The following is a 72089-nucleotide window of genomic DNA, read 5'->3' as shown; positions in this document are numbered from 1 at the left end:
GTACTTGTTCACAGACTAGCTGCTTATATTAAGGGTAGGTAACAACTGTACAAATAGGTTTAAATTCAAATTGTAATGGGGATCAAAGTTGTCTCTCGTAGCCCCTGCTCTAGGGCAATTGTTTATTACCAGTGAAAGCATTTAGCCCCAACAGGCCCTTTACAATTCTGAACACAAACTGGGGTGCCAATAAAAATACCTCATTTTAAATACTACTGTTCACATATAAGATAATTAAATATAATTTAGAATGCAGGAAAAATATTAGTTTGGGCTGATTCATATGTAACAGAACCAACATAAATTAGTACACTTAAATTTACTTAACCTATTGAATTTGCCAACACTTTTGCTCCAGCTAAAACATCCAGTGGTCTTCATATAAATAATGTTACTCATTGGTGGCATTTACATGCACAAGTCATGACAGTTTTCCTTACTACCTGTTTGCCATACTTTTCATGAAATGCCTTGCTATGTAGCTCTGATTTAGGAAAAAAAATCGTCCGTACCAATGCAGATTACTCAATTCAGAGTAATTTAGGGAAGGGGAGATTAATTCATGTGTTGTCACACACATTATGAACTACGCCGTGCATTAGCTACTTGTTTGTCTGGTTACTTTTCCAACACACACACACACACACACACACAATTATATAAAATATAATTTCTACAAGTTTTACTACTTAGAATTTATATTTGTGTGCGTGTTTGTGTGCGTGTGTGTGTGTGTGTGTGTGTGTGTGTGTGTGTGTGTGTTTGTGTGTGTGTGTGTGTGTGTTGGGGGAGTGTCTATGTGATATCAAGTCAGAAAAACTGCTGAAACCTCGTGAGCCACAAGCACGATTCCTGCTTACATTGGTTTTTACAGCTATTTATATTGTGAGAAAGCGATTGACCCTGCCCTTAAAGTGACTCTGCCAAAAGGACATCCTTTTGCTGTTTCACGATGTATTTGCGTGACAACGTCACACAGTCATGACTGTAGAGTCGATTTTCAAGTGCATGTAAACCAAGCCATTGTTGTCTGGGTTCACAGGCCCTGGACTACCAGTTGGTAATGCTCTCATCAAGCTTCATGTTTTAAATGTTTAAATCATTTTACTTAACTGCTGTTGTTAAAGCCACCAAGGCAAAACAAAACAACAAAAAAAGAAACATTGGGAGGGGGCTGTGACAAGAATTAGGGTTAATACAAGAAAATGACACTAAGTGTGTATGAAAGGACTTTGTCGTGTTGTAATGTAATAATCGGAAATAACATGACAAGAACAGAAGAGTGCACCTGGTTTTATAAACAGTATAAAACGTGTCTGGAATTAAAAGCTCGACCTGACATCTGTGCTATACCACTACAGGGTTTTACTGATATTTTGAATCTAATAGGTTTTTACAGGAACACACTGTGTGTAGCATACCCAACATGGGGTTAAACAAAAAAGAAAGGTTCGTTTTCCCTGGGGTGACCGACTTGAGATTTATTATTTGACTTTCATTTTGATTTAGGTGTAATTGTTCATTATAATAACTTATAATTCCCCATTTAATTAAACTATGTAAACAAGTAATTTTAATAAACCGCCAATTCTTCTGGGACTCTGGTATTCACCAGTGTAAATACAGGACATGTGCAAATCTCAGTTGCTGTGCCTTTCAGTAAGCATCAAAAGCAATGTGTCAGGAGCATGAACTTGTCAACAGCAGACAGCATTGTGTGTTCGTTTTTTTTGTTTGTTTATTTTTATAAACCCTTCAGCAGGTTACTTTCATTAGACATTTGTTGACTTTCTTATTTTTTACTTATAAAAAAAAGTTTATTTTACATAGGGTTACAAGTGTTCAACCAAACCCATCCTTCATGGATAGCAGTTTCTGTAAGAATTCATTATTACATACACTTCATTATTAAGTGTATGTAAAATGCAATGTGAAAGTACAGCAAAATTGTAGGTTATGCCATAAACAATGGTAGTATTAAGTGTTTGTGAACAGGATGGCTTCAGTGATGACGTCAGACCAGAAACACAGACTCAGGAAGTAGCGGTGAGAGCTGAAACGCTACGGCGTTCAGCTTATTTTATTAAATAATAAACAAAAACAAAAGATTTAAATGAAACGAAATACTACAAAACAAAAGGGCACGTTGGCCAAACAAATAAACAAATAATTATTTACACCAGCACGCTTAGCAGTTATTTCTAAGTTTCGTTTTCTCTCTCCTCGCTCTCTCCTCTTAACACACTCTCCTCTGTACACTCTCCGCTTTAGCATGGACAGCTGGAGGCTTTTATATTCTGGCCGAGGGGTTAACTAGCTGTTAGTTATCTTATTACCCCTCGGCCACAGTCTGCACGAGTTTAGTAAGGATGCGTGACTGTCAGCTAGTTAATAATCAGTAGCTGATCAGTCACGCATCCTCACAAGGTTTTAAATACAAAACAATAAGAAATAACAATCGGCTTTCACAGTAATATAAAACATAAATCATAATATAAATAAATAACAAACAAAGCGGCGGGACACTCCGCCACAGTGTTGTTCTTTGCTGTTTGAATGGGAGTGTTTCTTCAGTACTGTGCTTGGGTATTGTTAACACACCAAAGCTGCTTCAATGACAGTAATTTCAAAAGTAGTATTAGTGAAAGAAATTGAGTCAAGCGATAAGTTAACATAAATATACAAAGGACACACAATGTCCTTCCACTTTGAACTACTCTTCAAATTATACCTCGCGGAAATCAAAATAATGTATATATTATAGGTCATTCAAATACAAATTTGGCTAATGTCCTATGTGTTGATATGGTCGGCCTGTTTAATATAACCTCTGTATTCAGAGACAACATTGTTGTTAACCAAGAGATTTTTTGACATAGAGCTAAATAATTTTCCATACAGTTGTGCAGTTTTTACTATGCTGACACTGCATAGTCCTCCCACAATATAGTTTTTGAACAGTTTCCACAAATGTATATTCTCTCTCTTTTTTATTGATAATTGAACTACAGTATTTTTTAAATATGACATGTACCCTGTGAATAAAGTGCATTACTGAGCAGCCTTGGCTTATTTACATCCCCTGTATAACCAGTGTTGTGTTACGTGTTACTCGTTTCTTCAGAAAACGTACAGTATATAATGTTCTTACATATTACTTAATAAAAAAGTAGTGTGTTATATTATTCGTTGCACATTACTCGTTATATATTTATTTCTCTTGTCTTGTCCTACGAAACAGTTGTTGTGACTATTGGTTACTATTTAACTGTATGTCTGGTAATTAATATATTAAATGTGTCCAACAGGTTTTCTAAATTATTGTAGTATAACAAACAAACAACACTTAATAATGTACTGGATATAGCAAATAGTAAATTGTAATAATTACAATACATGCGACTTTTCAGCAATCATGAGGAGTGAAAATTTAAAAAAATAGCAACTGAAGTTACGTAATGGCTTATAATAGAATAGCAAACGTTAGTTGGAGAAAAACGTTGTGTTAGATACGTTACTTAATGTAATAGATACACACATGTATGTTGTAGATATATATATGTGGTTTGTCACACTTGAACAAAAATTATTGTATTTCTTGCTCTTATTGTATTACTTGTATTGTAACACTTGAATGTATTTGTATTTGCTTGCGATTGTAAGTCGCCCTGGATAAGGGCGTCTGCTAAGAAATAAATAATAATAATAATAATATATATATTATATATCTATGCATCAATGACACTGTAGTATTTTTCATATACATGCAATTTGAGTTATTCAAAGCATACATTCAGTAAACTATTTAAAAGGTTTTGTTTATAAATCTAAATAGTCATTGTTGTATCGCATCAAAAGGAGCTTTGGTTACAGTAGAAGAGGCTGTTTATGTACCTGTTATGTACCTGTTATGACTTTATTAAGCTCTGTACTCAAGCCAGTTTAATCCTGATTGTCCGCACGAATGCAATGAAAACTGTTATTACTACTGGACTCATTTGGGGAGTTTAAAATCCCAAAGAATATAGGAGTGTGTTAGCATATCCTCTGTTTATAGTGAGAGCAGGGCATGGCGTATTCACATCACCTTTTATTTGTAGTTGTGTTTTTCACTGTATTTTATTTTGCATTTTTTTGTTTCCTTTCTCGTACACTGTTGTGTATGGATGGCTGTGGTGAATACCATTGGTGGTTCTAGCCCGAGTCACTTGCTGAGTGCTGCTGTAAAATAAAACCTGAGTGCATGAGCGGCATTTCGACTGTACTTCCGTGTCTTCCCTGTTTGTTAACGGATTACCCACACTCCCTTTCACAAGGTGAATCAGACATCTCAGGATTTTTTTGTGTAGTGTTGAAATAGGGGTTATAAATAACCAACGTGGAGGTTACTAATTAGTTGGGTTAATAGTACAATATGTAGTTGATTTACAGTATTTTCATAAAACGTTAACATCCATTGCCCTGTTATTTGTTTTTTGTCAATATGACAAGGATTTTATGTCCATAGTTCTTACATTTGAAAAAATGTAATAGTCCAAACCATATACAATAAACAGATGGTCATCTAATAAACATTTTGTCTCACCGCTGTCCGGGAAATATTATAATAACCTGCCAAGACGCATTAAGATTACTCATTTTGGTCTCTCCTGAGTTTAGACTACAGTCAAAGATGGTTTGTCATTACCTTGCTACTGCAGCACAGTCCTGAAGCATAGTTTTTATAGGGTTGTCAAGATCCATAATTCACAAATCATTAACTGCTTCATTAACAGTGCTGCTGCTCTTTGGACCCTTAAACGTATTGCGGTCACAAGACGATATAAGCAAACACTTATTATCTAAGGCATGCATGCATCACTTCTGGCTTGTGCAATGGGTGATTGAAAGTAATGGACTAACATAATAGTATATATTTTTAATAAACACCCCAGCGAGATCATTTTGGCTTTTTAGCAATTGAAACATTCCTAACATTCCAGCAGACTTCACATGTTTTAGGTATTTGTATCAAATATTCACTCTTTCTTATGTGCTGCTGGGGACAGGTTTACAGTTACACTGGGAGTGTAGACATGATTCTGAGAGCTAACATGAAGTAATACTGTCTTATACTTCCTGGATATGTGTAATCAAAATGGTTGACACTCCTAGGTGTGAAACCACTTGAAAAGACCTCGACAAATTATTTCCCAAGTCTCGCTTGTAACGTATAATGAATAAATAAACACAGAGCTTTACCTCCTGCCAACACCCTATCAAGAGAGCTGAAATCATTACCATCTTCTCAGCTTCTCATTTTAACAGAGTGCCTGAATTATTTTATCCAGTAATGAAGCAGTCTCATAAGGGATGTTGTTTGTTCTGTTTCTTGACCTTCTGGAACAGAAAACAGAGGGCATCTTAAAATGAATGACAAGTAGCATAAAAAAACATGATTTTTCCATCTTATGCAACTCACGTCTGTTTTTTTTAAGTATGCTATTTTTATTCATTAATCAAATCCTCCACTGCAAAACCATTGTTTTCAGGGAAAATAATGAGTATAATTAAAGCATGGCCAGTAAGCAGATCAGAGCTAGGTTGAAAATATAACTATTTTAGGGCCTTATCACCTCTTTCAATAGCTGTTTTGAGAAATCACCTCCCTTACTCTATTAGACCATGAACCAAGGCCTGAGAGATTTCATACTTCCAAACATTCACCCACAGGGACCAGTAAACAGCGTTGGAAGCTCTTAAACACATTCCTCAGTCAGGTGTCAAACAGAGCTATGGCACTAACACAGCAGTAAGTTTTGTTTCGAGTAGCTCAGAAAACCAGCCAAGTGGCAAATTTGGACATCTGTGCGAGACTACAGTCCTCTTGTTTTTTTTGGGGTTAATCTGTCAAGATAACCATTTCCCCTTTCTCTTATGCAAACACAGACTTCCTTGTTTAAACACTATAACAGCCTTAACAGAACACACAGCTTTTAATCATTCAGTGCTAAGTACACTGGCAGGAGACTGAGCAAGGTATAAAATAGCTTGGAAGTAAACGTTGAGCATTTCTGACAGTTTTCAAACTCGTTCTAGGACAGTGAGTATGATTCACTGCTTGCAAAAAAAAAAAAAAGTAGCACATTTTAAAGTGTATGCTGAGGGTTTCCTTTTTGTACAAATGTACAATATTATTCAGCCTTTGCTGTAACAAGAAAAAGTAAAAAGATTTCATTAAAACTAAAACTAAAATGTTGTATTGTATTTTTTGTTTAAATATTTATTTAAATCAGATTTCCTTTTAACAAGATGACCAGGTTTTAACTATGTGGACATTCTTCCCAGACCTTTGATGGCGAATACAAATCATAAGTTAATAACTGTTTTTTGTTGGAAAATACACCAAATAAATATTCACTAAATCAGTTCTTTATTTAAAATAAATAAATGTAAGAACATGTATGTCCTTGGCATATTCTCAGATTTCTTGCCAAGCCGAGGGCCAAGGCAAGGAATGAAGAGAATTAGTCAGAAGGCATTGTGCAGCCACTAAAGAGACAAGCATTCTGGAAATGCTAAACCCATTGACATCAATGGAAGAAAGTCTCTGAATGAGATCATTTTGACTTCTCTGCTCACATGCTCAATGCCATTCTTTCCACTTGTTAAAAACAGGTCAGCCATGCACAAGAGTTCAGCGCTGAACTGTGACATTTCTGAACGCCCAGTGACAAGGGACGTGATTCAGGCTTCGTTTTACAAGGCACACAAAAATGCAATTAGAACTGGTGTCATACAATAATCCTCAGTCTTCACATGCCCACACAGTGTTTTCAAGCCAAGCTTTGAAGCTTCAATAACATTTTATCTTCATTACTTTGGATGCTGCTGAGTAAACAATATACTCCTACAAGTTCTAAAATAGGCAAGTGGTTACAAGTCAAAAGGTCACCATGCTTTACAATAGTATGGTTCGTTTTTTGTTTTTTTTTTCCCTCAAAAGGCTTTTACAGTTCCACAGACTGTCACATTAGATGTGATAACCACTTTTACATTATTTAACCAAAACCATATGTTTTGTTTTGTATAAAGCTGTAAATTTTGTATATGCTTTCCGTATTTTTGTTTTTACAGATGACTTTAAAACTCAGATACCTGAATTAATATATGTTGTAGTATATTACTGTACCACAGTAGCCATAAAGGCATGCTTCTGGTTTGTTAAGTGTTTTTGTTTTTTTTAGTATTTTACTGTGCCCTCATGCATGAATCACATCCCAGGGGCATTAAGTTGGCAGAACAGCTGTCTTTAAGTGGAAAAAACAGTACTTAATAGCTTGTTTTAGTTTGACTGATATACTTTTCAACTTAGAAGACAACAAATACAACCAAAACATTTCTGTCAAGGGTTCTATTCTGCTTTTAAATACACTGTAAAGACATATTGTATTCTGTTATGGAATGCTCTTGGAAACTATGTGGGGATACGTGGAAGGCATTCATCCAACTGAAACTGAGTAAATGTAGTGAAGTGAGCTATAAAGAGCAATAATACTTTATTAGCCATAGCCTCTCTGAGGTAATGAACCAGTCAGTTTTAAAGAGAAATCAAAGACGACATCATGGGAAATAAGACTGTGTGTTATGGAACTGGAATATAAAACTAAAATGTAGCCTAATTAAATGTTTTCCAGAATATACTTTACTGGGAGCTGTTTTTTGGGATGGCACATATTTTAATTATCCAAACAGTGGTGAATCTAATCATTGTCACTGTTTAGAACTTTAAGATCATTTAATTCTACATCAATGGTCTTTGCTAATAAGATATTGATTATTTTCAAAAGGACATGTGACTGACTAGTGAATTTGTGTAGAATGGCAGGGTGGGCACTCTTTAAACAGTGGCTTAAATTCAAACAGTTTAAAATGATGTCCACATATTCATAAAGACTTCCTACTATGGATTATTTATTAATCCAGTGTTGGTAGTTGCAGTGGAATCCATAACAAGTGGGCAAACCGGGGAACAGTGTATCGTGCTGGGGCTGACCCAACAACATGAAGGCCCCGACCTTATGTACAGTAAAGGAGTATGGAATCGTATGGGATCGGGTAATTATTGTTACTGTTGCTTACTGTAAATAGTTGAATGTGTTTGCTCCCCCTTGTTTCTAAATGTGTTCCCAGTGTCTTCCTTTGTGAGTGTTTGGTAGCTGTTTGTGTTGCTTCTATGTAGTCATCATGGTGTTCTCTGGTCTGGGTAGTGGGCTGAGCCCACTGTGTTCAAGCCGTCTCTCTTTTTTGGTGCTGTTTCCTGTTAGTAACATTGCACTAAAAGGGCAGAGTCCTACCTCAGAGGCTGTAAGGCTGGGTCTATTGCCTAATAAAAGACCATATTTTTCCAAAGAGCAATTCCATTGTTCCTTGGTTTCATTATTGACGTGGCAGGAAGCAACTTTTTATAGGAGTCTACAATATGTATTCTTTACTTACTTATAGTGTTGTAGCCTGCAATGTTAACAACAAAAGCATTGTTTTACCTTGGCTGTATCCTGTGTTATCTGTAACCCAGCCTTATATTTTTCAACATAATCCTGTTGGAGCGTTCACCAAGACAAAGCGCATTACTATTACGAACATCATGGTTGCTACAGTAGTTCCTGCTGCCTTCTGCAACCATGCTGGTGCTCTGACTGGAATGAACAGCATATAGTGAGAACAGAAAACAAAGAACAGCAATGGTAGGATCTGCATACACTGCGATGCTTATAATTGAAATTCGCTTTCTCTTTGCGAATGCTCTAGACATGGGATACAATGAAGTAATGTGCTACTGCAGGGTGTTCTGTAACACTTAAAGTGAGTGCGCATCACGGTTGAAGTCTTCAAATTCATTCAACATTTTTCCTTCATACGTTCTAATTAATTCACTGTATATTATTGTGCTTCTCCTTTGTAAAGCTGTAGTCTGCAGCCAAATGCAATTTGTTTTCCAAGTGCTAGTGTAAAATGGGAGCCATGACCATTGTGCCTTATAACTTGTTCCGTGGTATTAAGGACCTGTGACAGGGAGACCCTGGGTGCTTGGGTGCATGTGTACCTTTATGGAAGCAGCTGGGACCCACAAGAGAAGACACGTTGCTAGGGAAGTAATTGAGCAGGTGGGCTCGCCCGGCGCTGAGCTGATCGGGAGGTTCGGATTGGCTGGGGCGCGTGCCCGTGGAAACTGCGCGGAGCTCTAAAAGCATCCGCGCTACAGCTCGAGGCTACTGCACAGCCATTGCTACACAGATGGGCCCTGAGCGAGAGCTGGCGCTGTGTTTACATCAAGGAGGAGAGCATCCGCTCTGAGGGATTAACTACACGAAACCCTTCTACTGTACGACAGTGCTCATGAAGACATTGCCCAGCCGAGGTCGTCTGGAAAGGCTGTTTGAAGAGGCAAGGCTGAGAAGGCTGAGACTCTGGGAGCCCAGAACTTTAGGGGATATTGATCCCAAACAGTATAGAAAAGGTTTGCATAGAGTAGTAGGTTCCTGGAGCAGGACGTTCCTTTTAGTGGGACTAGCGCTTGCCATTTGTGTGGCAAACTTTTATTTTTAGCTTTGTTTTGTTTTATTTTCTTTATTAAATGGGACACTAGGACTACCATTGCTGGTACCCTAGTGTCAGCACTTGTGTTTATTAAATCTGCGAGCCGGTGCAGCGTGTCAACACCCAACGCTCTGTGTCTGCCTTATTATTATTATCTAGTGACGATCCACACACGTGACAAACCTCCCCTGTTACAGGGCAGCTGTATGTTTATTCTATGGTTAAAAAAAATAATAATAATAATAAATAAAAATTCTTGTATCCAATTCTTAGTAGTTATTATTTTAACTGAGTATTGTACACATACATGATTATTTAAAAAACAATACTTGAAGCAATGAACAACAGCCTGCTTTCATTCCAAGAGCACGTGAAGTGTGTAATGTATGCTTTATTAATTCCTGCATGCATGCAAATGCCTGAGAATGGTTATAAAGGCAAATTGAATACATTGTTTTCTTTAAAAAATGAAATACAGATAGAGTGCATCCATATACCCCCAGATATTGATGCTCTTAATTGTTTTAAAGGCTTCCCTTAGCAATTGAATTGGCAGTTCTCTAGATAAGTGATACACATGGACAACAGGTTCCACAACTACCAAGGGGTTGTGTTTATTGGAATCATATTATCTCCTCAATCACAAACACCAAAAATTAATTAACTGTGTAACTGTCATTGTCATGACTCGTTCGTATTTACCTGATCACTGTTGTAAGCAAGACTCATCTATATAAGAGATATTGTTACTTAGAGACCAGTGTAGTATGGATGAATAGATTTATTGTATTTGTTTGTAAATACTTCTCTATTTTCCCATCTCCCTAGGTTTGGGTGGCTCTTAAAAGAATTGTCGAGCAAAGCAATACAGGTCTGCCACCCCATGCTGTTTTATAATCAATATATATACAACAAAGTTCATCATTTTTATTCCACCAAGCTGCTTCCTTCAGTGTATGTATTCCACTGGTTGGTCAGTGGTATAAAAATATGCTAAACCAAAATGTGTTGTTTCAAAATTGCCTGTAAGATCGGTATATTGGATTTTAAAATTCCAATTTATATTTTTGGCCTGCATTAAATCATGAGATACTGGTACCTTTGTGTACTTCTGGAGTAAGAAGTGCTGTAGCATGTAAAATGCATGATCCATGGACAAGCAGACACGATCTTGCAGACTGATTTCCTGTTTACCTAACTACTCAACTGCTCTTGATTTGGTTTGCTCATTACATTTTTCACTTTTCCAGCTAATCAATAACTGTAATAATTAAAATTGATAGCTGCAAATAACTTGGGACAAGGCTGTTGCCAGAATACTGATTGTGTATTTGGCTTCAAAAGATAGGCAGCAGTGTGGAACACTTATTTTCCAATTTGCTTTTAGCTGTGCACAAATTGCTTTAGCTGTATCCAGCTGATTTAGACCTTGCCTGGAGGTGAACTAGATTAATTGAGAGCAGCACATTCATTGCTTACGGAATGGACTCTGTAATTGGAGGAATTTGTTTGTGCCAGTTATAAAATAACAATAACGTTTTTTTTTCACTTAGTTTTTTTTTAATTTGTTCTTGGAAAAAAAAGCAAAACAATTAAAATCAAGCTGAAACCAAAATTACCTTGAGAGTCTTATTTAAAGCACCAGAAAAATTGAAGTCAATATTTTTTACACTGTGACATTAGCCCAATAATGTGATATTTTTCAAGCAATATAGAAAACAATACAAAATCTGTTCATTTTTCTGTGACTAAGATTTTTTTAAAAAGCAGACATGAAATGAGATCCTGGAGCAGTTTTTGAACATCAAAAATGAAATACAGTTACCTCATAGTGGTGATATATTGGCTAGAGGTGCAAGAGGTAAATTTGGATTTTCTTGCACAGTATAAATGTCAAAACAAAACTATTAGTATTCACCTAGATACTAAGGCTAATTGAGAAAGGCAACGTTTGTCTAAGAACCAGAACTAATTCAATATTAAAAATGAAATTACATACTCAATTGCAGATCTCTTGTTTTACAGTGTATGTTTTACTACTTTACAATACTATCACATTGTTTGTTTTTCAGCTAGTGTATGTGCTGTCCTTACAAGCTAAACACAGCAGGTAAATAGATCTATTATCGCGGGGGTTTTGTTCATTCACATACACGGGGGGGGGGGGGGGGGGGGGGGCTGTTCAAAAGGTCTTAAATCATAACTCCAGTGTTAATCAACAAATCGGTATGTTGGCATTTTCAAGCGGTCGTTATGCCTATTTTGTTATTAAATTATCGTGCTAATGTGATTTCCTAAATTTATTTGATTTATGAAATATGAAATAATGTTACTATCTTAATGACCAGTGCTTCTTGCGACTATTTCTTCTGCTTGTGTGTGAATTTAAAAGGAAATCCGTGTTAATTGTCATAATTTATCAGGCATTCGTTTGCACTTGGAAAAGCACGGTTTTAATTAACAAAAAAAGTATATAACTCACCTTGAAACAGTATTTAAGTTCTTTGGTGTTAAAAAATAGAATGAAGGAACTACAGTAAGGCTTTGCTGGGAGTTGCAGCAGCAGTAGCAGCAAATTTAATTTTAGAGCTTGAGCCTGAGATTGACAGACCCCGGCTGCGATGGCGACGATACCATGAGAGAGTGCACAGGACCAGGGTTAATTCCTTAGATCTACCAGATGATGATCTAAAAGCTCGATTGCGTCTGGATAGGGCAGCTATTATCGACCTCTGTCAGACTGCGGGAGGACTTTTAACTGCCTACGACAAGGGGCTGTGCCGTACCCCCGCATACGAAGGTATCGGCTTGGCAGCATTGTCCTTCTATGTCTGGTTCATTTCAAAGGGTCACAGGTGATTTGATAAAGAGGGTTAACAATTATATCAGTATCCCACTTAATCAGAAGCAGCTACAAAATATTAAAAGGGAGTTGTATGACATTGCACTCATATCACAGCAGCACCATGCATCCTACAACATCTGGAACGTATGTGCAGATTTCCCGGGCTCCTGTCATGACTTACGTTTTGACACAATCCGCTGTGTTTAATCATTTCAGAGACCCGATACACCAGATGGCATATTAGTAGGTCAGTATTGTAAGACTACCTAGATAATTCAATATTTGTAGATATGAAAATATTTTAGCTTCATAGACTCAATTTCAAAGCATTAACAGATTGATTTTATTAACAAATTAAGTTTGAAAATCTCTTGCTACTAAAGCTGTTGTTACTATACCGCGAGTTTGATACAATAACACTGTTTTTGGAAAATCCCCCCACAGTCACTTAGATGGCAGTAAAATTGAATTTTCTTTGACCTTGCTTATTATCCTAATCCGTGTGGAAAGGCTGGGTTATGACCTCTAGGAGCGACATTTCACTGAATATAATGAAGAGAAAGGACAATGTAAATAATGAAGCATACCTAAGGATGAAATGGTTTACACAGAGGTTCCCAGTGGCTCACCTAGCACTGCCTTTATGAATGCTGTATGTCTCATGCAAACATAATTCATATCCCACTCACACCAAGTTGCTTTCCAACCACAGGAAGCTCTGCTTTGGAATTTGTGTTCCTACATGGTTTGGGATATAATGTGAGGCAAGTTCACTTCATTGAGCTTCAGAGACCGCAACTGGCCAGGCGGTAGACAACTCCAGGCAGAAACTACCCAGGTTCGGTGGGTGAAAAGAAGTGACTGTCTTGACAGCAGGAGCCTAGGTTGACCATTGATCTTCAGTCCTCCCGATCGATATGTGGTGTGCAGCACTAATATTTCCATTTGGCTTGAAAAACGGGTGTAAAATTGAGAAAAACTATCCGGTTCAACCAACCTGTTTTTGTCCTGCTTTTGTTTTTTGCTTGGTTAAGCATCATCTGTAATGTCGTTAATGTACTTGTGGATGTTAACAAACCCATTCTAATATTTGACAATAGAAACGCATGACTGATAGTGTGGATTGCGCCTTTATAATTTGTATGTTTTATTTTAATATATTTAACTAATTATTTAATGCGTCATTTTCCTCCTTCCATTTGTGTCTTTCTAAATGAATACCTTACATGTAATAATGATTCAATTAATCCACTATAAATTATTTAGATTATTGACCAGTTTAAATTGTATTTAGAACTAATTGTATATGTTTTATATATTGAAATTAAAATTGATTGCTAAACCTAATTAGTCTTAAAATTAGAAACACAATCTTCAATGTTACATTGCTTTAGATGTTTAGACACACTGTGAACCTGGGCCATGACCCATGATGTCACTGCACACCCAAGGAAACAGGTTGACATGTTTATTGTTCTGGGAAACAGAACCATGGGGAAAAATGTCACGTGAAAACTGTGCTATTCATATAGGTTTATTTATTTGTATGAATTGAGGAATATGGATAAAAAAAATCTCCTTTCTTTTTTCCTTCTACAAATCAAGTACATGCTGTTTTTTTAGGGATACATCTGAATATGTCTGGAATGTGTTTGACTAAATAATACTATATGAATTTGAAATTAATATCATGCACGTATTATCCTGATTCAGATCACGAACAGGATGGTTTTCAAAAGGGGACAATTAAAAATGGCAACATTGCAAATGCTATGAGTTGGTTGCTAAAGTAAATTGTACTGAATTGGTTAATATTCACTTCAATAAAAAGCAAACAAGTCTAGATTGCTTTAGAGATAATGACTCCAGTGTAATTCCTTCAGCAGTTGTATTATGTTCTCAATGGAAGTGTTCTGCATGCTTACCCCTCTGATATGTCTTGTGTAGAACTCATTAGGCTAAAATGACAAAGGTTAGCTGCAAACTCAAGGTCTTCTGAAAGTAAAATAAGCATCCCCATAAGGAGCCACCTTGCTGGCATGGAAACTGATTTTGCTAACTCTAATTATTTATATTGTTATTCATACCCAGACTGACAAAAAAGAACAGATTTTGTACATTGTACTTTATTCACATATACCAATCTTGTCTTTCCAGCATACAGCTCATTTCTATTTCTGCTCTTACAATTCGTACTTGGTTTGTAGTTTTGCTTGAGGTGAAGGTCACAACATCAACTTGTATCGTAAAGTAGTGTAAAAACAAGTAACCCAGAATTACATGTTTTAAATACTGTAAATGTAAATATAGAAAAAAATGAATTCTTTAAACAGCTCGGCCTTTGTATCTCTGTGAAGAGTTCATTGTTATTATGTGGACATCTTCCCCCCTCCTTAACCTGAGCAGGACTCTAGGAGGAATTTGTATTTTTTAGGGTTTTATAAGATGTTAAAACATAATACTTTAAACACAGCCCTTATACAAGTTTTCCCATGCTTTTCCCATGGTAATACCATGTATTAACCATAATTTACCCTAGTTTACCATGTTTATTAATATGCTTTACCATACCTCACTGTTCTTTACATTGCTTTCCTATGCTTTACCATGCTTTCACTATGCTTTATTATGCTTTGCTATGCTTTTACTATGGTAAACTTTTATAAGGGAGACCATGCCAGTAGTGTTAAACATCAAGAAAACGAATTATTCGGATGACGGTTAAGATAAGAAGGAGACTCGCACTACAATAGTAGAATAGGATTAGCTCAAATAGGGCAGCCTGAGGCTGGTTGTAACATTTATGGATAAAAAAAAATAAAAAAAAATACAAATTAACCTTTGACCACAGTGGCAGTGCACCATTGGGAGTTTGTAGTATAATAGTAGGTTGTACCATAATGTAATAGATAAATACAGTTCCTAATCTTTAAATAAATAATTAATTATAAAAAAGAATACTGCAACATCTTAATAGGAATAAGACAGAACCCATTCTAGAAAGCCAAATCTCACTTAACATTTAGTGCTTTAGTTCTGTTGCCCTTTGCGTAATCCTCATACGTCCAGTTCTTTTATTGGAGGGCCTAAACCCATTGTTCTCCATATAAGATGATGCTGAAATTGTGATAGCTCGCAAGCCAAAACTATTCCTTCTCTACTGTGCTCTACAAAGAACTGTGATTTCCCTTTCTATGTTGACTTTTTCTCTTATCTTCTTTGTCTTCCATTTGTATGATTTGAGTATTACAACCAGCCCAAAAAGCCTTGATATATTTGTCAATGCTCCTGCAATTCAACCCTTCCACTATAAGCAGACACGTGTAATTTGAGGTCATAAGTAACAAATAATATAACCGTGAGATTTGATTTGAATATCTCAAAAACCTTGTCTTTCCTGTTCCATGCTCTGTGGCAAAATTCGTTCAATACTTTGCTGAAAAAAATAAGTTGTCTTGTTTATATTTTAAATAGTTATATAACCAACAAGAAGAAAGGAATGGGAACTCATACACTACAGTAACATGCTGACGGCAGAGAGAAGCTGTAAATTAGAGATTGGGTCGATGCTTATCCGCTGTCTTAGTTGTGAGGATTAAGACATAGTGTCATGGGCACCACAGCTCATTATTTTCACTTTCTCAAAAGCTTGCCAAAATGGTTGTAGTATTCTCCTACTTTTACCATATTCTTATAGCAATGAAAAAGAGTGCGTGACCTCAATCAAATGCTATCACAAGCTTAAAATGCCCTCTGAAATAATTTAAAAAGGTGTCATTGTGTCAAAGCCTTAGTCACATATTCCATTAGTGGTTTGGTCTGAATTTGAACAAGCACTCCTATGGTAGTAGTTAAAGCAATGATCCTTCTCTATGTCCCTTCAAGTAAAAAAAAAAACCTTTTGGTAAGATAAATGGCAGATTTGCCTTTAATGTTGCAAACAGATGTTAATGTTTACATTCCTGCTAACTGCATCATCAACAGGCAAAATAGAGGGAAAATGGTTTCTGTGACTTATTTGGTCTCCCTTGTTGTATAGATTGCTAGAATCTGCTTTAATAATACAATACAACCTGTTATGGGGTCACCTGAATTAAGGGGTTATCTGCTTTTCACAGTAAACTCCTGAAAGATACAAACAAATGACAAAGAGACCTTTGTTCAGTCCCTTTGGTTAATTTGGGATTCACTGTTAAAGGTTACAATAGCTGCATTGTTCCCTGTGTGTAATAAATGTTATGCTCAAGAACGATGAGGGGATTGGCAGATCTGTGGTAAGTGAATCTACCTGTTCATCCTCAAATCTGGTACAGGCAATCAGCTGCAGTGCTGGGCTAATCTTCCTTCATGTACGTCATCCCTGACCAGGAGAGATCTTTGTTTTTTGGGGTTATAGGGGTAATTAAGTATCCATAACATCTTGGTAGCAAAGGCTGCCAGTTGTCCTTAACTCCCCAAATCAGCTCCTTCTGAATAAAGACAAACAATATAGTAAGAAAACAGATTTGTTTTAAATGGAGCACGATTTGTAAAAAAATGCTGCACAGCTTCTAACAATATCACTTTGGCTCTTTGTAGTAATACACCACATCGTGGGATCAGGGTCTTTTAGGGAGCTTCTCAGAGATGATCACGCACCACCACAGCATTGGCAGACAAGCTTGTGTCACGTGGAATTCATTTGATAACGTACATAAAATTGTGTAAGGTAATATCTACAGTAATGAGACTGGAAGCAAGGTCAATGTGAAATCTTCAAATCATGAGTCAAATTGTTTTAATCTTGACCTAGCTCAAACATGCCTCTGAATGAGATCCTTCGCATGAGCAACACAAATTGTCATGTTGCTGTGATTACTGTCAATCGGCGACCATGTGGGTGAGACAGCAGTGCGTCAGCTGGTTTGAGTTACGACACCAGTGATACCAGAAAGTGGGAGAACAGGGTTTTCAGTTGATTAATTGCTTGTGCTGGAGGATGCGATGGAGGATCAATGAGGAGGAAGTCATCCATCAAGTGGCGGAGGAATGGAACGTGGCGGGAGTTGAGAAGGATCCAGCAAAGCGCTTCTGAGAGTGTGTCGAATATTTTTGGGCTGCTACAGCAGCCAAAGGTGAGCTGAGTGGAGAAATAATATTTATCGTTCCAGCAAATTCCAAACAGGTGGCATAGGGAGGGGTGAATAGGCATCACTTTGAAAGCATCTGTTATATTGACTTTGGCTAGCCATCCAGTAAAAGTTCTCGCGTAGAGTGCAGGATGTGTCCTATAGTCTGGACATCGCCGGTTCAAGTCCAGGCTATTCCTTTGCCGACCGCGGACGGGAGCTCCCAGGGGACGGCGCACAATTGGCCAAGCGCCGCCCGGGGGGAGGAAGGGTTAGGTCGGCCAGGGTGTCCTCGGCTCACCACGCACCAGCAACTCTGTGGTCTGGCCGGGCTTGCCTGTAAGCTGCCCAGGACTGCGTTGTCCTCCGACGCTGTAGCTCTGGGTGGCTGCATGGTGAGTCTGCAGTGTGTAAAAAAGCAGGCGACTAGCGGCACATGCTTCAGGGACAGCATGTGTTCATCTTCGCCCTTCTTGAGTCAGTGCAGGGGTGGTAGCTTTCTACCATTTTTCCTTTGGCAACGAAAGATGTTATAAATTGAAGCTCTGGTATACTGAGGTCACTGGCTTTTTGGTGGTTTTGTGATATCTTGTGCTTACCACAAATACCATTCTTTACTGCCACAGTTAAAATCAGTCCTGCATAGTTTGTTCAAGCAGCTTTGCAATTTGCATCAATATTTGTGTTTTTATTTTACCAGGAGGGCTTATCGCACTCGAAGCCATCATAGATGGTCAAAGTATGTGAGCTTGCCTTGTGCACTGAATGCATGCCTGCCACAGGGCTTCCCTGGGTCATAAACCCTGCTAGGTACAGACAGGGATTGCAGTAACCACAGGCCGTACATTACTGTTGCAGAAATTAAAGGTTTGCTGACCTAAAGGAGTTTATCAGTAGAGTTTTAAGCAAAATACCCGAGAAAATCTGTCCGGGAGTTGTCCGGCAGAAGCGTCCAACAAATGCCGGAGTCCCAGAAAATAAGCTAGAGTTGACAGGTCTGGTATCCTATTGAATAAAAAAAAAATGATATTCCGAAATATTCTGTGGGTCGGGTGACATCGCTCCAGGGGGAGGATCTGGCACGTGGGCCGTGTGTTTGACACCCTTGCGCTATAGGTACCCCCCCATATGCTTTGTCATAATATACCCTGCTCTAATGCACAGGAGCGGCACCGTATAGTGTTGCCAGGTATAACGGTTTGGTAGTGGATTTTAATACAAGTTTTGTTTTATTAGTATGCATTATAGAAATCAAAAGACTGGATTTTGCATGCGAGTGACATTTAATGTGTGATTTATAGTATTCACACATTGTCAAATGGTTTCTGTTAACAGAGAGAAAAAAACCCCAAAAAAACAACATAGTGCGTGAATGGTGCCTGACGAACCTTCGAAGGTTTAGAACTACCTTTGAAAGCCTGGCTAGCGCAGAAACCTTTGAACACAGCCCTATTTAAGTCTAATTTGAAAACACACTTTTTTGAATGTGCTTTTATATAATCAGATGTAACTGGAGTGTATTATATATTGAACGGTTTTGTTTTGTTTTTAAGTTTGTACTGCACTCTGGGATACCATGGCGTGAAGGGTGCTATTTAAAAATAAATGTTTATTGTATTGTATTGTAAACACTAATATAAAAGTGGTAGTTATGGTTAACTTCATCAAAAGTATAGAAAGTTAACAAATAGGGATCCTCCTATTGCAATGATAAACAGATGGGTCTTGGAAAATCTCTTTAATTGTTATATATTCAGACATAAATAAGTGTGACTGCTGGGTTTACCCAAGAAGACCTGTTAGAGTATAATTAATGAAGAATCCCAACATCCATTAATATTGCTACAGAGAAGGATGGATGTTGACATATCACAGCAATCCTTTGTGGTATATTCTGGTGCTGTAACAATGTAAGCATGTGGCTATATCATCCTCATACATGTCCATGACTACACTGCATTAGCAGTCATTGGTGCTGTGGTCAATCTGAAGAAAAAGCTGGATACTATGGACATCTAAAATGGTGGGACACAGAGGTTTGCATTTGTGTCCTGGTTTGCCCTTACTTATCCCTGTGGCTGTGCTGTTTGCAGACACCTGCATTATACATTTTCAGATCCTTGCTTTTAGTGAATCGCAATCTGGTAACAGATTACAAATTATTGATTATTATTATTTATTTAGACCTGATGTGAGAATACCACAGTCATGTAAATGTGACCACAGTCCTGGGTATTACCCCAGTATAATGCAGTGGCATTAAACAAAACAAGACAGGTACATCTTTACAACAGCTGCATCACAGAATTACGCACAAACATTAACACCCACAGAGACAAGCATACAAAAAACAAACTTTTTTTTATTTTGATTGCCAAATTATTATCATTATTATAATTATTATTATTATTTTAAGGCAGGTATAAAAAAGAAAGCATTCAATATACACTTTACATAAAATAAACTAGATTACAGCATGGAACAAGTAACCAGGCAACGGCATTTAAGTCTCACCCCTAAATGTGGATAATTGTAAACATTTAAAAGACTGCAGGACTATTCAAGTAATAGAACAATCACAAATGTCTTCAGCTATGCAGGCTATCGGGTAAACTGCCATTCAAGGTCATATAAAAACAAGCTTTCTTTAATATTATTCACAGACTCTTATATTCTGCCATTTAAAATCTATACAGTATATACACCACAGTTTTATGGTACTGGCACCCAAAGCCCTCAAAATGAAGATTCTTCACAATACACAGTAAACAACAAACAGAATACAGTCAAATTTACACAGATGCAATTTTCTTTTCTTTTTAAATAGAAACCCAAGGAGCCACTAAATAGTATACATATACATAGTACCAAAGTGTCAGGGCATGTCGGAAATATTACAATATACATACGTTCAGGCACACCGATACATAACGATATATTTCTATACAAAATAATAAAGTGGCCATTTTGTGGCTAACACTTTCCCAAATGTGACAAACACATTTATTTTCCAATGCTTGCCATTAGCAGCTGACCCTGCATGTGTGAGCCTGGTTACTGTTACAAATAAAAGGTAAGAATATATATTTCAACAAAAGTCTAAATTACAGCAACATTGGTAACTCTTATAAAATATTCAATTCAAAAAAACAAAAATGACAGTTTTTTTTTGCCTGCCATCAAGGCAATCAAATGTCAACACCATGGAACTGATGTCTGTAATAAAGCATTTGCTCATGTGATCCAGTCACATGCCTATGTACAGTTCTCCAAATCATTCTCTGAAAAAGAAAAAAAAAACACATTTAAAAAACTGGCTTTCGTATGCACACATAATAAAAGGTCACTGAAATATGACTCCTTTTTATTGCATGTTTGAGTATAAGCAATTTGATAAGCATAAATCCATTTGCTTGATTTTTAAATGTTTAAACGTCTTTTGAGACTCCATACTTTCACTGTCAGTAATTCACAACAAGCCGGTCATGTTGCTTAACAGAAATATGTCTTCTATCGCATGTAAGAACAATTACAGATTAGCAGGATATTTACCTCCTTTGTGTGGGAAAAATACCAGATGCAGAAGCCTGAGCAGCCACCTGCTGACTGGCAACAAGGGCAGCAGAGGTCAACCCTGGGGGAGGAAAGAGGAAACTTAGTTAAGGCTCTCACTATTCCTGCAAAGACAGATTACATCTAATTGACGGTATGCTATAGGAAATGAACAGTGCAGCAGCTTATAGCATTACAGCTGCAACCTTCAGTAGAAAAACAGTGTAACATTCAGTACACTTACACAATGAACCGTGGTGCTGCCCATTACATTACAAAGAAAGAAACTGTGATCCGCTGATAGATTTATTTTTTATTTTTATTTTTTTTTAAATGGTGTGCCGACATTACAAAATGCTGGGACTATGCACAAGGCTGTGGTAAATCTCCTTACTGGAAGGATTTCATTATATATAATGTCATTAACCTTTTAGCCCTTGTATGCCAGTAGGCAGCAAACTCTGATGGTTTTTGACAACCAACAAATTCACTGCCAATTAGGACAGGCTGCAAATATGGCTTGCAACAGTTCTCAGCTACACAATTGAATACAATTATTTTTAATGAGGGCCTTTTGTGGGGGGATTCTAGGGGTCTGTTAGGGCTCTAGTGCTTAGTTTAAAAAATGACCGGCAACAAACTTCAGTCATTAGTGAAAAAATAGGCTGACCAGCTCTGTGAAGACTAAGTTGGACATTGCTACAAAATATTCAAAGACATCTTCCATTAAAAATACAGAAGAGAAAAAAAAAACAACACTTCACATGTGATAAATTTGCAATTCAATGCATAGCTGTGTATTTTCTTAAACTTGGTTTATATAGAAGTAATAAAACAATACACTGAATACTTTTTGTTCTTACCAGGGTAAGGGTCATACTGGCCGGGTATGAGGGGATAGCCCATTCCGAGATGCGTGTGATGATGCGTGTGAAGGTGTCGTGCAAATGGGGAATGGCGATCTCTCTCCCGCTCTGCTTCTCTCTCTCGTTCAGAAGGGCCCCTCTCTGCAGGCTACAAAGATGAAACAAAGAAACTGGATCTTTAATTATTGCAGTACATACACCGTAAATTCCCAAATGGAGATTAAGGAAAAGATTGATGTTGTTTTAGTTTATTTTTTTTATCTAGACAACCAATAGTACCTTCTTGGTAAGGAAGCAAAGCTGCTAGTTTTGTATTGCCTCTGTAGTTTCTTTGAGGTGGTGGTGTGGGGGGGGGGGGGGGGGGTCTATACACCTCCCACTGTGCAAGTTCCTATTGTTTGTTTGTTTTGGGAAGTGCATGTCTGTGGTTGTCAGTGCTTTAGATCAACATGTTACATGATAAGATAAACACCCAATTGTAGGAACAAAGGCTGCATTCTTTTTTCTAAAGCACTCTGCCCTTCCAGGCAAGTTTGCATCACCTCTCGTCAAAACGTATCCATTTACACCTCCCATCCTCCTAAACTGAAAAGACGGGAGTCATATTGACATTTCAAGGTGTTCCTCTACCTTTAGAGCCACAGCACCTCCTCCTTCTATTTTGTTTCACTCATGCCCATGAAGCTCACAGCTCTGAGCTTCAACATTACACACAAATGATTGACACCTACTCTTATGCTGCAAGAATAACAACCCACTACGATGCTAGCTCATTCCATGTTTACACAAGACCACCCAGGAATACAATAACTAACTTAAAAAGAAAAGGGCTTGTAACCGGTTCAAATCCCACCTCAGCCACTGACTCATTGTGTGACCCTGAGCAAGTCACTTAACCTCCTTGTGCTCCGTCTTTCGGGTGAGACGTAGTTGTAAGTGACTCTTTAGCTGATGCATAGTTCACACACCCTAGTCTCTGCAAGTCGCCTTGGATAAAGGCGTCTGCTAAATAAATAATAATAATAATAATAATAATAATAATAATAATAATAATAATAATAATAATAATAATAAAAAAAGGAGATTTGAGTGGACTCACCCCAGGAGATTTGCTGCGATACTGATTGGCATGCTGCTGGAGCAAGTCTAGTGCTTTTGACTCTGAAGCCGGTTTAGTGCTTATGCTGGGGCTGGTGTTTGCTTTCTCCACTTCTTCTCTGCCTGCCATCTTCCCATAGATGGGGTAATGGAAACCTAGAAAACAAATGATGCCTTGCTCATTAGCGTCCATTATTGTGATAAAAACAGACAACATTACACGAAAATTAAATAAACAAAATCAGCCTAGGCGCTTCCCATTTTAATTGCATTTCAATCCAATACGTAATGTAGCAGAACATAATGTAGTATACAAACATAATGGGATGCAGTATCCCAGAAAACTTTAACTACAACCATTGTTGGACAACAGCAGAAAATTTTACATTTTAGTGGTCATTTTGCCATTCTGATTTAAAGTTTTATATATATATATATATATATAACACTTTTGTTTATATATATATATATATATATATATATATATATATATATATATATATATATATATATATATAAGTGTCAAGCTGGTCGGAGAGGAATCAGAGGCTTACCAGGGTAGCTGTGCATTAAAACAGGGGAGACAGCGCGGTAGGCTGGGTGGTTGGGATCATACATCTGCAAATAAGGATAGGCATGCTGGTACTGAATATAGGACTGGTGCTGGCTCATGGGTGATGAGACTGCAACCCGTGCACCTCGAGAGTCCTTCCCACTGACCGGCATCCTGCGATCGTCTGGTTTTTTACAGTCCTCCAAAGAGCCGGAATGAGAGTCCTGCTTTTTAAAGTCCTTGGACTCCTCCTTTATAGTGGCTTGTGAGACTGGAAGGTTGAGGCCAGCAATTTCCTTTTTGGTAGTCTTACTGAGACCGTCCTCTTTAGGCTTCTTATCGAGGTCTTCTGGTTTTTGTTGCTCTGTGTATTTGGGCTGGTAGACGTAATGGTGCCAAGATCGGGAATCCTGTTCCTGTAATAAATCAAATAAAACAAAACAAAACAAAACAAAACAAAAGGAAAAGTTGTCATGAGTCAAGTTTAGCTACAACCAGCCACAGAGTACTATACAACTTGTCTTTTGGAAGCAAAACCTTTGGAAACAAATTTAAGTTGAGAGATATCATAGGAATAACTGAGGAGGCAGATTTATTTTCTTCTGTGCCACCATATTATTATAATTTATTATGAAAAGTATGACTCCTCACACTTCAGAGTTGTATCCTTGTTTCATGTGTGATACTATATTAAAATTATAGAAAATGACCCCAAAGCATAATTAGACTTAAATCACATTACATTTAATAATAGAAAATGTACAGTACAACTCAGTTGTGTTACAAATCTGTTTTTAACTGCTTCTGTTGGTCTTTTTTTTTTTTTGCATGGAAATTTAATTTTCCACAGTCACACATTTAAATTCTACATTACAATACCAGGGACATTTCTGCTACTATTGCTTAGGGCATTGATAAGATTATTTCCAACCCATTTCACAAGGCTGTATGTGGTTATAAAGCAGAGGAAAATAATGCTGCTTAAAAATTGCTTACAGCAGTAATAAGATTACCTGTTAAATCAAAAACTCGCATTTAATTCTAGATTAATTTGGAAGTCTTTACAGTGTAACCTGTGTAACCTGAAGGATATTTAAAAATGGAGGATAAATCCCACAGATGACAAATGTATATGCAATGTAGCCATTAAAGAAGATTCAACCTTAAAAGTAATTCAGTGTTGTAATTGATTCTCATCTAGCACTAGATTTAGTTTTTGACAAGCTTTTCCAGTCTAATAAATCTCAATGCAAGGGGATTCGTTATGCCTCAAAATCTTGGCAGATTGGATTGTTTAAAAGGAGCAACACAGCTAAGCACATGGTGCAATAAAAGCTTATCTGTACTGGGAGATATCCTACCTGTTTGAACCTCAGTGTAGGATCCACCCCAGTTTGCTTCATAGAATCCATTACAGATTTCATTTCAACTGCTTCTTTGATCAGTTGGTGGTTCTCCATTTGCTTGGTTTTAAAATTTTCCGATTGCAACTGCTGCTGCTGCTGACGGCTCGACAGAATCTGGCATTTCCCAGTGTCCTCTGTTTTTATGGGAGCCCCAGGTCCAGCTTTACTGCTACATTTCTTGTTGGATTCCAGGGTGGCTGGAGCTTTTGAGATTGTGGCTGATGGGATTGTCTTCTGTTTCATGTCTTCCTTTCCTTGTTCTTTATGCTGGAGTTCAGCTTTCCTTTCTCCCTCCCAGGTGATCTGAGCCATTTTCTGCTCTGCCAACCGTTGGTCCTCATAATACTTCTCGTACTGCTGCCTATATGCAGCATTGGAGGACATTAAGGATTTCTGGTCCATATAAAGTCCATAGGCATATTGTCCATAATAAAGTGACTGGGCAAGTGCAGGGTGTCTCTGGGTAATCACAGATTGGTGCTGGGCCTGTAAATTTGAATTGATCATTTCACTCTTTTTAGAGTCTGAATTCAAGACCGCCACCTTCTCCTTTTTGTCATTTTCCTCCTCAAAACCCTCTTTCTTGGTTTTACTACCTGGTGGTGTGCCACCGTTTTCAGAGGCAGGGGCATTGCCCTGTCCAGAGTGCATATAGTTTGGGGAATAGTAAGGGTCATATCCATGGTAATAAGGAGACTGTGACTCCTTCACCTGGGCTGCTTGAACAGGGGTAGTTGGAAGGCTCTTGACTACACTCTCCTTATTGGAACTCATCTCCAATGGAGAGCTGGTCTTGGACCTCAAGCCTTCCGAACGGCTGTCCGAGCCACCATCATCTGCAGCATCTGATATATCTGAATAGGCAGTACCATCACCCCCATTTTGAGTCAAGACAAGTATTGGGGTCATGGGGGATTGTCCATTGCACTCCAGTCTGGATGAGTTCCCTATTGAGGGGCTGGGGGCATTATCCGTAAATGTGTAGACCTTATCGGCCTCTGCTTTTATGCTGGCCATCCTGCTCTCTTGAGATTCAGATAGGCCGTTTGCTAGCACCTCACTTTTGTTCAAGTGTTCCTTTAAAAAATGCCCTGGTAACTCTTTCCCAGCGTTCTTGGGGTCCTCAATCTTTGCGAGTTTTGTTTCTATTTTGGAGTTCCCTGCTTCTTTGCCTTCCTTTTCTTTCAACTTCCGCTTCTCCTTTTTTTTCTTGTCTTTGAGTGAGACCAGGGCAGGGTTTACAGTACTGGGTTCTCCCATTATTGTAGGCTTTGGTTGAATGGGCTTCAAGGGAGGGCTCTTTGGTGTTGCCTGGACAACTGTGGTCGTCAGTGAAGGCAAGCCTGGAATTGTACCTGTGGTGGTGGCAGTGAAGGTGGCAGTAGGGATGGCTATCAACTGGGGAGGGGGAGGGGCTGGAGCAATAGGCCTGGTGGTCTTGGGCTTGGATAAGGATTTATCCAATTTCCCATTGCTTGCTTTTTTTCCCTTGTCCTTGTCACCCACACACTTCTTGTCAATCATACCCTCAGCTTCAAGTTTTGGCATCTCCGCAGCCGGATTACCATCAGCAGCAGCGGCACAGTTTTCCAAAGCTGCGGCCATGTTTGAGATGACAGGAAAGTTATTTAGATCATTGGTAAGTCCCTTCTTTTTACCAGTGTTCTTGCCAGCCTTAGAATTCATCACAGGACTCTGGGCACTGTTAAGCACTTCCCTTTTGCCCTTTGGTGTTCCTGGTGCACTTAAGCTGCCAGGAGAATTTGGACCTTTTGGAGAACCAAAGCCTGTTTCTGTGCATTCCAGAGCCACATTGCTCAGGGCCTCATCACAGTCAGAAATTTTATCCTCACTCTCTGGCTCAAACTCCATCTTATTTTCTGGGTCTAAGTGTGCGTGTGCCTGGTGGTACCGCAGCCCATTGATGTGCTTGTATTTCTTGTTACAGTTGGGATGAGGGCAGTCTATGAGCACTGGAGAGGAGCAACCTTGCTCCAAAAAAGAAGCCTCAGACCTCCCTTGAGGGGTGGTGGGTGTGCTCCTAGAGTTTGTGCGAACCCGCTTTCCAAGTTTTATGTCTTCTGAGCTGCAGTTGAGATCCAGCTCCATGGACAGCTTGTTCTTCCGCTTGTTGGTGGATGTTGGGCTGGCCTTTATCTCCTCCAAGGTGCAGTTTGGGGGTGTCCGCCGGCCACTACTGGAGTTTAGGCTCCCCCGCCTCCCTTTACCATTGGCCCCGCCACGGTTCTTGTTTTGCAGTCCCCTCATCTCAGTAAAGCTGGGGTCCGCACCAGGAGGGTTGGCAGCCACAGGGCGTGCCCGTTTGCCTCTGCCCCGGCCGACTCGCATCTCAAGGTCACTTGTTGGCGATTCACAAAACCTAATGGCAAAGGGATACAAATTATTTTCCACCAGAAAGTACTGAATGAGATAAAACTTTCTTATTTAAAAAATGTGTTAGAAAATAAAAAATAAATAAAAAAATGAATTAACCATATTAAAAATTAAAATGCACCTTTATTAGCAGTTCATTAATATCTTATGGCTATGACATTGGAAGAAAGCCTTTTCTTCTAACAATAAATGTAATTACAACAGGATTTAACATTCTAATACTTTAAACAGAGGGGGCTTATAGTTAGCTTAGATCCATATAAAATCAGAGTGGAATGTATGCTAAAGTCTTTGGAAGTCAAATTAAGCCTTTGTTTACCACAAACAGCTGAAAAAAAAAGGACATCTCCTATGGCTCTCAGGTCCTCAGGTTAATTTGTCAAGTAGAATGACCAAATGCACCATTTGTTTTATGCCAGAAACATACATGGTCTATTCAATTGACCTAAACAGATGCAGATACTTAGATAAACAACTTAAGAAACCAAATCTATTGTAGAACACTGAAGCTATTGGCCTGAAAAAATAGTGTGCATCTGGAGGGAATGCTTGGGTAGTTTAGCACTCTTGCCATCAAAATTACCCTACAACTATACAGGGTCATGAAGCATATTTTAAATTCCAGCAATGAAAACAATCCATTACCTGGGAGGGGCCCAGTCATGTTTTGTGCAATCCAGTAGTGTCCCCACATAGGTCTTGTTCCTCCATGTCACATTCACCACAAGGACACCTGCAACCCAAAAATAAAAAAGGGCATGGTTATGTTATGACTAGAACAGGTAGAAGCAAGCCTGGCATTAAAATGTACACTTTCTTTTCATTCTGTTTTCAAAAGCTGCGGTCTGCCTCCTTCCTCTTTTTGGGTTTCACTGACCTCAAGCAAGGCCCCACAGGAAATTGTTTTTTTAGTGTGTAATCGAGATACAGCCGACAGAAGGAAATGGGTTTTCGCCACGTCCTGCTGTAAAACAGCAACACTCACCTCTTAATTTTGCTATTATTACACGTAATTGCTTTTTCTTGGCAGGCAGCCAGCATATGCCGAGCGCCAGTCAGCAGTGCTTAAAGCCGATATTGACCAGGAAACATCTTCTATTTTGTTTCCACTAATGGAGAAACAACCTACCAAAAACCTTTGGTCTCTTATCAAAACCTACAACCGAGAGCCATCTCAGCTTATCTGTACATTCTGACGGGACAAAATAGCCTTCTCAAAACAGGTTCATTATAGCTTGCCCCACATTTCCCATTTAAATCACAGTTCAAAACAGCTCACAAGAAACATATTACACAAACATGTATTCAGCTACAATTGGTACTAAAATGTTGTTTTTCTTATGTACAGAAAACACTGAGACCAGCCCTAGAATGACCAATCCTTGCCAAATATATAACAAAGAAAATCTGTATGCGAGTTGGGAGTATATTTGTTATTGGTACATTGGTTGTACCCTAAACATTTTATTCATTCAACTATGGATGATATCTGCCTGCCTAAAAGGGTGTTACTACAGTAGCTACACAAGCTAATCTTTGTACCAGTAATGCCTCATGTGCAATGGAAAAATACATAATTAAAACTGCTTAAAAAAGGGAACATAAAAGAAACACTAACTCTCCATTCAAAGCACAGCAATAAAATTAAAAACAGGAAAAGTCAGCACAGACACTTAACGTTTGTCTGCAGTGAAAGGCTTTTGTTAGAGCGAATTCCCAGAAGGGTTTCATGTTTCCAACAAAAGCTGCCAGTCCGATTGGCTGGCTCCTGCTGGGAGCACTGAACTGTGATTGGCTCTCCAGAGCCCTGCACCAGAAAGTACAAAGAGCAAGTAGCTTGGATAAATGAACATGAAAGACAACGATGCAGCACTAGCAGAGTGTGTGCAAAGGGGTTTATCAGGCAAGAATAAACTAAATAATGAAGGGGTCTGGGGTGAAACCGAGAGCGAGTAAACCAAAGACTTGCTTGTTTACCAATGGCGGCTTGTCAGCAGAATGAAAAGATTTCTGTTTAACTGCTTTACACACAATTATAAAAAAAAAAAAAAAAAATATGAAATACAATACAATAGGCTATACAGCGTGGTAGCTTTTTCTAGTGGTCTGAATATATTTTAACATTGTAACATTAACTACCTCTACTTACTTTACTATAAAATACCTGTCTCTTCCTTTCATGCCATTAGTTGAAAGGGAGCTACATCTGTGCTTTCGCAGAGATGATGTACCCGTTTTGTGGCTGTCGTTCACAAAAACATAAAGACAGGTTTTACAAGCAACGAATCCAGTCACTTGTTTATTATTTTCATTTGCTATGATTCCAAAAGAATTCCACGCTTCTGATTTACCTTTCAAACTATTACCCACTACTTGATATAAACCCTGAGCTATCTTTTGTTTCACTTCGTCCACAGACATTTTTAATATCACCAAGTAGACATGATAAGATCTTGCGACGTATCTAACAAGCGAGAACATTGCTTAGTCAGCTGACTAGTCCCTAATCGCCTCCTGCTTTAGTAATGGAAATACTGGTACATTTACCTTCCAATACGTTATTTGTGAAAGGGTTACATACGAGTATGATGAAAGGACAGAAAATGTTTTAGGCGATTCAAATTCAGACCCAAAAAATATTTTTTTTGACCCGCTCCCGAAGCGCAAACCGTGAAAGTTCACATTCCGACCCGAACCCGACCCGCTTTTGCGGGTCACCCGCGGGCTCTGAGGGTACCCGACCCGATGCAGGACTCAAAGGTAAGGCATTCTAGCAAAAAAATAAATAAATTATTGTCTGCCTCAGGCTGCTTTTGCAGTATCATCCTTTGTTGCCAATTCCATACACATGTTTCTGTACCCGACCCATTTCATGTGTTCTTGTGTGGGAAGCCTGAAAAATTAAATTACTGATGCAGCTTCAGAATTAAAACAATCATAGGTAAAAGTATCAATTTAAAACTAGCTGCCGACTTCATACATCAGGTAAACGTTTTCACTTAGGGACAGCTTAACAATAAATCAAGCCTGCTTTCAGATACTACAGTAGAGCACATATTACCTTATGTATGCCTTTGCAAACTATAAATGTATGCTTAAAAACAACTTGGAGCCCATTTTAAGTTAGCGAGAGGTTCTTAGTTTGTTTTTGACATGACAGTGATAGAAGCTACTTAAATGAGTATTTTCTTTTATACATTATGGAACATTGTATTATCAGGCCATTATTCCAGTTGTCAGAAAAAATAATAAGCCCTTTTCTGCTATGATTCACTGTAGGATTATGGTGCTGCTACCATACAGGAGCAAAAAAAAAAAAGAAAACTGATGAAGACAACTGGTGTTTTTGCATATTATACAGTGTTTGAATTAAATACTTGCACACAGTTATGATGGTTTTTATTATTTGGACAGCCCCACACCTTTAGCATTAACTATGCAAAGCTGTGAAATCCATCAACTTGTCCTATTAACATCTAACAGAAACACTGCATGGAAATTGCACTGTTGGGAAGATGTAACATTTGTATAAATTACAATGAGATTAAACAATACGCCGTTTGTGTTTTTCTTTGTTGTAGAGCGTGTGGTAGTAATAGTACTTGTATCACAATATTGTTTTAAATGTGGGTACTCCCTGAATGTTGAATAATCCCTTTATAAAGATAATTTTCATTTTTAACAGATTGTGCTGCATGGCATCTAAAATGTATTACACAAAAACCTATTGCAGTGCGTGTTCCAGTATTACAAGATAACACAGTGTTTTCCATCACTGTCAAATCCCCCACGACAGTACCTCTGTTCTAAAGCCCAATGAGCTATATTGATTAGGAAAAATCATTCAGCTTCTTGGAAAACTAGACTCAACCTTATTCACGACCATCCATTTCTTTCTTGTGAGGAGACACTTGGTCAATAATAAATTGACTGGTCAGCTAAAACCATATGTGGTTGCATAGGCAGTCTGCCATATGTGGTTGCATATGCAAGCTACATACTACAGTGATTCTAATACTGTATATAATATTTCTGGCACTATACATGTGTAGAATGCAGGTTCAAACAGTGCTAAATCACATAATCAAAACATACTAAATATAAAATACTAAATATAAAATACATTTTAGCTTTAAAAATATAACAACTTCAAGCCATGTAGTCATAATAAATTAATTCTCTGCATTTGTAAACTAAGATTGTTTTAACATTGAAGCCATTTAAAGTTAAATTAATAAAACTAACTGTAAGAAGTATCTTCGGATAAACCACAAGTCACACATACTGAATCCCTATATATATAGGGCTATGTACTGCTGTATGCACTCTAGTCAATGTACTGCACAGAGTCTATACTACATGACCTTTAGTATACAAAACATATACATTGAACTTTGCCATCAATAAAACTGCTTTAAAAAGCAACAAGAGCTGTGCAATTCCAAAATAAATACATATTACAGTTTAAGTTGCATTCACTACTTCTGTTAGCTTTAGCCACCTGCAAAACTGGACTTAGCCATCATGACTTGCATTGTTTTGGTTTATTCACAAGGTTACATTTAAAACCAGGCCTACAAGAATAGATAATTACAGTGTTCCTTTCATCTAATCACGCTGTAAACAAGATGTAGAGTACTGCCACACAGTACAAGGTGATCTGCTAGGACACACAAAAAAAAAAAAGCTTATTTCAAGTTTTGGTCAGTCTCCAGAAAATTGTGCTCGATACCACCACCAGCAGTCTTGCCTACAGTGTCTTCCTTATGGTGAACACCCCCCACAGTACAGTACATGGCTGCACATCAATTACCATAAGTATTAGCATTGAGGACTTTCATTTCGCCCGTCACCCTCATTTCCCGCTGTTACTTTAATTACAGGATCACTGAAACTGTTTATTACAACCCCTACTTATAAAAAAAGCAAAGCCATGCAGGATGCAAATTACTGTAGTCATTTTTAGAATGATACAAAGCATTAGTCTGTTGGGCTGAATGAATAGACAAACACCCCTGAAGCAATCAATACAACCAAATGATCTAAACTGTTTTGCTAACCTCCAGACTAACATTTTGTCATTTTAACCTTCCCTTAAATAAAACGATGGGAAGCAGAGATGTTTATAGGTCTGCAGCAACACGGGTTCATGCCATGTACTATTCCTAAAAATGTATTAAAGCCTGTTTTGGAAGTGCTGCACTATTTGTGCCAGCCTCAGGCCCTTTTCATCTGCTGCTTCCAAGACAAACAAAAAGCATTCATAAGGCCTTGTTGGCTGCCAGCTGCAGTCTCCATAAATTATCAGCCTCTTAACAAGATCTTTTTTTTTTTTTTTTTTGCAGAAGGGTGCCAAGAATTTATTTCACCAGTCTTTTAAATGTTATCCAAAAAACAGAAATATGAAGTAGTCACACCATTTAAGGTTCTTGATGAATAAACCACTGTAGACAACATTAAACCTGAATTGCACAGCCTTTGTTCAGTACTCCAATATGATAAATGGTATCACCTAATTTAAAATTGAAAGAGACTTCTAGGTCGAAAGATTTGTCATTGAATTTAAATGCAGCACTACTGAGTATGTAATAATTATGGATAATTTAAAAACATGGCAAAGCTTTAGAAATAACAGCATTGTATATTAATTAATTCACATTATTTCCATACTAGATAAGACTGCAGACATGTATTTTTCTATATCTAGCACAAAAGCAAAGAAAAACACATTGCTTAAATGTGTTAGTTTAACTTATATCAGATTCCACATAGAAATTTGGTTAGGTTAAATCCACCTTAAATCATATAGCCTTTCAACAGAGGCCAATGGCTGTTCTCACATTTTACCCCCTGCCCAGCATTTCAAAGTTCTTCTCATCTTTATGAAGAAAAAAAAAAGGCAACTACAGTTCAATCATGTGCTTTGAGACCAGAGCCCTCCTGTAAACAAGCCTAATGGAGTGCAACTAATAGAGTTCCTCAGGAGCATGGGCAGTTAACAGGGTCTTTGTCAGCACTCACTGAAGCAAGTTGGGGGAGGGGGAACAGGAGTATGGGGAGCAGGGTAAAACACACCGTTTGACAAAACTACCACTTACAGTAGCTGGTATTAGGTTGGTGGGTTAGGTAAATAACCCATGTGTATACCAAAAAAAAAGTTAGTTAATGTTAATGTTATCTTTAAAAAAAAAAAGAAGAAAAAAAAAGACTTAAGTTTGATTACTGGGATGTTAAATGTCAAAAGAAATCAAGACAGTATTTAATTTGAGGTTTGAAAGCTATCTCTCCTGTAGCAAGTGGGAAAGCACTCTCTAACCTGGTATTTGTCTTGAACTAACTTTACAACTTGCACTGCCCAGAGGAGAACAGACTATCTGGAATGCACTGCAAGTGGTAAGGACACTGCTGGTCTAATGTATGCAGTACATCATGCCTTGACAGAGAAACAGGCACAATACAGCTATAATAAATACCTTCCATGGCCACCATTTGCATAATCACAGTGAATTGTTAGGGAAGCTGCATTCCATCTTTGGTAAGGCAGACTTCTGGAGATAAAATACACTACAGTATGTGGGAGTAAAAACATTCACATATAAATTATCGACTGCATTTTGGCCTCATCTGAAATACTGGCCTTTCCAGCTGATAAACTCTGACCCTGGTGGCATATCAACCCCTTTCACAAAAGGCAGGAACATTATTGCTTTGCACTGGGGACTGCAGTGAGAGCCAATCAATCAAGCCTCTTGACAGCTTTCACAGGTTTTTTTTTTTAGCAAACTCAATCCAGTCTTGCTAGCTTCCATTGTTAATTTATCTCCTCTTATCCAGGAAATTCGAGAGTGGTCTTTGTCTATTTAAATTATAGTCTAAGTTTACACAAAGCAAACTGGAAGTGTAACAAATTTAAAGCAGTGATGTAAACCAAGTTTCATAAAAATCAAGAAAAAAAAAAGTATTTCAAGCACCACAAATTTCTAGTTTCAACCGAGGCTTATAAAAAGACTATTACAGTATGAATATAGAAAGGGGAAAAAGGACAATTACTGGTACACTATATTTATTTGTCATAATCCACCTTTCACTCCTGAAATACTTATAAAAATCACAAATATAATCCAACCATAATACAACTTTGCAAAAGAAACAGCACAAGAAATGTGATCTATTAAGGCATTATCTCCTTAAGTCAAGGGTGTTTAGGGCCTTTTCATAGTCCCAGGCATCTATTCTCTATTAAAAATATGTATTCCATTTTGCTGGAGTATTTTCCTTGAAGATTGGATAGAGCTGGTAAGATATTTACTGAGCTTAGTGGAATGCTGATGGCTAAGAGAACAGCAGCCTCCATCTGTTTAATCCCCCTGATACAGCAGCTACTCCTTTCAGCTGTCACTCACCGAAGCCCTGCTTTGCCCTGCTAGACGCTGTGAAAGCCAAGCACATATTTACAGATATTTCAAAGGATTTGTTCTCATGCATTGCCAATGTTTTCCTGCTTCCCAGTTATAGCCTCTGTGTCCTGAATTGCAAATGTAACATTGATTTTGTTAATGCATTTGCATTTTATAGCATGATGGTAATTCATTTGAATATAAAAGACATCATGATTAGCTTTCTGTATGCAAACATTTATGGAATGCATGTTTTGTTTGACAGTTTTACACTAGACTCTTTGTTACAATGTCACCCCGGACTCGAGGTTAAATTATTGGATCGTGAGTGTTCATTACAAATTCATAATATTGGTAACATGAATTAAAATATTTCCTCCCAAAGGCAGCATTAGAATATAAATATAATTCTTCATATAAAAAAGTGTAACAAAAACAAACCACCACAAAAAGAGTTTAGCAATGCTGATTTGCAAATACTATGGCTTATTTTAGAGGGCCTCACACATTGCCCTTCTAAATGAATACATAATGCAATAGCTTTGTGACCTGACCTGCTTAATTCAGTTCTATATGCACTTCCTTTTTCATAAAGGAAGGAGAGGCCATTTACTGTAATTGATGTTTCAGAAAAAGGATCGTCTTGAGAAAAATGTTCTTGTAAAATATTAGTCACACAAACCAAGTCCTATATTTAAAACAAAACAAAACAAAACAAAAAAACACACACAACACTACAAAACCTACCTAGAAAAAAGTACAAAGGCAAATAAAACCAATACAATGGTGGCAGTGATTCTGTGAGCAACGTTGCTCTGCAATTAACTTTTGCTCAATCAATATGCACAGAAGAGTTGCTGACCCAACTCAAAAGACAGATTCCAAGGCACTGTGGAATTTAATGAGCATCCAACTACAATGTTCTTGCATAGACACTTAGCCACTAGAGTAAGCCCTTTTGAGAGACGTGTCATTCTTTTGCACCAGGCATGATACAGCTAAAGCACGCTCATTATTCATTGTACAAAATAGTGTAGATGTTTCGCAAATTCATTTTCATGCTATACATTTCTGATAAGAGCTACAGTAGCTATAAGTGTGCCTACTATCATGTAAATTCAAGCACATGTTTCAATTCATCTAAAAATAAATTGTTTTTAAAGATATGTTACAATCTGTTCTTTAGCACATAGTGGTGGGGCGGGGTTACCTACTCAAAGCACTCAATTGTAAAAGAATGAGATTAATTATTCAAAACAAGCCAACAGGTTTTGACCATTTTGGTTCCATTTGGCTATACTGAGAAAGCTGGTTTCAATGAGCTAAGCCCTGCCATACCCATGGGACTGCTTTATTTTCTCCTAGCAAATCCCAAGTGCATTCATTTCCTGACCTTCCTACTAATATAAACCACAGGTCTACCTGCACACGATGATCTCCTGACGGGACCATAGCCCCCTGTAATAGCCCCCTGTAAATGTACAAAGGTACATTACATGTTGTCCTGTCACCCGTTTAACCTGTGTTAATCTGAATTGTGTTAAAAGTACATGGTCACTGTAATGTTTAAAATGTATATTGTGGACACTTCAGTTAAGTTAAATACTAATAATGTATTCATTCACTACAGGTTTGAAATGGCACTCCAATGAATCAGACCTGCAATTCACTCAGTGCTTTTCATTCACTTGCTTTGTTGCATGAACAGTTTTTCAATAGATTAATGTTTCATTTTAAAAGATATAACCTGTAAAAACATAGACCTATGACACCCTTGTTGCATTTCCAATAGATTGTATAGGTTACCTCCCTAGGATGAATCTGAATCTGTGACAAAGGTGGCCCAGAGGTGCACACAATATTCTTTAAAACCACAAGAACCCCATTGAAAGATCAGATTAATTGTTTTAGCACCTGAATATAATGACCACATTCTGAGCAAAGTCTGGAGTTTAATGTACTGTACCGTCTATCCTGGGTTTTTATATATTTTTAAATGCATTTTAGCCAACTCATTTCTAGCTGGGTGTGTAAAACAGGATTCAGACCACCCACACGGAGTGACAATACACTCTGCCACTCACTTCCCTTCTCCCAAGAAAGGAACAAGAGTATGCTGCATGCAATTACATTTTAGCTTTCTGTTCACGAACAGTCTCCAGCTGGGAAAATGGAGTGTGTACAGTATGCTCTGGCTTCAACTGACATCTCTCATAAATTGCAACAGAAACACTGCCTTCAGCACCTTAATAGCCAACAGAACACAGATCTACACATCAGCACACAGCATGGTAGAGAATCGATGGGGACTGGAAAAGAATACTTCAAACTATGAAAAGGTCAACTGAATACAGTGCCTGATTAAAATAAAAGCTGCCCCCCCGAATAGCTTTCAAAAGGCTGAATCGTCTATAACTGGCAGTGTTTTTAAATGTTTAAACCAGAGAATAGAGCTTACATGCTGAAAAAAGGAGGGGGGTTACAACAAAAAAGAATACTACATTATAAATGAAAATGTATATTTTAGGCTTACAATTTTAAATCTTTTTTAAATCTCCTATTTTCAACTTGGCATTAGTCCAATAGTTTCATGATGAAACACATTTCTGCTCACAAAGCTGAAGTGCAAGTAAAACTTTATCAACAGCAGCATTCCATGCAAGTGCACCAACAACCACGGGAAAACCTACAGCCGGCTCCTACTTAAATAGAACATCCGTTAAAGGATTTTTTAAAAATAAAAAATAAAATAAAAATACCTCAAACTATGCTTTAAAAGGAGCAAGCAAGTCACTCCTTCAATTCAGGGCACTTTGCCAGCAATCTGTCAGAGGGCAGGAAAAGGTCTTTAATCTTGATTCCTCTGCTAGTAAACTCAGAGTCACACTTAATTCATTTCAGTTTATTGCACCAATATACAGCAATTAATTTACTACTGCCTCTAAATCCTAGATAAAATTACAATGTTCATTAATGTGCCGTGACATTATTGCTACAGTAGTAGGATTCTATCACTAACATGTAATGACTTGAAACGTTTGGTGTACCTGACCCACCACGGAGGACTTTGGCTCTCCCATTTTAGCACAAAGTTACAGGGTATCCAAGGCATCTCCAGGCAAACAAAACATTATTCATGAACTCTTTCTACAGCAAATAAAACACTAGGCAATCAAAACCTCCCTTTTTAGTTTGTCGTAGTTGCCGCCAGGGAGTTGACTAAAACAAACCTTTAAGAGTAAAAAAAACTGACCCAAAGCATTCCAATCACCATATTCTAAATCTTTTATCACAAAATCTGTTGATAGACCGATACAGATTTAAAACAGACACACAAACAAACACACAGATATCCAAGATTAAGAGAGAAAAACAATAATAAAAATTAAAGCTACAAGACAGACGCAGAAGCCCTAAACCTACCTTCAAGCAACAAACAAATTAGCAGCTTTTCCTGCAACACACTGCTTGTCCAAATAGACACTGCATTTCACAAAGGCTTTTCCTGCTGCACACTTCAAAGAGAACACCTCAGGGATGCCAAACATTTTCTCCAGCTTATTTCCTGTCACTTTCTTGTCTAGACTGGCATAGCATTTTTTTTTTCAAACCCCAGCATTACCTATACCCCTTGAGCAAACAACATTCAGACTTCTGGTAAGGACTTGAGGCAGGGAGGTTGTGACAAGCACATTCAAAATACAGTGCTCTGTTGCATACAACCCTCTACAATTTATTAAAATAAACGATTTCTGAAAAAATAATAATGTATAACTAGGGCTTCTGTTTTTCAGGTTTTATTAATTGTATTTTTTAGTGCTTATTTTTTAGCTATTTTCAAGTTTGGGGCGGGTTTAAAGTATTCAGAACGAATCAATGATAGATGCAAGTCAGGAAGGCGGGACATTGCCCAGCAGCACTGGGAAATGTATTTATTATTATTTTTGTAGTAGGTTTTATTTTTTAATGGGAATAGGGTAAAGTCAACGTGAACTGATTAACCATTTCCACAGTTTTTCCTGTGTTTGTTGGCTATCCACCAATTTCATTTTATTTTGCAAAATCGGGGGTGTTTATCGGGTTTTATCGGTTAAAACCGAAAATCAGAAGCCCTATGTATAACATTAGCTGTCTATACTTTTTTACTAACAGAAAAGACAAAAGGACAAATACATTGTTCATTAATAAATCAAACTTGATACCCCCCAACTGAGATGACAGTTTGTTTACAGAGAATGGCTACTTGTATCTAGTGTGCCTTACACCACAGTTTTTGGGGCCAAATAAGTCACAATAGCTATGAAAATTCAAAACAGAGAAGTCAAAATCTATAAAATCATCCAAATGATCAAATTCCCAATGGGGCTTTGCAATGATTATTTGGTGCACTGGTAAAGCCTAACACAAGCCAACAATCCAACGACAAAAAAGGCAATGCATTTTATAACTGTACCTCTAATAAAAACTACATTCAAATGTCATGCTTCTTTGTTCAGTAAGTCGCAGAATATGGTCCATTATCCCTTAAGGCTACTGTACAAGCAGCTGATGCTCCGCACTAACACAGTTTAACTAGATTCACTTTTACAGTACAAACCTGACCACAGTCCACTGAAGGTAAAAGTGTATCCGCCGGACTATTGCCGATGTTGGTTCAAATTTTTTGAATAAATTCGATAAACCGATAATAAATGTGCTGTAAATTTAACTGCATCTTGGGAAGACTGATGTTTTTTCATGCCTGTGTTTTAGGAAGCTTTATCCAAAATAAACACTGTTACATACTCAAATTTTAGAACTTCAAATACTTTCACTTTTGTGTCTAAAAAACACTGGGCTGATTCATAACAGATGGTACATTCCAGTGAAATTATTGATATCCTTTTTCATTGCTTGTTTAATTAAGGATTATGGTTCATGCATAAAGTTTTTTTTTTTTTTATTTGCTTTATTCACAAGCATTTTTACAGACATCTAGGGGAAATACAGTGACATTAAACTCGAACACCATTACAAATATTTAGTAACCAACGCTGTTACAGTGGTAAGAATTCGTGTCTGAATCTAAACCAGAAGAATTTAGGAGGTTACTATTTAGTATATGGAAAGTAATTTACCACATTTTGACCATATATTCCATTCCCTTCATGGAACAGAAAGAAGTCTGGATTCCAAAAAAACACTAACAGATGGTTCAAATGCACCCTGGCCACACAAACACACAATGGTCATATGGTTAACTTCCAACAAGGCTGGGCTGCTCAGTTTAGATAAAATTGCACTGCAACAGACAAATGAACAAAACGCCACTTTATGTCCATCAAAAAACTTTGGTGGAAAATGTATAAAGTACAAGTGATTTCAACCTTATGGTACATTGAAATGTTAAACCTAATCTGGTGTTTGTACAGTTACAGGACATGAACACAGAATAGACCAAATGTCAGAGTTTTATAAGTCAAAGCCAATGGTACAGTAGCAAACGTTTTTCAAATATTCCAACTGTACAAATTCTGTACACTTCAGGACATCAATAGGAACAAATCGAAATAAAACCACTTGGGTAATATACTGGTGATTTCCAAATGACCTTTTCTAACCCAATGCTGTTAGCTTCATATTAGAAAACTTAATAAAAGGTTAAAAAAATCTCCAATACACAAATTCTTAACAATAGAATCCTCACTTTAGTTAGATTTCAGTGTGTTTTAACCCAGGACTCCAGAAGAAAGCTGCCAGCCAGCCAGCCAGCCAGCCAGCCAATCTTTTCAATATCTTGGCAACCCACAGCAATGCATATATGCAGCGAATGCTACGGATGAAAAATAAATCTGAATGTGATTAAGCAACTAGTAAATTAAAACCACAAATTACTGGAAAACCAGAGGCTTATTTAAATGTTGATGATAAAATACTTTTCAGGATTCTGTTGTTTTTGAATAGCACTAATGCTAATGCTGAAAGGTATTAATGAAAAAAAGGTTGCCTTAGCAACACTGCTGTTAATGAAACTACTGTGCTATAAAGTCTTCTACTGTGAAGTCTTATGCTAAGCCCTGGGCCTTTCCACAAACACTCATTGAAATATATCACACATGTAAGTAGGGCTTGAATATTTCAGGTTTTATTTTTTGATTAGTTTGGGGGTTGGTTTTTATTATTATTTGGCAAAATCGGTTATTTTCGGTTATTAAAAATAAACACCACTCAAACACATCATATTTCAGTTACTACAACACATTGACTGTACGTTTCACTAATATGTAAACAAACGTGTTGAAGAGAGGATGTCCACATTAGGATTCCGGCAATGTAGAACTCGTTTTACACCACGTTTCTATCGCACTACAGTTAATGGTTTTGTTTCTGCCCACCCCATCATTTGGCATACCGTACTGTAGTAATTAATCTCAGCATACAACAAGTTATTTACATTTTTTCCAAACATTTAAACATTCATCATGGTACTCGGATTAAGCTTTGATATTTATGTAGCTATAATAATAATAATAATAATAATAATAATAATAATAATAATAATAATAATAATAATAATAATAATGGCAGTCGTACACAAGAAAAACTTTAATATGCATTCGTAGAAGCATATCTGTACAGCAGTCATATTTATTATAACTTTTTTCAGTTCATCACTGAATAAAACCGTAACATCAAAACAAACTGGTGACACCATGTTGCTGGTTTGTTTGGGTTCGTGGTTGTTAAGCCTGTTGCTAAGCAAGTTACACACTGACATTCCTAGCTTATTACTTTGTTCCATAAAATTGCTGATTGATCAGTTGCAATGTCTTACACATGGGCCAGCTTCTGGAAGCCATTTTCTTTATGTAGAAAGACAGTGGGGGGGGGGGGGGGGGGGCGGTTCAGTTATCAATCGAGTAAAACAGAAAACTTCAAGCCCTACACATAGGGTATGAGGGTTTTTAAAATTCCCCAAAATAAAAAAAGAATAAATAAGCTAGCAAGACTATTAAAAAAAAAATTAAATGTAATCTTAAATCATTGCGATATAGAAAAAGATCCATATTCCGAATACCAAAAAATGATTCTCCAATGAAATTACACGCAGCAAGTCAATCCTTGCACTTGGATTCTTACCCAGAGCCCTTGCAAGCTCAATGCTGCCTCATTTCCTCATCTTAAAGTGCTAGTAAATGACAATTGGCTTGTCATGCCATGCTGCTGAATGCGACTAAAGCTGTTGAGTGAAGCAAGTGTTGCTGTATGCAACTACACCCTGAACGCTCCCAGCAGTACCCCTCCCCCACCCACCTTGATACTGCAGCAAGCCGCTTCACATTCTGCTAGCCGCAGACCAATCAGCTCCAGTCAGATTTTCTCCTCTTTCTCCCCTTTGCCTACAGTATGTTAATTCAAACAATGAATAACTTTACTGTGTATGTAGAAGAGGCTCTGGGGAGCAGTATTGGATTTAATTCTGTTGGTGGGATGCAGGTAATGTAGTATTGCAGTTTAAGAGATTCACACACAATATTGTCTGCCCTTTAATTCAGTTGGCTGGCACCTATCCAAGATGCTGAGTGCCATTCGCTATGCTGCATTTAAATAAGGGCATTGTTTAGCTGGTTTTCCATGTAAAGGCAGAGTCAGCTTTGTAGTGATGTTTAAATTAAAATGATTCACAACAGCTTGAACACATGACACACATTTACAACCAAAAATTGTTTAACGTTATCAATTTTCAGATCAGTACAATTATCCCCCCCCCCCCCCCCCCCCCCCCCCCCCCCGAAATAAACCTGGTCCCTAAGGGGGATGGGGCCTTGATTTTCTTTGCAGATTCATTAAACAAACCGTCTCCAAAGGCCAAGCTCAAGATTAAGGTCTGTGTTATAAGCAGTGAGCTTGTAGTTCACACATCACTGATCATAATACAATCACACAAGCACATTTCAATCAATGTAACATTAACAACAAAGCAAAATTCTTATTATAACAACAACTTACAAAAAATGAAAAGCAGCCATTTCCATATTAGAAAGGACAAAAGACTCGCACAGCTGCTTTGAAAAGCACAAACCTTGACCCTAAACCCTTGATGTCCTCTTGTATTTCTAGAGGCAAACCGTACTGCAGTGTGAGCAACATCTTCTAAAGCTTTCCAGGCCAATGGTATCTGTTCCCCAGTAAGGAAGAATGCTCGCATTCAACCAGACATCTGATCTCCTTGTAAAAATGCATGCTGTAGGCGCAATGCTTTTCAGAGTTCAGAATGTCTTTACTAATGATTATAGGGCATGAAACAGCAAGCCACGCCACATTTATTTTTTATTTCATGACAAAAGGCCAACACAACTAGAAGGTACGGCAGACAGGAATTCGGCTTTAAAAAACCCACACAAAAGAAAACACACCATACAACACACCACCACACACCACAGTATACCAAAAGCAAATCAAAATGTATGCACATGTACCCCAAATTGTGATTGCACAGTACTTCAGCAGTTCAGAAAGCAATACTACAATGAAACAAAATTGCAAACACTATAGACATGCTCAAATTAATCTTGACTCAGTAATATATACAATTCCACATTTAGCTATCTTTTTTCACAGCCAAGACAGTTGTGTCCACACATCACTTTAGTTCTTTGGTTACCTGCAGATAAAGAATTTTCACTGAAAACATGACACCAATGAATGTGAAACTAAAAATCGCTCTTTATTTCTGCATTCAATCCTTAGATTAAAGAAACAAAACAAAACACAAAAACATGGGATTTTCATTGTCTACCAAAAATTATCTACAGCACGTCTGGTACAGTTTGTACTGCATTCCGTTCTCCAGAATTACAAGAAATCCTATATGCTCAAGGTTTAATCAGCCAGCTGATAAGAAATAAATAAGGAAACAAGACTCTGATATTCCTAAGAGAATAAAATGAAACTGGATATGTTTGAACAAGCAGTACAGCCCTTACTGTTCAATACACAGTACTGCAACACAGAGTGCTTTACAATGCAGTGTACATTTCAGAGGTAAATTCCTTTCAATAAACTCGAGGAAGGACAAAAAAAAAAACAAAAAAAAAAAACACACAACTTTACAGGCACTGCTGTCAGTCAGGCAGAAAATCTGCACAGGGTCAGAAGACCAGTTTATTCTCCATGAACGACATGAACGACTACTAAAAGCCACTTCAAGTCCTTTCATTCTACCACAGGGAAAAAAGAAAGAAAAAAAAAACACACATTCCAAAGCTGGTTAAACATTTCAATAAACAGCAGCTTAGCTGGACTCTGAACATAGCAGCTTCTTGGATTATTTTTGGTAAAATGAACTGTGCTGGCAAAATCCACAAAAAACCCAGAATGTCTCCTTAGTGTATCAGCACTACAACACCCCTTTATATATATATATATATAATATATATATATATAAAGGGCTTTATATATAGTCATTTTGATGGGTTGAGGTTTTCAAATTTAAATTACTCTGCATGTCTTAAAGTTATGTGGTTGTCCCCGTTTATGAACTACAGCCTACAGCTGAACAACAGTTCACTTTTGTTGAGATTAAGAGGTAGGGGTCACCACCTAGGCATGTTGGATTTGAACCCTTTTACCCAAGGGTCTTTCAAATTCACAAGATTGGGGGCACCGACAACAAGTGATAACACTGAAAAACTGTTAACATCTTGGGTCTCAAACAACTAAAATGGAGTCGTCTGGAGTGAAATTACAGCCAAACCCTTTTTTTAAATTTTTTTTTTATTTCACACATTACAATTAAAATGCAAATGGGAAAAATAAATGATTGGGTAGAAAACAACCCAAGTTTCTTACCTTCTTCAGTTTCATGCCATACAATGCCCTCAAGGTTAACACTAGTTCCAGGTTCACACGGCCCAAGGCATTCTGGTTCCGTTACAACTCCAGCTTCACATGTATTTACTCCCATTGAACGAGTCCTTACTAACAGTTGTTCAGTTGGGGCAGAAATGTTTGAGGATGGAGAAAAATAGGAAGGCAGGAGTTGTGGTGGTATACTGCTGGAAATTGGTGGAGGAGGTGCAGGCACTGTAAACAAGGGATCCACCTAGAGAAGAAACATGTGAAAGAAAATTACTTTGGGCGATTTATACATCTGCAATAAGAGGTACTGTACATTCCAAGAAAAGGAAAGGGAAAAGAAAATATTACAACAAGGAATGTGTGATTTGTGGCTACCCAAGCATACTACAATTGCAAGCTTTCAGTAGACCATCAAAGCACTCATCTGTCAAGTATCCGTGCTCTGAATAATGGTTTTGTTAAGATTTCAAATGCTGCATGATTATTTTGCCGTGTTTTTTCACAGATGTTCTATTTTGTCATGGTGTCCTTTACCAATACCAGCATACAATTCTTGTTGAGAACAGATATGTTCTGTGAATACCTCTTCCAAAACAATAGCTCTTATTTAAATATAAAATTCAGTACTGTACACCTCCAAATAGAAACCAGAAACACACTCAACTCAAGAATGTATATTTATGCAGTCAACAGTAAGTTAAACCAGCCTTTCCGAGATATAGTTAAGCCAGAAAAAAGGATATTATTTTCTACTATTCTGTGCTTGAGGCTAGACAGCAGCTATAACAATGATATCAAAATACATAAATGTTGTTTTGTGTCCTGCCTAATAAGATCATTTTACTGTGCTCTTCTTTTAGGTCAGTAGCTGTTTTTTTTCTTTCGGGGTGGGGGTAGTGGGTTGTAAGGGAAGGAAAGGTCAGGAAAGCAAGGGTCATTGTGAATGCTTTGTTATCTGCTAATGAATGCCTAATGTGCACCATATAGAGAGAGGGAGCAATAAACTGGTACTTGAGTCTTCCTCCAACAGCATGGGGGGGGGGGGGGGGGGGGGGGGGGGGGGGGAGAGAAAAAAAAGCCATGCATTAAAAAAGCCTGGGGCTTAATGGAAAACTCCTTTAATGCGAGGCTCATTTTTTAACATTGACCAATTCTACTGCTGCTGCAGTAACTGTGATTTATTTAGTGTGTCTGTTATCACCACAGGTTCCTAGATGTCATGTGGGAACAAGCGGAACAAGCGGAACAAGTAACGAAGTCTAGAAATATAGTTAAATCCCTGGTAATGGACACAGATTTTATTTGCAAAATTCCAAGACGACGTACCAAACCAGACATTTATTGGTCAAATTAACTGTGCACCAAAACTGTAGCAGCAATGCAATTTTAAAAAAAGTCCCTTGTGTTACATTGTGAACATGTCACCAATATGGAAAGGAGATACAAAGTGTCATGTGGCCCTAGAGACAAGATCTTTTCAACCCTGCTTTATTGAGAGTATTCTATAAAAAGTGTACAATTTCACCTAATATTATTGCATTTTAAAAGACCTGTCCAGATTCTTTTTCAAGGAGTATCCTGAAAGATTACTGAAAGCCCATTAGAGAGCAGAGAGGCAGCCATCTCCATGGAAAAAAAAGGCACACGAGTCAAACAGCTGGTGGTGTCAGCCTGTCAGATTGAAGAAAGTTAATGTCAAAAACAGACGTATAGCAGTTTATCACTGCTATTGAGACTTGATTATTCCCAGGTTTTGGTACTGTATATGCAGAGTAGCAGCCTTGCTATTCATCAAACAAAAAACAAGACAAAATAAAAACATGTGTTTAAAAAAAATAATAAAACTTCGGTTACAGAATACAACATGAAGGTGATAAAAGAACGGTGTGATGCAGCCTCATTGGAGTAACACATTTAGACAAAGATTAGAACACTGCAAAGGAGACTAAATGATCTGACACAATAGTGTGTGTGTGTGTGTGTGTGTGTGTGTGTGTGTGTGTTGGGGGGGCACAGTGGAGAACGGTAATTGGTTTTAATTAAAGTAACAATAGTTTTCACACTGCACAGACAAAAAAAGAAGGATGTGCCAATTGTTCAGAACAATTTCAAAACTGAAAAATGGTGCAAGTGTAGGATTGTTTCCTTACACACTGTTGAACAGCTGGGGCTAAATCTGAAGCTAATCTTTGGAAATGAAATACAGTAGCTATAATACAGCAGGAAAATCATTGTAATAAAATAGAGACTTTTCAAAAATGTGTGCTTTGCAATTACTGTTAAGTGCTTAACAAAACAAAAAGCATTCTGTAAAGTAATCTTAAAATGGAGTCAGTTCAGACAGCCGATAAAACAGCAAGAGTCATTTCAGCTGTATTTTAGACAGGAGGCAGGAAAATCATGTTAGAATGGAGGCCCATAGCTCATTTTACAGTCTGAGGGTTAGTTTAAGAACCCTGCTTCAGTGTAAAACATGAGATTAGGCAGTATAGTATGCTGGCCTGATAGCCGTATCTCATTGGGAACATGGGAACGGCACGCAACACAAAAAACAAAACACCCAAAAGCAACATGAAACCACCAATTCCAATAAAATCAAAAGACTTTCTGCTCATTGTATTTATCATAATATCAGATTTGACTGATGGTAGGAACAATTTAACAATCGTGGGACTTGATTAGGCTTGTTGAGGCTTCAAAAAAATGTGAAAGCTCATGTGGGGCCTCAGAGTGCACATGTTCAGACTTTCTGAATGAACAGGCTACTAACGCAGTTTATCAAACGTAATTTAAAAGCAACACTGACTTAGATTGCACCCCTATCCAATCATTAGTAGTCAGACAGCAGCCATGTGAACACATCAATTATGGGCGAGTGCCAAAAGCCCTTGAGATCCCAAAGATTAAACAGCCAATCCTCTGTTTTACAAGCGCACATCAAAGGGAATATTAATAAGAGGAGGGGGCGGTGTAAAAGCTTGTCATTGTAATTCAGCCACCCAACACAAGGTATTTTTCACTTCTCCTGAATCTTGACCTGGCCCATAAAAGAAGCTGGCAGGAACTACAAAAAGTGCCAATTTATGGGCACGTGTTTCATCAAACTTTAAGGGAGATTAAACCTCTGTATTGTAACACTTCTGTTGCTTAAATAGGACATACTGCACCTTTTCAGTCTACCTATTAAAAAGGGCCATTTCAAGTTGGTTTATTAACAATTCATGCCTTTAAAACAGAATATAAGGGAGAGAACAGTAATTTGAAAGGAGGATTTGGTTACATCCTGTTCAAATACACAGCTGCATATATTACACAAAGAGTACTAAAAATACACATCTACTAAGGCGCCAAACTGTAATCCAGAATCTCATATCAATAAGAGTTTAGAATCAACAGGGCTACCATTACAACCACCTCCCTCTCAAAACACCAGGGTTGATAAGTCAATTTTTTTCACTGCCTGGAGGAAGGTCACATTTCTACGATTAAAAGAGAACATATGGACAAAATCCTCACAGTTGCTGGATTAGTCACAGACCTTGTGGGTAAGATGAGAAAGCAAATGCTGCTCAACACAGAGATTTAGAACCACATCCACCACAGCAAATGCTTTGCTTACCAAATTATGCACGCACTCTTAGACTAACCAATATGAGAAGTAATTTCTCATGACTGCACAAAACATTAGTATATGTATTTGCAATATCCTCACTGAACAAAACATATATACATGTGGAATTTCCTTTGTTAAATTGTTTAAATAATCTGCAAGCACAGAGCGAGGTATCTTTTAAAGTTCTTACATGTATTTTCCCTGCAATGTTTAGAATCCTTAATTTAAAATCCACTGCAAATAATAGGTTAGACCATTAGCTTACAGCTTCCTCGATTTGAATAAACAATCAAGTTCCTAAAGAGACTGAAGATACTGTACCCTGTCATGTACTAAAACATTTGAAGCCAAAGTATCAAATAGCTTCATGTGTGCATGTAAGCTTTGCCACTCTCTCTTCTCTGTCATCCTGTCAATCACTAGGTGAAAGCATGCAGAAAAATCATTCATTACTTCTGTTGCAATGGGTCATCAACTTTGTTTTTTTGAATTATCACCTAGCAAAACTTGACATTTAGCACTTCACTGTAAATCCAATATACTGCATTCAAACCAAAGCTCAATGAAAACACGTCACAAATAGAAAGTCAGCAGCACTCCAGATACAGTTCATGCTGTGTGAGTCACACTAGCTCACGCCACCACCACCATGGTGCTTTCCTGCAGCTTTCACTCTGTCTTCATGCTACTCTCCTGCACATTACACTGTACTCTCACACTGCCTTCACACAACTCTTATTGTGGTCATGGAGGGAACCTGGGCATTACAGACAGCAATATGTGTTGAATGGATGTAAACACATTCGCAACAACGGAGGGCCATCCGATAAAGTGGAGAGGGAAGAGAGAGTTGTGTGCGTTGTTACACAATACATTTCTGCTTCCCCCCCCCTCCCCCCTCCCATAGGTTTCTTTTTATCTGATTTTGTTTCAATATACAGTATTACTGCTGTGTAATGGTTATATTCAATATCAATCTTGGTAGAGGTATATATTATTTACTTGTCTTTCTTAATTCTGTCATTTTTCAGTATTATACGGATAGTATTTCCTGCAGTCCCATTCGTTCTCTAAGATTCTATTTTCTTTTATGACAACACATTTTTATTTTATTTATAGCAATCACTGGTGTTAATGGGCCAAATGTAAAAACAAAAACACCTGTACATAAAATAAAAATAAAAAATCGAGCCAACAGTCTCAATTTTATGCTTTGTTGAGATGTTTGATTTATTTATTTTTGTTTTCTAGTGACCGTGCTTAAGAGAATGTATTGTAACATGTAATGTGAGGACCCTATGCTTTTTTTCTCTAACATAATGGAAAAGAAACAGGCTGCCTAATTTAACACTATTTAAAGATTAAAAGTAGTATATTGCAGTTTACTGTCATTATGAAGATATTTAGGCTGAAACAAGTGACGGCTTCAGACAAAGCGTATTTTACCAGGTTCTACTTTACTCTCACCCCCGCGTGAGAAATTCCTAACCAGATAAACAAGGTGTCTCAAATAACATAAATCTTTTTTGGTCTTTTTTTATTACATCTAAGCAAGTGTCAATAAAAAATGACTTATTTAGTGGGTCAAATCAACAGATTTTTATTTAAGTAAACTAACTTAAATGCAGTAGAAAAAACAGGGGTTTAAGTGTTTGTTGTCTGGTTTAATGGATATTGACCTAAAGTTATCCTAGGTTTTAAAAAAAACAAAAAAAAATGACAAAACATTGTTTTAGAAAACAAAACAAAAGAAGAACTGGCAAAAAAGTCATATTTTGCTAAGATTGTCAGTTGTCATCAGGAATTGCATGCTGGGTAGATAGTTTGGTTAAAAACATTTTGCTTTTTTAAAGAATAAATTCATAAAAACTACAATGGGGCAGACCAACATTACCAGAGGAAAGGAGGTGGAGGACAGAACTGCATTGTTTTCAATGAATATTTAAGAAGTGGTCTGTGGATTATGTCATTTTGGGTGAACAGATCAATTATTACACCGGTAAAAAAAAAAAAAGTGTTAGTCTGCGCTGCTGGAGTATTTTGCATGTGTTTATGAAACAGGAGCCAATACCAGCCTTTTCCGTTAGTAGGGTTATTCAAAATACAAACTGGCCTCTATTAGTATTACTGTAAGCTTGCGCATTTTAACTACACTGATGATTTTATTTAGACAAACAGATTTTCTTGTGCCAAGTATAGGTGGTTAAAGGGTTTATGGTGGGATGTGCGCAATATTTGCTATTTTTTATTTATTTTTTACTAGACATATTAGTGAACAACCCTTTTTCATCTGTGACAATAATGAAAAAGTACTTATTTTGTAACACGCATTATTAAGCTGAACTCTTAGCCTTTCAAGAGACATTTTTCTGTAATAAGCAAATTAGTTACAAGAAAAAAAGTTACAAGAAATAGATGTCTACAATTATTTATTTAAGCAATGTTTCTTGCAAAACTCAAAAAATGCAAATTCAAAAGTATTCATACCCTTTGATGCTATGATATTATTGTCTACCAGGTGCTAGAAATTTCAATATGATAATGCAGAACCTAATTGTAGAAAAGTCTAGAAAAAGCTGGATTGTAGGTGAACATTCTTAGAGAGTATAAAAGGGTTAGGCATAGGACGATTGCTGTCATTACCAGTAAGTCAATTTGGAAAAAAATAAAGAGCTATCTGAATTATTTATTGTCATAAAGCTGGAGAAGGATACAAGAAGATTTACAAGCATTTTTAACTATTGTTTCTATTATCAAGAAAAAAAGCAACTCTTAGGAAAACATCACAAGGACAATTGCTTAAAGATTGCAAAACAGCATTTGAATGATGGATATGAGTTCTGGTCAAAGGTTTTGTGGAGTGATGAAACAAACAAACAAACAAAAAAAAAAAGACAGTCGTTACATTTGGAGAAAGTCTGGTGAGGCGTACAAACAAAAGAACACCATACCTACTGTCAAGCATGGAGGTGGTAATATCTTTTTATGGGGCTGATTTTCTTCGCTGACATATCCTAATCATTTAAAAGAGGTTATTATTGCTAAAGCTTCCTGAGCTATTAATTTCCTTTTCCTTGTCGGAGTATGAATACTTTTGAATTCGCATCAACTGGCAGTTTCAGAACCTTAGAAATCACTTTACTTCAGTGGTAACCCCTACGTAGGTACTATTGTAAAATGACCAGCCACTACTGTAAAATGACCAGCCCCTACGTAGAAAATGTGTAGTTCATGTACATTTATTTAGAACATATAGTATTTCATGTATTCTGATTGGTCCAAATAAATATTTGAAACATGTACTAAATAATGCATTGTTAACCCGGATGGCCTTCCATACTTTTCTGCAATCCATGCGTCGTTCACTCTTTAATAACACAAAAATCCTGCGTGAATCACACGAATCATCAGGAAAAAAATAAATACTTGAGGAATTAAAGATGATTGTTTTAAAAAAAGAAAATACAGGTTTACAAATGTCATTAAAATTGCATTTTTAGTTTAACTCTAATTACTGTAGGCTTTGAATGATCTATGAGTAAAGCACACTGCTGTAGCAGATCTTTATATCATTCACAAAAGAAAAGAAACCCCATTCTGTCACAGGGAGAGATTCTTTGTTGTATTGAAATCTGATGTATATATTTTTTTCCTCATATGCGCTTCAACATCTAGAAATTCAAGGATAAATGCTTTGTGGAAATCAATGGCCTTTCAAAACATGCAACAGCAAATTAATCGCTTCAGTTCTGTACTAGCTATTACCAAGAGCTGCTAATTAATTGGGGCAGTAAAACAAAGGCTGATTTACACGGAATCCTTTATTTTCTCTTTCTCCCGCTTTAAACATTTCATGAATGCAGACTGAAACGCATTTGTAAAGAAAGGAAAGGAGGGATCAAAAGCAGCATAAACGTTCTGTTAGATTTACTATGGCTTTTTCAGAATGCCCTAAACAAGTCTGCTCTGCCAACAACTGGTGCCCCATAGCTACAAGCAGTTTGCATTGTCAGGTTTATGTCACTCTGGGGTGGGGGAGTGGGGAGGAGAATAAATGCTAACTGCACTCAGCAATGAGCTCTTTCCACTTTCATCTTGGAACAGAAGACCAGAGATAACAACAATTCCCAATGCTTTAGCACCTCACAAATAGCATTACTCCCAACAGTAGTCCTGAGCATTTGGACAACAAATTAGACCCTTTTTTACAGTCAGCACTCATATATCCGACCCTATAACATTTTGACTTCAGTGGCAGTTAAACACGTGTGGCGCATATCTAATGATTTCATCTTATTTTACGTGTATGTAGTGAACACGTTGTAACCTGCCCACTGCCACCCAAACAGCCCTGCACACACGCACACATTTCGTACAAAAAGAAAAAATATGACTTGTGTTTGAACTGTAAAGGGAGACATTGATTCTTTCATTGAAATTTGTTAGTGCACAAGTTGGGGGAATAACACAGCTAAAAGACAAAAAGCTAAGTTTTTTCAGGGAACACAAAAAAGATACAATGTCAAAAATACATAGCTGAAAAGGGTTGCATTTTAAAATGAGTAGGCTTCCATTTAGATGTACTGTAGTTGGTTTTGTTGGTACCGTACTATATTTTCAACAGTAGTAGTATTTTAATTCAGAACGATATGATTCTGAAAATATTACTTGCCAAAAGAGATGACTGGACACGAACTGTAATACAGTACATACTTTTAAATCCGGTACATGTGGCAGTATGTATAATTCCCAATTAAATGACACTACAGCAAAATGAAATCAAAATGTTACCCATGCACAGAACTGCTTAAAATGTAAGAGGCAATGCAATTTAGCAAAAGATTAAAAAGCCGAGTGTTGTGTTAGCTGAGTGTCGTATAGCCAAGTGCTGACTATTATTTTCTCAAAACAATGAAACCATTTTATTTTTCAAGCCTTGTACTTTCATAATTATTAAAAACTCACACTGTAGTGATCTAAAGCCTATATCAGGAGGTGACCAAACCGCGGCCCTTTTGCAGTTCAAGTGCGGCTCCCGGTGAAATGCTGGGTGACCCACGCTTTGCAGCTCAAATAAAGTAAAGTAAAGATAAGAGAAAGTAAAAATAAACACAATGTTTATTATTTGTGTTCTCTGTATTCATTTGTGTTAATTATTCTTTCTTCTCTTCCGTTCTCTGGCCTGTTTCTTTGAGCCTGCATGTTCACTCAAGGATATTTCGTCACTTGTGGCGCATGCACATTTCGAAGCCGGATGTGCAGTTGAAAGTAAATTTCATAATTTTGAATTAAGTGCTCATTTGTTTTGTGGAGACAATGGCATTCAGCAAACCCTCCACGGGTAATAAACGAAAGTATGAGGCTTTAAACCAGACTGGGAGAAAGAGTTTGCTTTCACTGAAAAGTGGTAAACTTGTGTCTCATCTCCAACAAATCGCTTACACACTAGTCTGTACAAGGCAAGCAACCTCAAACGTCATGAAAACACATTTTCATCTGAATATCCTCCTGGATCAGTCTTAAGGCAGATGCTACTTTCGGCGTTCAGTAAAGAAGCTGATTTAATGACTCAAGCGAGTTTTGTATGGCAAGAATGGAATATCGCTTGAATAACGTTCTTATTCAGATGAATGAATCTCTTCAAAAAATTGGAATGGTGGCGCTAGACTAGAGAATGCATGTTTAAATGTTATATTGCAGGTCTAAAATTAATATTATATTTACATATCTTATGTCTGGTCATGAGCAGGTACTGTAATCCCTTTCAAAATAAATACAGTGCATTTGTCATCCACAAATCTCAACAGTACTTACACGCACCAGTCATACAAAAAAAACAAAAAAAAACACACATCTTTTTTTAAACCCAGTTTTCAAATCTTCAAGGGAAGAGCTTGTCAAAAAGAATCCTTAGAAAAATTTGTTTTTATGTGGTGTTTTTGGTGAAATCAGGTCAGTTGTTGTATTTTGCTTCATAATATACTTTATTTAAAGTACATAATACATACAGCATAAACAGATATAATGGAAAAACACCAGTGTTACATTTAAAGTTTAATACACTATAGATCTACAGTATAATACAAATTACACAGAAACCGGGCAGGCTCTGCAATGTTCTATCCCTTGTTGTGTATTTTCCTGCCATCAAGAGATAGCCACACAACTACTGTACTGCACAACAATGCTAGTAATTAAAATGTCTTGCTCTCGCAAACATCTCATGTTTTACAGTATGTGTCTTGCGGCTCTCGACCATATGGAAATTTTGGTACGTGGCTCGTAGGGTCAGGAAGTTTAACCACCCCTGGACTATATGCGAAGTTAATCAACAAAATGCTTTTCACAGACATGGTGGTAATTAGAGTTTAAAAGCACAAAACTGCTAGAAGGCTTCAGGAGGACATACAAAAGTACCACCTCTGTAATTGTTCCTGTCAAGGCCAGTTTGCTTTATATTGAAATTGTCATTTTTGGTGACCCAATGTTCATTACATAATGGGCATTTGAAGATCAAACAGCAACATCATACTTCGTAATCGATCATACCCCATTTTGTTACCACAGGAATTAATCCAGCACGTCTGCTGAACTCCATTACACAAGGGGTGCTTCTACTAATAATCTATGGTGGGCTTCCTATTCACCTTTACTGCTAAACGCATTTACATTTGAATTCACAAACCTCATGTCACCCATAACGTGGGCTACTACCAAATACGTCCCTTTATTAAATTGTGCACAATTGTGAACATTTCTACCCAGTCACCGTTTGACAGATTTAAAAAAAAACAACTCTTGCAATAATATGTTTAAGTAAACACCATTTTAATAAAAATCGGCAATGGGCATGAATGAATAAATAAATAAATGTTATAACAGCATTAACTATTTTTAACTCATTTCAGTAAAACTGCACACATGGCATAACATGGCAATTGTAGTCGCTGCAGTTTTACATCTAATTGAAAGCAGATTAGGGCTCTGCCTCAGGGGGACTTTGTCAAGTGTAGAAAATGGAGCAAATGAAGAGAGAGAGGCAAAAACACTGCAAAGAGCTGACAGTTTTACAACGCTCCTGGCAATAAATGGGTACTAGATTAAAATGAATGTACTTTGACACTGGCTGGAGCTTTCTTAGTTGCATATCAGACAGTTCTAAGCTATAAAAATATTTATAGAAATACATCAGCAAAAAAAAAAAAAAGTAGTTGGTTGTAAAAAATAAAAGCATAGATCATTAGTGTGTGTAACTTAGGCTGTTAACCTAAATGCAAGCAAACCACTTGCCAGGTTACTGTAACAAAGAATTAGAATGAGGAGCCTGCCAACTGCAAGCATTATTTTCTTTTCTTTTAACAGAGAAAAGAGACTGTGAAAAAAAAATGATGGTGTAATGGAAACAGCTGCACTTCAGTGTCTGGCATCTGCTATAACATTCATGGGGAAAGATGGTGAAGTATTTGGGCAATGAACAAACAATTTGATTACTGCATCTGCTAACAATTCTATCTTTTTAAAAAATGAGAACAAGTTCAGTTTTTTTTTCTCTTAATCTACATCGACTTAAAAAATATTGTCCTTCAAAGAAGACTAACAAAGGATGGAAAAACAATATATTGATTATATCTTGTTTGGAAACCAACGAAAAACACATTCCACATTTTCATAAACCACAAATGAGTCACCAAGACAACCACGGAGGTGACATTTTCAATGATGGACGCTGACCTCATGTACTGCCATGAAAAAAAGAAACACTGAGCAGTCTTTAGAACTCTCTTCTTGCGTCTCTTGGGTAGAGATGGGGCAAGCATGTCTACAAATGGCAATCAATAAAGCAGGGTAAGATTTTAGGAGTTTTGGACATAAAGGCAAGCAAAGAAGATTCATTTTGTCCATGTAGGCTTACGTTCTGAGAAAAGCAGCTGTGTAAATTTGTGTGGCTCACAAAATTCCAGATGTGGAAAGCTTTGAGAAATGAATGGCTACATGAAACACCCTTTATGGAAATGGTGTCTTGAAAAGAACCTATTTATGAAGACATTTTGAAAGCAGCATAGCCAAGGTTGCTTTGAAGTTTCTTCTGTTGTAAACTAAGACAACTTTAGCAAATCCTTTCAAGGCCAGACTTAGTGTAGGCTACTTTAGTATAAAAGCACAAATGGCATGCAGTAATTTCAGGACAGTTATGGGAAGGTAATACATTGCCACCAGGTCTTCTCATATTTCCTTTTCAATAAAAAAGCCACCAGGGAAATATGAAAAAAATAAAAAGATAAATGTTCTGTACAGTCGAAGCACATCTCTGTGGCTGCAAGCCATCTGTTTGATCATTAAAATAAGAGGCTGTCAATATCAATATGATTAAAACCACAAGAAAGGCGAGTGATGCATTCTTTGTTTTAGATTGTTATAAGCATTTCCTTTTTCTGTTTTAGCCAATAGTCTGTTTTAAGCTTCAACGGTAAATCAAAGTTTAACAACCATACATTGGAGAATTGAAGCAGTCAATCTAATGAAGTTCCTTTCCGCTTCCAAAAACATTACAAAACAGCCCCATTGTCTGTCAATCCAGACTGTAATCTATGCATGAATATCTGAATAGTTTTACAACTAATCATTCTGATGCAAAAGCTTTGTTTTACTTGCCAAGACCATTTAGCAAGGATTAAAGGGAAACTACAATACAGACAATATGCAGCAAGTACTGGCCACACAAAGTACCTCCAGATCTACTCCTGGGTCTCCCTGTGTTCATACTGTAGACTGAACATTGTAGCTTTGTGCTATTTTTCCCTAAGAAATGCAATAATATCCGAAGTGAACTGCTGAAATGTAATATAGCATTATCACAATCTGTAGGGATGTTTACTAAATTGTGTAAATTACTTTGCTCATTTAAAAATGTCTCTTTAGTTATCTATTTCATTTTTTTAAAAAAAATATTAAAATGAATGATTTGAAGTCTGAAACAATGTAGAAATATAGCTTTACAATAAAGCTGGATATTACTCAACAGGATTCCCAATTATTATTATTAAGGTCACACGACTACAAACATATCCCGTACATCAGAAAAATGTAGAAATCCACAATTAGAACTGTTGGAAAGAAATGAAAAAAAAACAGATGCAGGTTTTGACATTTTAAAGACTGCAAGAGAGTGGTTTTATTATGTTTAATGGACTGAGCACTGAATAAACTGACACTCCCATCCTACAGCCTTCTCTAGAGTATGCCTGACAGGAATAATCTTAGCTCAAGGACAAGAGATTGTGACGAAGTGAGACCTGATTACGGTACACAGATGTCTTTTGTATGTGCATAATCCAGACCAGATATCTTCTGTCTGTCTCAGGTTATAAAAGAAACATTACCAAGCAGTAGTTGTAACATTTTGTAAATATGTTTACAAAAACATGAAAACCACAACCTTAAAAACGCAAAAGACAAAACAACACTTCATGTGAACCACAGCCTGTAACTTTCTAGACTGTGTAGCCCAGACATTGCTTTTAATGGTCACGGCCCTCCTGGGAAAAGCAAGAATGTATTGTGTGTTAATGATCACAAGCAGAGTTTCCTTGCCTGCCTTTTTCATCGCAACTGCAGTTGGTCTTCCCTGGAGCTTTACCATTAACATGTCTGTTTCCTGTCAGCCCACTCAGAGATAATGTCATTTATCTCAAGGCGGCACAAGACCCGTCATTAGCCTCAATAAAAAGACCCTGGACAAAGACCGGATGATGGCTTATCAAAAGCTCAGAAAAACGGCAGCAAAGCTGACTGACTAACACAAGGAATTGTACCGGCCAAACTATGGAGGTCTGACAACTTCATACAAAAATTTCAATAGAAGAAACTTCATAATTGTTACAGTATACCCAGCATTATTTTTATTACCCATTAAAAATAAATAAGCAGATTTTATTATGTTTAAAAGATCTCCAAACACCAGACGCTACAGGACAAGTCACACCACGACAAAACAATAAATAAAACATGTATTTTTGACACAAGACATTCACACTACATTACATTGATCTGTGTGTGGTTAAAATACATAACCTGTGCAGCAAAACAAACAAAACAGAATATGATTTAATTATATAATTAAACCATAGATATGCATGTGTGTGTTTACGTATTTACACGTATTTGCAATATATTGAAAAACCTGGCCCTAATTTGAATACACTAACTAATTTAGTACTGGTTGTTTTGACGTGTATTACTAATGTTTGTTAAAATATTTTTATGGGGGGGGGGGGGGGGGGGGGCGTGAAATTTGCCATGACATCACCACTGGTGTGAAAGGTAGTGGCAGCAAAAATACAATTTTAATCACCGGACAAATCGCATCGCGTCAGGAGTGTGGAGACCTTACCACTGTTAAGACTAGTTCCTTAAATGATTTTGGTTACAAAATGCATAGAAGAAAAGCTGAATTAATACCAGATTCCACATAAGAAACACACCATATGTTTTATAAAACGTTTGTATGCTTAGAGGAAGCTCCAAGAACACCACATTTTGAATACAAGGCTGTTTAAAGAACACATGCTTAACTTCCGTGTCATCTGCTGCATGTTGTCCCCAAGGCCCTTTAAACCAGCTTAAAAGTGCTAAATACGGTTAGCGTCTACACTACGCGTTTAATACTTCAAGACTACCTCCTGAGGTTCTAAATTAGATCTCATCAGGTAGTGCGGTTTCTCATAAGTGTGGACCGTGTAATAACAAACTACACTTTCTGTGCGTCCTCCAATATCCCAATACGTGTGGACATTACCAATACAAGTCTCAGAACAGGCATCTGAAGGAGTTGAGAAAGACTATCAATATTGCTGCACCATATACAATTTCTGAGGCTTGTTGTAAAATGATGGATCATGGAGCTGCATGATCAGATGCCGAAATCATGGCACACTGATATCTGGAGCGATGAAATCGGTCAGGGAGAACTTCAGAGTTCAAAATGAAAAGCACAGATTATGATAAAATGTACCTTGTGTTTAAGAAACAAAGCCATAACGTTCATGCTAAGAAGCGCTATGTGCTCCGTATTTCCCGGGTTATAAACATAAAATACAGTGCACGGTGCGATAATGTCCTGTTAAGTCTCACAGTCCATTGGGCTGCTAAGAACTGTAACCAAACAATTTTAATAGTGTTTGTGCACATTAAGCCCAACTGAACATGAAACGGTACTTTAGTGTGAACGCTTTGAGTTGGATTCATTTAAATGTTTGTTGAGTAAGGTTCTTGAGATCGGTTATGTAGTGTGGACAGGGCCTTAATTGCTCAACAACTCTAGAAACCCTTTACGATTTTTAATGTGCTGATAAAAGTATGCAATTTAAGGAAACACATTAACTGGACTAGCTTCTGTACACTTACTGTAATTTGTTAATTAGAAAACATATTTTGTTGTGTTTAACCAGCATGAACTTGTTTTAAACCTAGATAACCTGTCAAGAGAAGTTCAATTGTATGCCTGCTCGTGCACACTCAGAGGTCAGCTAGGAGATCACCCAGAACAATTTCACTGAACAGAGGGCAGAACCTCTTCTCAACAGTGCAAGAGGCTTTGGTCTGTCAATTCATAGTTACAAAGTTCCAAGCAGCTATACTTAGGTAGATAACATTAGTGCTAGTTTCAGCTTAATAGCTCAGATACAGCTATAGGACAGGTTGATGGCAAAAATAAAGGACCTTCCCTCAATTAATTCTATTTGATAAATACCGGTACAATGCATAAAAAATATTTCCCTCCCTCACAAACCACTGAAGGCTTAAGCAGCATTGTTAACAATTTATAAAACATATTCTCGTATGTGAAATGTAACACTTTCAAATGTGACAAAAAAAACACGGGGGTCAAATTCCATCCCGAAACATTAACAGGACATTTCCAAATGGATCTCAAAACACGCACAGCTAGCATTCTGTCAGCTGTCAAAAAACAAATACCATGCTGCTGCCTTTTAAATGAACTCAAGGTTTTGTCAGTGAACCAGTTTGGCAAAGAAACTGCTTTTCTAGTGTTAAACACTGCACAGTTCTGGCTAACACACAATATTTGTTCAACACACAGATATAATTCAAGAGTCATCTTACCTTCAAAGACCGTCTACACAACTAACACCATAGCCAATCAAATGCATAATTCCATTCCTCTTGTCGGACGAAAGAGTTCCAAGACCCTGTCTAATACTGCTGATGGACAAATATATTTATTCGGTAATCCTATATTGAAAGCATTTTGCAAAAAACCCAGAGGAGTGGTTACTAAGCTTTCCAAGTCTACTAATTCAGACATGCCAGTAACAGCGTAACCACAAAAAATGGGCTGCTTGAATATAGCACAAACAACTTAGAATTATAGGCTGTTTTGACTTGACCCGTACATTAAGGGAGTGGCAAGGTTTACAACATACTTGTGGTTTTCTGCATAAAAGAGCCAGCAAAAATAGAGACAGATTTAATTGGCTTTTATAAAGCTGAGATTTTCAAGGTTTTACATGACTTTTTTTACAGTAGATAGAGAAATAAAAATACTGAACAGTATTGCTAATAAACAGAAGGCTGTAATTTGTTACCATTTAGAACAGTGTACATTTCAATATCTGATCAACACTAAATACCACCAGAGGTTTGTTTTATCAACTCTTAGCTTGACAGTTTAGAATGGACTATTCAAAGATAATGTCAACCAGAAAAGAGACAACCACACCACATTGGATGCTATGACACCGGCCTCAAAATGGACTAAACACAAGGGCTGAATGTAAATCTTAATTCAAATGCAAAGGGTGCAGAAGTGCTGTTACTTCGACATTCAAAACACATCCAGTGACCCAAATGAAATGGCAGTGAATGGCATCTTATAACGTGTCACCCTCTCTATGAACCAAGTAAGGGGGTTGAGCAAAAGGGAAGTACAGATATAGCTTTCTTCAGTAAAACTCCAAATGGGCCTCCCCCTTGAGCACCAGGGAAATAATGATGGCCCCTAACCTCTTCATTTTAAGGATATGGGAAATGACAAGCAACAAGTTAAGAAAAACTCCCAAACCACTAAGCAACTGGCAACTCTTATAGCCCTTGGAAACTTACATCTCATATCAATTTACACTCCCCTTGCTTCCCTTAACAGCAGCATCCTTTTGACCTTTAATTATCCAACAATAGTCCCTTGAGAAAACAAATACTAAAATAACTAAAGTCTCAGAAAATACAGTTGATTAAATCCAGTGTCTGCTGGTAATGTATTACTTAATTTAATAAATCCTGAATGAGTCAAACCAGCCAACACCATAATAGGTGTAATAAGTCAAACTTATTATTACACATAAAAGCCCCTTGTTACACATAAAAGCCCCTCCCCCACTCTGCAGGCAATGACAGGAGACTAGAATAATAACATGTAACTCTTTGCTCTCTGTTCATACTCCTGGCTGTTGTACAAACAGAAACCCTTTAAACATTTGAATTTGAAACTGGCCCTTAAATATCCATGACAACGATCCACAAATGCTAAACACCAGGAGGCAAATGAACAATTTTGTACACACAAAAACATACATATAATCTGTCAGATTCAATTAAAAATTGAGAGTACCAGTATTTGTTTATTTTAATTGGATCATCAATTTAAAAGAATGAACTGCCTATCGCCATTAGACCTGCAGGTCTTATCTATATTATAGTGAAATAAATGCGAGAAATGTAGTAGGCTAAATTAAAGGATTTCTCAAAATTAAAGTAAATCGTACCTTTTCGGATTTCAATTTCTTCATTAGTCTGTGGCTCTCCTCTTCGTCCTCCTCTTTCTTTAAAACTATAGAGTTCCCCATTATCCCTGAATCCAGACCACTTTTGTTAACATCTCCCACCACAGTGTCCCCATGATATGGACTCCCTTTGGCTCCAAATCCGTATAGATGGCCAGATGAGGGACTGGCACTTGAATTCGCATGTCCAATTTCATGCTTTTCCTTCCTCGCTTTATTGACATCCTTATCCCTTTTTGAGCCCCTGCTCTGATTTTTACCATTTTTTTCTTCTTTGATTTTAGTGCATGAAACAATTGCATTACAAGTGTTTGGGTTACTAACAGCTTGGCCCAGAGCTGAATTCATGCCAGGTCCCTCCCCAGGGCGCCCTTGAACTTCCTGCCTCTTACCAGCACTGCTGATCTCTGGAATCCCATACAATGCAGCAGAGGAAAGAGATTTATTCGCATCCTTAGAAGTTTTGTTCCTTTTCACTTTGGATTTGCCAGTCTCCTTATTGGAATTTCCCTGGGGAGCAGGGGGCTGAACAGATGTAAATTTTAAGCCATCCGATAAGGCTGATGTTGCATTAGCACCACTGGATGTCAGACCCCCACAATCCTTTGAGCTGGTGGTGTTATTAGCAGAATTATTCATCTCCAATTTTTGTCTGTCTTTCTCCAAATCAGCGTCCAAGTCAATGATCAAATTGCCAACCCCAATTTCCCAATCATCACCACTGTCATAAGTATCAACTGCGTTTGGATCCACACTTTTTTCACCTGTGGAACTATTCATGGACATCCTGGAGGTGAGATTTCTGGCATAAAATGTCGATGAATTCCCCCGACTTGAACTTGGTGAGAGGACATTCGTTGTTCACCTGCGTATCTAACCCTCCTTTCTTTTTCCCCCTTTAATTATATCAGTGCATCCTTAGCTCTACAACCTTATGTCCAGATCCATCACATCCTGTGGTAAAAGCAAGGGAAAAAGTTGTATGGCTATAATCAGTAATATGCCATTAGGGGTCTTAATGAAAATCGTTATTCTCTTCCTTTTTTGGATTTGTAACTTACAATTAAAAAAATACTACAGAAAAGCAGCTTAAGTTACCAATACTATTATTAAAAACAATTATGTAAACTAAATAAATACTGTAGCCTGTACAGTAATTAATTTACGATGTACAAAGCCTGTTTTAATTCTCATTTATACAATACGTAGATTTATACGTTTTACATGCCTAATTAAAAAAAGAAAAGAAAAAATCAACACAGGAAAAACGCTTTCTTGGCAAAGATAAACAAAAAAATATATATTAACTGATTTCTCATCCAAAATGCTACATACACTACAGGTATGGTTTACGAGACTACACTTTAAATAGTACACCAATGTTAAAACATTAAGTTGATCACTTACAAATTATGGTTGAATTAAAAATAATAATAAAAAAAACAATCAAATTCCAGCTACGCTAAATCTTTAAACACACCAATAATCCTTACCTTCAGTGCCTTCGGTCATTTTGTTCCAGCAAGGCGACAAAACAAATACCCTACCAAGATTACAGAACTGCCTCATATTAATACCATAGAGCCCAATCAAAATTCAAATTGCTGTATAATGCCAGTCAAAAAGTGAACCATCCAGTTAAAATCCTCTTTCTTCTCTTAACAGCAAAAAATGCATCAGTTACAATCTGACAAGATTAACAGGACTCGAGTCTCCAATAAAAATAATAACAAAAAAAAAATTGAAGAAAAAAAAAAACACCAAGGTAAAGTTTTCAAACTTCACATTCCGCCTTCAATCCAAGACTTCACAGCCACCCAGATCAGTAAGTAATGAGGCCATGAAACAAACCTACAGGCGTCCTGCTTGTAACAAGATAGAATTTGCGAACCCTGGGATAAATTACCGAGAAAAATAAAGGGGATCAAAAAATCTGGAGTGGAGTTGGATGGCTGTCTGGATTTGGCACTGGTTCCCTTCACTTTACAATACAATAATTTTGTTTAAAAAAAGATTAATTGCTGATGGGTGGGGGGATATATCCTCACCACGACAGATTAAAAAGGCTATCGAGATTTTCTTTTCATTTGCGGAAACATTTCTTCCTGGGAAATATAACTGTGTATTACGGTATCGTCAGTATAAATTAATTTTGTATTCAGTGTGCACAATTTTTTTTAAAGTAACAATACTACGGGTTCTTAATAATTACCAATCAGATTGTTAAATGTTCTCATTTTAGAGACTCGCTCACAATTTTTAAGCTTGCGTTACCCAACTAAAAGCTGTAATGAATTGTTGATGGAAGCAGAGTGGTTTGCTGGACGGATCAGGGCAGGGGGATGGGCACTGTGAGACATCAGCCAACCATTTTTATGTGAACTATTTTGTTACAGTGCAAGCTTTAATATCAAGTGAGAAAATGGGATTCAACTGGTTGTCGTGAGAACATTAATCGATGAAAAAAAAAACAGACAAGAACTAAAGTACCTTTTTTATGCTGAGATATTTCTCATAGCACAAAAAGATTGGTGGAAAAAATAACTAGTATTCTGACACATTGTAACTGATTAAGTGACCTCTTAAATAAAAATAGCACAGAGCAAATCAACAACTAAAGTGCTTGCACGACACATTTCTACAATACAGCAGTTCAAAGCAAGCCTCTTAAAAAAACTCCAAATATCTTCACAAAATAAGAATCGTGTATCATGTGACTAATGCAGATTTATTTAACCAGCATTTGTAACACCCTGGTGGCTGCACCAACGCCCCGATTGTCCTCTGTGGTTTGATATTTACATATTATCCAATTCATTGAAATAAAATTCAGTATTACTTTTTATTCCCTATAATGAATGGAGTGTTTTGTTCATTTTATTCAATGGTTACAGTTTCCCGACCTAAAACAAGCTAATGGCTTTAGTCTGACTCACGCCAGTGAATTTCCTTAAGCGTGAACTATGTTTTCACCTGATCAGAGTAATTGAATGCCAAATCATTTAACACTTGCCTTGCCGAACGTGGAAAGGCTGTCCCCACACACACACAGTCATACTTACGATCTGCATTGGATCGGGTGTGCCTTTTCCGTCGGGCTTCATTGAAAGTTTTAGCTGTTTTAGTCCAAGTGTTTTAAATTATACACATCAGCCATTTAAAAAAACTAAAATAAAAAATCCCACACGCTGCTACTACCAGAGAGAAAATGCAAACTGAGTAAAGCTCAGCTTCTACCTGAAAGGACTTTTCTTTGTTCCCAATGCCCTTCTGGTTACAGCCAATGAAATCCATGCTTTTATGGAACCTAGCCCTCCTATTGGTCAACAGATTCTCCACAGCTAGAAAGAGAGTGTTTTTCACACACTGAAGTGAACAAGCAAGCAGAGTAGACTGAAGCGGCTTTGCATGCTTCAACAAAAACGACAATTGATTTTCACTTACATTTAAAAATAGATTTGTTTACCCTTAAATTAAAAAAGTACAGTTTCATTACTAATAGACACGCTCACTGTTATGTACGGCGTACACATGGGGCATCCAGTACTTCAAATATATGAAAAAAAGAAAGAAATCTAAAGCAAAATTATGTTTTGGCTTGTAAGAATATAAAGAACAATGTTGTTAAGATTTGACGCTGCAAATGAGCAGCTATTGTTGGTTATAATACGAAATGTGCGTATAATGTATAGCTAACTTAAAACATGCATACACACTGTGCATAGATATTTAAATCTGAACGACTAGTTACATTTAGTTATTCTCATTGTTTCACGCTGGGCTAGGATAGTGTAGCTGAATGCCACCCGCAGGGTGTGTTTCAATTGCCAGTCTAAAGAGAAGAGGATGGACTGCTCGCTTAAAAAAAAAAATCACTTCTCAAATGCAGTCTACACGACGTCTCTTGCATATTAAGTTTAATACACTAGAATGTATCTACATTTAGTTTTGTTTAAGATGCCTAACATGACTGTCTCAAGGTGAAGGTTGTTGTATTACCATAATTAAGTACACATGTATTCATATATAGGGCCTACGTTTAATTATAAATCAGGAATGGAAAACGGGGTTTTAACACGTGCATATGGTCAAATTAAAATACTAGTGGCTAAAGCCAAACCTCAGCCTAGAACTTTATTTTTTATTTTTTAAACCAGTGCTGAACATCCCCGATCACGCGTTATTTACATTAAACAAACAAGTACGATTTGTTCCCCTCCCCCCAGCCAGTACGTAGTAATGTGAACTGTGTTACAGCGAATAAGAGTCGAATCTGTTTATAGAGCAATTACTGTAAACTATTTGCATTCAGCGCAGAGTAAAGATGGAAGAGCGTGTCACTCAATTTTAATGTACTACAACCAATAAATACCTAATTAAAGCATAAACCTCAGCTTGGGGAATAAGAGACCCAAAGCACTATCTCTTGTTCTGTGCGCAGACTGTTATTCATTTTCTTATTCAAAACCCCAAATCTAATTTTTAAAACTGCAGACAGGGGTGGCAGGAAAATTGCTTCTGTTTAGTTTTATCTGTAACACAGTGTTTTACTCTCTGTTCCATCACACGCTTTTATGTAAAAACTTATAAAAACAAAATTCTAAAAGGTATTCACAATGTCCACCCAGGGGACTTTTTTGACCTGAAAAAAGAAACAAGGAACAGGGGTCACAAATGGAGATTAGATCAATGGGCATTCAGAACAGAAAATAGGAGGCATTATTTTACACCGAGAATTGAGAGGGTCTGGAACCAACTCCCCAGTAATGTTGTTGAAGCTGACACCCTGGGATCCTTCAAGAAGCTGCTTGATGAGATTCTGGGATCAATAAGCTACTAACAACCAAACAAGCAAGATGGGCCGAATGGCCTCCTCTCGTTTGTAAACTTTCTTATGTTCTTTCTTATGTTCTTATGTATGTGTATTTTTTTTGTCCATCACTTTTTATGGATGTGTAAAAGTGCTGTAAGCCTATGATTTTTATTTTACATTTTTGCAATGGTATCAGTTTATATTTATGAAGTATCATGCTGCGTATTATTATTATTATTATTATTATTATTATTATTATTATTATTATTATTATTATTATTATTATTATTGTTGTTGGTGTATGTGTATACCTGTACTTTAAAAACATATTAAGTTGTTTACCTTAATTTATAAATAAATGTAAGCATTTTAGTCTTCACTGAACATACCTGAGCAAAAAAGAAAAAAATTAAATTAAACGGTTGCATTTAATTACTCCTCTATTAGACAATCGATTTATTTCAGACTTGTTTTGAGGTGAGTGTTGGGTCTTAAAACAATAACAAAAATAAAATCCTGAGTAGAGTAACTTATTTTGCGGTTTTCACATCACAACAGTCGGTCAATATGCTTTCTGCTTTGTGTTTAGCGGTACATCACACCCTGTCTCTCCACATCGGTTGTGAAGCATCTTTTTTTTAAAATCTTTCTCTGATTTTTGATCTGACCATAAACATTTTACAAAAGAGAAACATTTGGAAAAAGGGGGTCAGAGGTACAAAGAAGGCTTAACCTGGCCTTTAGTTGCACCAGTGAAAGGTCAAGTTTAAATTCCTGCATGGCCAGGGGAGGGGAGAGGAGAACAAGGGTCAGGTTAGTCACACTTTGTACATATTGTGAACTAGACATTTTAATTCTTTTTTGCCTTTAACTTCTTCTAATACCACTGTTAGCAGTTTTTCGTTTTTTATTTTAATATGTTTTTGTGACACCCACCAGCATAAAAAAACAAAACAAGCTAACAGGACTGGTGAGCTTGCACAAATTCCATAATTTAAACAATAATATAAATGTGGCAAACATTGATGCTAAAAAAACTGAGGTAAATGCATTGTAAACCAGACCCTTGTAAATCAACAAAGCATTTCACATTTTCTTTACAAATTATGCAAGAAATGGTTCCAGTTACTGCTCTTAAAATACTTCCTTTGTTTTGTATTGAATTCATAATTTAGCTATGATATTTCATATAGTGGCATTTCTGTGGTATACACATTACTGTTGCTTGCCTTACATGTAACAAAAGGGAACTGTCTGCTCAGATGCACATGGATAAAAGGAGAAAAATAGATGCCGAGCTATGATGTGTACTAAGACAAAAGAGGAGGAAAAATAAATCTAATGGTCTAAATTTTTCTGTGACAATACCCCTTCCAATGGGAATTCGACGTGCCTGTAATTGGTGCACCATTTTTCTCTGCCAGGGGCTCAGCGTGCATTCTGGTTAAAAAAAAAAAAAAAAAAGCGTCTTATTTAAAAAAAAAAAAAATGACGTTTTGAATACCAATTGATCAAAAAGGTTAGATCTTCCAAAAGCTAGTGGGCTGATTTATCTGTTTGTTTTCCATTAGTCGAGAGATGAAAAAGATAACAAAGGGTGTTCTTTTTCAGCGTTGAAGACAGCATTCTGAGAGCATGTTAAATGTGCTCAGGCGTTCAGAGACAGTACAGATCAGTCTTTAGCTGCTCAATGAAAGAGTAGAGTACATGACTCGCATGCTAAAGTGTGGGTTGCATTTCAGTCCAATTTTACTGCTTAGTTCTTTGTACAGATATAGAACCCCAGATCCAAACGGTATGGAAAATACAAACAATGGCTAACTATGAACTGTAACTCCTGTGGTCTGTGTGGGATACCATCTGTTTAATAGATTAGAAAGACCCTTATACTGTGTCTCCAGTGGGATGTAGGCAGAAGTGCATTGTGAAAAGGGCTTCCACGTGAGTTCCATTTACAGCCACAAATATTCTGTTCTGGAATTTCAATTCCATTTCTCTTTATGATATTGACAGTGCCAAAATATATCAAAGGAGCCAGTAGACTACACATACTGTATATATTACACACACTATATTCCATATACCTGAAATGATTGCAGCTGACATATTGTACTGTAGTTTGTCTATCTTTCTAGATCTCAGTGTTTAAGAGATGTCTGTCTCTCTTTCTCTCCCTCTCAAGCAGTCTAATTTAGGATCTATTTCATGTTCTTTCTTTGCAGAGCCTAATGTATGTGATTAATCCTGACTTTGCTTAATACTGCAAAGAATGTAGCAACGACCTTAGCTGAACACTGGCAGAGTGATTAATGTTACATGAACTGGGATATTTTTTACACAGGGACCTGAATAAACAGCCATGCTGTATTCTGTTACAGACCTTTATTCAAATGAAAATGTGGCGTGATTTCAAAGGGTAATGTTACAAGTCTAATAAACAAAGTTACGTGGCACAGGCCCATTTTAGATGCTGTTCAAAATTGTTCAAATTTGTTATGACACAGAGAAGTGATATCTACATTAAAAGTTTGTAGTTTCTGTATTATCTACATTGTCACAGAATTTTAATTTCAATGATGATATCTTGTAACATACAAATAATACATATTTAGTCATATATATAGCAATATATATTTCTTATTTCTTTAGTAAGTGGAATAGCATATAACAGCTTAATTAATTTAACTAAAATGGATAATTTCTGATAGTGTAAGTAAAAATATCAGTGATCAATGACAGCTAAGATGTAAATTTAAAATATACTAATAATATAGTCAACCTCTTCATCTTTATTAATGTATTAAAATAAATGCAGTAGAATTACACTACGCTCGTTTTTCTGTGTATGCTTGCAAATTGAAAAACAACCCCTTTTTAATGATAATCAGGCAAAAAAAATGAATCTATAATATAGTGTTATGTTTTTCTGTGTTGATGATAACACATATTTTTAGAACATTTAGGATGTGCATTTCCTAATGTAATATCCCATTTCAGAACATACAGTGCTTTACATGTTGGTGGGGAATATCTGCTCAACCAGGAATAAACACATTACTGGAGGCTTTAATTGAAATGTATGGTTGAAGTGAAAAAAAAAGGACAGCCTGCTTTGCATTTGCACCCATCCCCCATGACCTTACAATAGTCCAGCCATTCCCTTACTTGATTATGCAGCAACAAATTAACTTGTTGGCAACTGAATAGGGTATAGGGAGGAAAAAGCAAATGCAGACATTTAAACTGGACAGTGGTACAATATTCTTTCAGCACTATGATAGAAACATCTACACTGCGACATTCACTTGCCAGAGTGCTTTATGATGCATCCAAAAAAAAAAAAAATTCTTCAACTCATAATATTGCATTTTACTCTGAATTACATGATTAAGGTAAATAAGCTGCATGATATGATCTTGTGATATTTCACAGGAAGTTCATACTTGAATGTTTTTTTTCTTTCTTTTTTTAAGAATTGGCTTCTGTGTATATTTGGTAGGCATGCTACCATTTCACTTAGTAATTACAATGGTTAATAACAGTGTTCTTCTGCTATTTGCAATACAGTTACATTGGTTTACACTGTGGACTAGCAAAGCAGAACCACAGATATTTTAACCATGTCTGCGAATAAGTTTATTTTTTTGCAGCATTTATTTTATGTTATCTGCTTTACACACTGTGGATACAACACGATCCTCAAGCAGTGTAGTGATCCACACTGAAAGCACTTTTATGTTCTGTACTGACAGTGTTTTGATATACTTTTCTGTTTCCTTAGCTGTCCAGACTGTTTGTATGTTTGTAAATTGCTGCTGATGAAGCCTCTGTTTGGCAGCCTTCCCAGATAGCAGCTCTCCTGTAGATTCTAGTCTTTTCAGGAGCTGTGTGTCTTCAGCATAATAGGGAACATTGAAAGCAATAAGGCACTTGGTCGACAGGGTCGAAGTGCCTTTCATTCCTGCAATAATCAAGTAGTGTAGCTCTTCCTCAGACCCGGGGAGAGAGAAGATAGATGTCGAAAGAGCAATTACGTTTCACATCAGCTCCAGCAAAGACTGCGAACAAGAAAGAGCTAAGGAGATAAAAAAAAAGTCTGCCTCTAATCCTTCTCCAAATGTTTCCTTGCAAATCATAGCAAATGTTTGAAAATAATCACGAAGGCAGAAGATTTACAGTTTAAGAAGCATGCTTCCCAGCAGGTGAGATGCAACTTTTGAAAGGTAGGGCTATCAGCACATGTAATGGAAAGAAAAAGGTTGTATAGCAGATTTAGTGCCTGAGCAAATAAAATAATTAAGCTAACTCCCTGTTAGGGCAAACATATAAACATATTTGTTAGTGGAATTCACAGACTGAAAGCCTACAGTACAGGTTTACTGAAAACTGTTCTTGATGCATGCCCTTCCAATTCACACTTGGGTATCATTTTACTATTGATGTATGAAGTCTGTGAAATAACCATCTCTAATTAAGTGCATTACTCAGTGTTGGTTGGTTACCTTTGTGAATGTGACCTATGCATAGTACATATTTATTAGATTGCAGGAGTAGAGTTGTTGATGACCTGAAACAGCTTTACCTCTGGTAAAAGGCTGCTGCTTAAAAGAATATGAGGCATTGTGTGTGTCAGTGCAGTCATGTACTTGAATAGCTTGCATTTCACATTATATGTAAGAACTTTGTGCAATACATTTATAAAAGAACCACAACCTGAACTAGCAAGACCATGGTGTTCCATGAAATATGGTCAAGTTTACATTCTTCGCTGAACTATGAATCAAAATTAAATGCCCACACAAGTGCTGGCATGCTGGCAAAGCATCAAGTAAACAGAAAAACTGTGTTTATATCAGTGCTGTAGTCATACAAACATTATTGGACACATTCATTTCAGTTTCTCCAAAACCACAAATCTGATGAGTGTTACTTTCATTAAGGCTAGACAATTGATCAGTAACATAAATACAAATCATAAGTTCTGACATCCATTTAGTGTGCCTTAATGAAAATGAGGTATGACCTTCTTTGGATTTATCAGTTTCTAGATGAATTGTCAAAGCATGTTCAAGCTTTTAGTGAGATATATTTTACCATTTTTTCTCAACAGGCTCACTCCTTTTCACCAACCTCTTTAACTTAATAAAATAATGCTCGATTTGACTCACGTCTAGGCTGTGAAACCTTGATTTCTCCACTCCGTGTTGAGCCGATTTTGCAAATCTA

At 37.1% G+C, this 72089-nt stretch overlaps 1 protein-coding gene across 3 annotated transcripts; it reads right to left on the bottom strand.

The window, feature by feature from the left end:
• Positions 1-19876: 19876 nt before the first annotated feature.
• Positions 19877-65339, bottom strand: LOC117418698 (zinc finger protein 608-like). Of its 3 annotated transcripts, none has more exons than XM_034031851.3 (10): positions 65113-65339; positions 62033-63004; positions 44630-44882; positions 28047-28134; positions 24963-27387; positions 23603-24017; positions 23050-23204; positions 21948-22098; positions 21085-21166; positions 19877-20813 (listed from the first exon to the last, which is right to left on the bottom strand). In XM_034031851.3, exons 2-10 carry the CDS (start codon positions 62834-62836, stop codon positions 20807-20809), a joined length of 4380 nt encoding a protein of 1459 aa, XP_033887742.3. In that variant the 5' UTR covers positions 62837-63004; positions 65113-65339; the 3' UTR covers positions 19877-20806. The 3 variants fall into 3 exon arrangements, with proteins under 3 accessions (XP_033887742.3, XP_033887760.3, XP_033887779.3); XM_034031869.3 differs by lacking the exon at positions 65113-65339 and adding an exon at positions 63544-64332; XM_034031888.3 differs by lacking the exon at positions 62033-63004 and having other exon boundaries at positions 65113-65338.
• Between the last annotated feature and the right edge of the window lie 6750 nt (positions 65340-72089).

This window comes from Acipenser ruthenus, chromosome 2, assembly GCF_902713425.1.
Source record: "Acipenser ruthenus chromosome 2, fAciRut3.2 maternal haplotype, whole genome shotgun sequence".
NCBI classification, from domain to species: Eukaryota; Metazoa; Chordata; class Actinopteri; order Acipenseriformes; family Acipenseridae; genus Acipenser; species Acipenser ruthenus.
The sequence above is the reverse complement of the archived record's forward strand: the minus strand, read 5'-3'. Positions and strand labels throughout refer to the sequence as shown.

What these genes read in the sequence shown, in the direction of transcription:
- LOC117418698 (XM_034031851.3), bottom strand. Translation starts at nt 62,836, where the DNA reads ATGTCCATGAATAGTTCCACAGGTGAAAAAAGTGTGGATCCAAACGCA. An exon ending in ATGGCATGAAACTGAAGAAG is followed by an intron (nt 28,135 to 44,629) that starts GTAAGAAACTTG and finishes TTTGGGTTGCAG; the next exon opens with GTGTCCTTGTGGTGAATGTG. An exon ending in CATGACTGGGCCCCTCCCAG is followed by an intron (nt 27,388 to 28,046) that starts GTAATGGATTGT and finishes CTTTGCCATTAG; the next exon opens with GTTTTGTGAATCGCCAACAA.